The following is a 71,877-nucleotide window of genomic DNA, read 5'->3' on the forward strand; positions in this document are numbered from 1 at the left end:
ATTCTGCTCCATTTAACTGTAAAAATACTGAAATAAATAATAATGATAATAATAATAATAATAATAATAGTAACATTAAAAGTAATAATAACAATAATAATTATTATTTTATAATATTAATAACATTAAAGTAATTATTATTATTATTATTATTGTTATTGTTGTTGTTGTTGTTGTTATTATTAATATTATTATTGTTGTTGTTGTTGTTGTATTATACATCATTATATTTCCTGGTGCTTTTTCATATCCAAGGTCACCTTACAAAAAATAAAAATAAGAAAGATTTAAATACATGAATTAATTTACAGGAAAAGAATGAAAAACATTAGGACAAGACAAACAGAGCAGATGGTTAAAAGGGTTGAAGAGAGTTTAAACAGATGAGTCTTAGGTTCACATTTGAATAATGGGAGAGAATCAATGCTCCGAAGCTGAGATGGGAGGAATTTCCAGAGCCGGGCAGCAAAGCGACTGAAGGCTCTACTCCCCATGGTGGTGAGACAGGCAGATAATCATTTTAAATAATCGTTTTATCTGGACATTTTCTTTTAAAATCGCTACACTAAGACTGCTGGAGATGATTAAAACACAGATTAACAAGATTTTCACACTGTTGTGAAATCTTAATGTAATCATGCAAAACCGAAGGAACATAAAATCATATGTGAAACTTTTGCAATCACATTAAAAACCTGTATAATCGCATGGAAAACTAATGTGTTCTTTCATGTTGAATACATGAAAGAATACATGAATACATGGTACAAGGAAAAAACATGTAAAAATCATGGGATATCATATGGTTTTGCACATTAAGTCGCAGCTCTACATGTTAAAACCGTGTTAAATGTGAAATAAATTTTGCAACAGTAAGGTGGTTTTGTAACATTCATGGCAATAACATGTGAAACTCTTTTTACTTTTAACAAGTAAAACCTGGATTATAACATGTAAAACCTGGATTATAACATGTGAAACTCTTGTCTTCACATGTAAAACCTGGATTATAATATGTGAAACTCTTGTTTTCACATGTAAAACCTGGATTATAACATGTGAAACTCTTGTCTTCACGTGTAAAACCTGGATTATGACATGTGAAACTCTTGTCTTCACATGTAAAACCTGGATTATAACATGTGAAACTCTTGTTTTCACATGTAAAACCTGGATTATAACATGTGAAACTCTTGTCTTCACGTGTAAAACCTGGATTATAACATGTGAAACTCTTGTCTTCACATGTAAAACCTGGATTATAACATGTGAAACTTTTGTTTTCACATGTAAAACCTGGATTATAACATGTGAAACTCTTGTCTTCACGTGTAAAACCTGGATTATAACATGTGAAACTCTTGTCTTCACGTGTAAAACCTGGATTATAACATGTGAAACTCTTGTCTTCACATGTAAAACCTGGATTATAACATGTGAAACTCTTGTCTTCACGTGTAAAACCTGGATTATAACATGTGAAACTCTTGTCTTCACATGTAAAACCTGGATTATAACATGTGAAACTCTTGTCTTCACATGTAAAACCTGGATTATAACATGTGAAACTTTTGTCTTCACATGTAAAACCTGGATTATAACATGTGAAACTCTTGTCTTCACGTGTAAAACCTGGATTATAACATGTGAAATTTATGTGATCACATGTGTCAATTTCTTACATGTTAAATATTAAACATGTCGCACACCGAAATACTTATTTTACATACGGAGACGTCGTTTGGGAATGTGTTCATGATAATAACACATAAAACATGCAAATTTCCATGTGACATGCATGCATTTACACTGAAACCTTTAAAGGAACTGTGAAACAAGGGGAAATGTGTTTCATGCCAATGTGGAATCCATGCAAACCATCAAGTCAAACTGGTTTTTTACATGTGGTCACATTTGTTTTCAACAATAAGATAATATAAAATCTATGGATACAAGTCAAACAAACATTTGCATATGGGAAACATTGTGTTGGTGCAATTTTATATGTAAAATATGCAAATTTACATGTGAAATCCACGTTATCACATGTAAAACATCAAGATTCACATGAAGTTTTAAATATGTGGTTCTTTTTTTTATCAACATGTTAAAATATAATGAAATATTTTTAGCACAAGGGACCTGCTGGTTATCGAGGTTGTAAGCTGGATGGAATTCCAGCAGGTTCTCCGTCTTTAACGTGTTCGCTTTTTCTGTTTAACAGTCAATAAGTATTTTTGCAGGTACCTCGTCATAAACCAAAGAATGAAAACGAGTACAATCAGCTGCTTGCAGGAGATATGTTGTGTTAGAAGCATCAATCTGAACTTAATGTTGCTGATAAAGACATTTAGGTCATGTAAAGATTCTTCCGCTGGGCTTCATTAAACTCTGAGTTTTTTTGGCAAACCATACGTCAGGATTAAAGGGGTCGCCCGACTAACATACAAAACCTGGCTGTTAAAAATCAGTGGTGGGACTTGATTTTAAAAAAAAAAAGAAGAAAATTACGGGCTTTGTAATGAATTAATCTTTATTAATCGCATTTAAATTACAAAACAATATTTGTCCCCAAAAGCAACATTTTTAAAATCTAAATAGATTTTAGTGAATCACTAAATCAAATAACAGAGACATAAATTAATATTGTAAACTCAGTTCTATCAATATCTGGAAAATGTATTTAATTTCGAAACAAAAAGAAAAAGAAAATATCCCGTAACTGAACAGATCTAAGGTTAAAGTGTCATTTTAAGTAAGTAAACTAACAGCTCCAGCTGTTCTCTTTATTAATAAATATTGATATCTGACAGTTAACCAGGACGGATCAATATGTGGTAACTTGATCCAGCAGAGGTGATCACCTCCTGCTCTGACTGCAGCTTGAAGCTGGATGCTGCCATAACAAATATATATTACAGTGAGACAGCCTTGTGTGTACCTCTGGAGGGGGAGCAGCTTATGAGTATATATATAACTGAGAGGAAACTACACATTTTTGTTCACATTACTCACCAAAAGTTTCCTTTATCACCAAAAAAACTCACTGGACTTGTTGATAGTCAATTTTTCTTCAAGTAGACTGACAGAAAGAGTCTGAAAACTGGCTAATTATAGCACCAAACTTAACGCCATAGACATCATATATACATAGACGCTGCATTGTATCACGCTGCCTACACGACCTGACGTCTCATCGTGCCGACATCTTGGCGGGTCTCCATGCACCTTAAATACATTTATTTGTAAAGTGTAGGCCATAGACTGCATATAAAAAGATGGACGTAGCCTCCGTGACATCACCCATAGGTTTCTGAAGAGCTGAACTGAAGCTCGGTGGGCGATTCCTACCATCGCCATCATGGCAGGGTCATGTGTGTCGTCTCGCCAGTAAAATACAAATATGGGCAAAGAGGTGGAGCTGAGGGGGGGGGGCTGTGAGCGTCATGGTGGATGATTGACATTGAGCGAACTCCGAGATTTCTGTAGGTAAGAACTAACCGAGCTAACCCAGAGATAACAGGAGCTAACCAGCTAACAGAAGTAAGTGAGCTAAAGCTAAGTCACATTGTTAACTGGCTAAAAACCGCGGTTGTTCTACGTTCTTCTTACGAGAAGCGGGAAATCGGGTACCTGTCAATCAAAAGGACACGCCCCTAAATATGCCAAACTTTGAGATTAAATTACTTTTAAACGGGCGAGTTAGAAAAAAATTGAGTCCCCCCACAGTTGTCATGAATGTAAACCTGACCTATTAAACCTAAAATGGATTTTTGAACCAGGCTGTAAACATGTTTATTTCTGCTGTGAAGTTGGTCTTTTTAACATGAGGATTTGCTCTGTTTTCCAGTTTTATGCACTTCTGCATAGACTTCACTTTTTACTGCCGGGGGCTCCGTCCATCTTTCATAGACGGTCTATGGTGTAAGCCCAACCACAACAATAACTTCACCAATTTTTACCTGATTTTTTTTCCACAGTTTGATTTGTTAGAAAGGGGAGAAATATTTTTATGATACAGATCATTGTAAAATATTTCTAAAAAACGAGGTGCTTTTATGCTAAAATATTTTTTACAGTGCTATTTAACTAAAACATAAGCTGTTTATTAATAGTAATATATAGCTATACATATAATATCCATTAATATATAGCTCTTTAGTAATGTCTATGGAGTTAACGCGGTTTACGTGTGCATCAGTGTAATCGGTGTACCAGGAACTTGTGCACTGATAAAAGTTCCAGGATTTTTTTGTTGATGTTTAAAGGACTTTTTCTGTAATTAATTTATCGTAATTAACGGGTTAAAGTATCACCCCTGTGAAAATAATATAATTGTTTAACATTTCAAAAAAAATATTTTTCTTTCGTGTTTGTTGTTACACATTAATTCATTCTGAATGACTGATACTGTCTTGTTACTCCACATAATTTAACTTTTCAACACAAACATTTAAATAAATTATTTACACAGCGGAGATATATCTGCTGGCCTAACAGAGACATATGTCATGTTAACAAGCCTGACTTTCATCTGCTGTCTGACAAGCCCTTCAGGCTGATGTACAGGGAGCTGACCATGGTGGCCTCCTCCTGCACGGACCCCTTCCGATCAGACTCGCGCGTGCACATCAGCATCAGGAGCCTCTTGGGAAGTTTCCTGCTGAACATCAGGTAGATGCAGGGATTCACACAGCTGTTCAGGCTGGCCAGGAGCATCAGGATGGTGAAGGTCGCCGCTGGAAACACAAGACATTTAATGGTTCCTTTTACAGCAAACATTCCAGGAAACTGACATTTAGATGGAAAATAAACATTTTCCAAATTTTAAAAGGCAGGAATTTCATGATTACATATTGAGACATAAACGACATATAAACATATAACATAAATATATGCATTTATGTTAGTAATATATATATATATATATATATATATATATATATATATATATATATATATATATATATATATATATATAAATATGATATGATATATAATATATAAAAACTATGTATATTATATATCATTATTTATATATGTATTTATTTACATATATGTATTTATATATTGTATTTAATAAACGACCCAACATGTGTTTTATTCAAACTCAGAAGTGAATCTTGACGTTTAGGTTTTAAATTTGTGTCTGATTTAATTCGTTTTTGTTTGTTTGCTGCTTTTTCTGCAGCTTTTTTCATGCTGCTTACTGTGCACGGGCGCGTCCACGTCCCACACGGACCACAGCTGCACGGTGAAGAAGGGCGTCCAGCAGATGACGTAGGCGAGCACGATGACCACCGTCATCTTCACCGTCTTCACGCGCGCCTTGGACACCCCGGCCACGCTGCTGGTCCTGGAGGACAGCGGCTTGCCGACCGCCTCTCCGGCGTGGTGCGTCTTCATGCTGAGGTTGGTGTGCACGGCGCGGCAGATGCGCACCTGGCACGCGATCACGGTGAGAACCGGCAGGACGAAGATGACCAGAGTGGTCCAGGTCACGTAGGCTCTCAGACCCCACGGCTTGACGAACTGCGCCCAGCAGTCGTAGACCCCTGGCGCGACCTCGACCCGGGAGAAGATGAAGACCTGCGGGAGGCTTCCGAGCAGCGAGACGCACCAGGCGGCGCAAACTGCGCCGTTCCAGCGCGCTCTCCTCCTCTGGAAGGTCACCATGGGGTTGCACACCGCCTGGTAGCGATCGATGGTCATCACCACGATCATGTAGGTGGAGGCAAACATCCCGACCACCTGCAGGTACTTCACCGCGCGACACAGCACGTCCGGGCCGATGAACCTGTCCGTGATGTCCCACAGGAGCTGCGGACAAACTTGGAACAACGTGACCACCAGGTCTGCGACGCACAGATGGAAGACGAAGACGCGCATCCTGGTGAGCTGCTTCCTCCGTTTCCACAACACCAACAGGACCCCGAGGTTGAGGGAGCCCGCCGTGATGAAGATGATGGAGAGGAGGGCGATTTCCACCTGAGCCAGGCGCTCATCCCGAGGCTCATCACCAGACAGAGGCGCCTCCAAACTGGTGTTACTGGTGTTCACGCTGAACCACGCCATGCTGTCACAGAGCAACCAGAACAGGTCCAGGTCCAGAGTCTTCATCAGACCTTCATCTCATTTCTGGAAGAGGTCTAAGTTTCAACATGCAGCTGTTGAGCTTCTGGCGCGTGACAGGAGTGGAGGCGGCTTTATAGGTTCCTCTCCGTGCAGGAGGGAGGGAGGAGCGCGCAGCCTCCAACCACAAACATAGACAACACACACACTTCCGCTGCATGTTCATAAAAGGGATTTAATATAACTTACAGAACTGTACAGAAAATAGGTTTATTAAAAACGGAAACGACTAAAGATGCTTCACTCCAACAGAAATTCCTGCGTTCCAGATGAAAAGCAGATTCCTGAGAGGCAGGATCAGGTGTTCTATAGGTGTGTTTCCACACTGCAAGGCGCTGTGTTCATACATGAAGTCAGATCTGCTGCGGTGACGCCGGAAGCTGCAGGCGAACTGCGACATGTGTAAACTCTCCAGCGTTACAGAGGAGGCCTGAAAGTCTCCGTTTGCATGTTCCACTTCTGGACCGTCCTTTACCCGGTCCTCTGGGAACGCTGTCCTGCAGGTTTTCCCAAGTGTCCCTGCTGCAACACACCTGATTCTAATCAACGTGCAGCTTGTCTGAGTCAGGTGTGTTCCAGCAGGACGCCGGTCCTCGAGGACCAGGGTTGGGGATCCCTGCTTCACTTCACGTATGAAGCTGATCGGTGTCAGGCAGCAGATTCCCACAGTCCCACTCAAAAACACTTTCCACTATTAAAAGAAAAGAAGAGAAATCAAAGCAAAGAGGAAGCAGCTGACTTAATCGTTCATTCAGGGCCTGACGTGACTGAGAAGTTCATCTTTGTCCAGTTGGTAGTGACTTTTCTTCCAGATGTTGCGGAGCTTCTGCAGGGTGGCGCCGATCTCCTTCCCCGAGGTGATGCCCATGCTCCTCAGGTCGTGACCGCTGATGGGGAAGCGAGGCATGGACCACCCGCTGAGCTCCGACAGCAGCTTCGCCTCACCCTGATACTTCAACAGCTCGCAGACTTTACTCAGAGAGTCCAGCTCCCGGCTCTGGGAAGATGCAGCAGGACCAAGATGTGGGAGAAAGGAGAAGGCATTTCAGTAAATGATTAAAGATGTGCAGTAAAGTCTGAGGGAATGGAAATAAAGTAAACAAGGTAAATAACGGCAAATCTGTTCTTCCAGGTTCCTGCTTTTATCCTGTAAGTGAACGAATCAGCTTCAAGTATCAAACCTACTTTTACGTCTAAATTCCTCTGCAGTCACGAGGAACAGGAAGAACCACGTTAACTGGGACATAAATGAAATAAAGTGGAGTTCTGTTGGGATTAAAACCTCGTCCTCTGCTGAAATTTTACACAACTAAAGAACTTTAGTGTCTTCACTGCTGATTTAACTCAGTTTTATGGAAAAACATCATCCATCCATCCAGGTTGGGTCATGGACTCAGCTGTCCAAGCAGGAAGCCTGGACTTCCCTCTCCAGACCCATCCTGGGGGTCCTGACACGTTCCCAGACCAGCTGAGATGTAGTCCCTCCAGCGTTTCCTGGGTCTTCCTCAGAGTGTCCAGAACGCCTCACCGGGGAGATGTCCAGGAGGCATCCGAGCCAGATATCTGATCTGGTTCCTCTGGATGTGGAGGAGCAGCAGTTCTAGTCTGATCTCCTCCTGGATGACACAGACAGCCTGAGCAGGAAACTAATTCCAGCTGTTTGTGTTCATGATCTGCTTCTTTGGGTCTCTACAGCTGGGGGGAGGGGGGGGGTAAGATAGACGGTAAATCCAGATTAGCCCCTTAGTCACCAGGACAGACCAATGCAGAGTCCACATCTCTGCAGACCTGCACCCATCATCCTGTAGATCTCCGTTTCCATCCTTCCCTCATTCCTAAACAAGACCCTGACATACAGGAACTCCTTCACTTGGATCAGGACCTCATCGCTGACCCGAAGAGGACACACCACCCTCCTCCAGCTCGGACCACAGAGGTTCTGATTCTCATTCCGGCTGCTTCACGCTCGGCTGTGAATCGCCCCAGTGGATCCCAGTCCAGCCTCAATGGTAAGGTCTGTTCAGGGGTCCTGGAGACGAGGGTCTGTTGGAAAAGTCCAACTTTGGGCTGACATGGGGCGGTGTGGTGGTTGTCCCGGTCGTGGACCAGTTCTACACCCTCTTCAGGGTCCTGGAGGCCACATGAGGGTTCACCCAGCCAGTCTACATGTGCTTGGTGGACAAGGCACTGACAGTGCCCCCCATGGACCCCTGTGGGAGGTGTTCAGAGAGTCCGGTCCCTGTAGGACCAGTTCCAGAGCTTAGTTCACATTACTGGCAGTAAGTCGGATGTATTCCAGTGATGGTTGGAGTTGACTGGTTCTGTTCAGAACTTTTCTGGGCCGGCCGAGGTGTTGACGGGGGTCCGGGTCGGTGTTGTCGACGTGGCAGGCAGGGTCACCGCTGCGGTAAAACCCAGGTTTTAATAAATGACGTCTGTTTTCTTCCATCCTGCTTGGACTCCTGTAACGCTCTGCATGCTGGTCTCAACAAACCTCAGCATCCGATTAAACTTACATCAGTAATGAAGTCCGTGAAGGGTTTGAGGCTGTCCGGCTCCTCTCTGCTCCTGCAGAGCTCCCGCCTGTGTTTGACCAGGAACAGAGCCAGGTTCTTCTCTTCTCGGGACACCTTCAGTCGGAGGTCCATCTTCTCCACCTCCTCTGGGCGGCGGAACAGCGCAGCCAGGATGGTCATGGGCTTGGGACAGAGGTCCTTCGCGTTCTGCCACACTCGCTTCATCTCGTCGACATCGCCATCTGGAGGCAAACCTGCGGTGGAGCAGGAAGAAGAGCGGTTAACGTCGGGCTGCTCGATGACGACAAAAGTTATATCAGGATTATTTTGACTGAAATTGAGATCTTGATTATTAAACCCAATTATCCAGTATTTTTAAACAACGCTGTGCGTCGTGGTGTTCTAGACTCCGGGTCGCGCACTATAACCGTTTAATGCACGGTTCAGAGTTGTTCCGCTTTTACTGCTCATATAGGAACTATGTTACGTTGGCCTGGCTGTACGTTTTATGCCAAACAACGGCTGTCAGGCTGCAGCGCGTTTCTCTCATTCACCTGTTAAAAGACGGTTGATCTGAACCAGCTGATTAACGCGTTGCTATGGTAACACCCCGTAACAGAGGGACGTTACAGTGTTTAACTTGCCGAACTATGTATAGGAAAATAATGCAGCCAGTTGTCACTGACAATGGTATAAACTATGTTTAGGTGAACTTCCACAACCTACTGCAGTTATTCTACATTGACCTGCAGCCGGAGCCGACTGAGACTGGCCGCCTGGGAGTGCTTTAGGACGGGAGAGGCTCCCGCTGCTCCTTCCTTACAGTAACTGCAGAACAATATGTGCCTTCAAGTCAGTCGCCAAAACACCAGAAAAGTCTCTAATAACTCCAGTAAAAGCTGCTAGATTTGTCGCTTTTAACTAAAAAAGTCGCCCGATTTAGCGAGAAAGTCGCCAAGTTGGCAACAGTGTCTGAATGAAAGCAAAGCGGCTGTGGGAGGAGTTTACAGCACAGCGCTGCAACGCCAGAGACGCGCGATTAGCAGCTGAAGACAGCAGGAGAGGAAACTGCAAAGAGAAAAATAATCACACCCTTTTATTTTTATGATCGTTGAAAACCCAGATCGTAGTTGAGATTAAAATCCGATTAATCGCCCAGACCTAGGTTAACGTGTTAATAAACCACAGCAGCAGAGATGAGGCGTGCACACACCTGTAACTACGTCACCTGATGCATTTATCAGGCAGAAAGATGAACATTCTGACTCTGTTGTCAGGGAAACTGTGATAAAAACACAGTAAAACCAACAAGCTGCCATGGTTACGGCTCGGACCAGACTGTCGGAGGCTCCTGGTCAGAAACAAGCAAAGCAATGTCTTTTCATGTGTTTTACTGGCCTCATGAGGAGGATCACCGTGTCAGAGTACATGGTGCACGTCTGCTCCGGCTGCTGATGTGCGTTCCTGCATGTGACATCGAGCACTGATGCTCTGCTGTAGCTCTGCAGGGAAACCTCTGGTCATGTGGACGTCGCTGCAGGTCTGAATGTCTACGTGGTGGAGAGATTTTATTCCTCCTGCGTTACCTTCGCTGCTCCACCTGGTTTGCTTTTAAATTCACGTTTATGTTTTTAAACCATTAAACGGTCTCTGCCCACCGCTAACAAGCTGCTCATTCACCCACTTCCTGGTGGTTCAGGTCAGTTGACCAGCAGGGGCCGGACTCTATCTGCTGTGACGCGATTATAAAACTATTATCGATGCATCTTTTCTCCAGCACAACGTAACTACGGCTACTTTCCAAATGGAAACATGGAACAAACCAGCGAAGAAGAAAACTGCTTAATCTATTGGTTAATGCAGGATCAGAGTGAAACGTGGATCTGGATGCGATCCTGTTGATTCGCGTTCATCGGGTTTCTATCAGAACTTTTACAGAGTTCTTCAAGGTCTCGCGGAGAGACATTTCTCCCGTCCAGAGACGCTACATGCATGTTTGTTCAGGTTGTTTACCACAATGCCGCAGTCTGACAGAAAATCATGAAAGACAACGTTTAACTATCAGTTCGGCCAGCAGGTCCACTTTTTAATGACCTAAAAACCAAAGTCTGGATCAAAGTCTGGACTCTAATCCAACTGAAATACTGTGCCGAGACCTCAAATGGGAAGTTCATGCTGGAAACCTCCAATGTGGCCGACTTAAAACAATCTGTGGAGAGGAGTCAGACACAATTATTCATAATTTATTCAAATTATTTATTTATTTATTTATTTTTACACTAAATTTTGTATTTACTCGGGTTATGTTGGTCTGAAATTAAGATCTGTGTGATCTTTCAGTGACAAACATCCAAGAAAGAAAGAAACCAGGAAGAGGGAAGTACTTTTCACTGCGCTGTAATTACGTGTAAACTGGTCTGAAGAGGTCAGGACAGCAAACTGAGGACATATTAGTCCATAAAGCCACAGCTGACCGCTGCAGAGCATGCCTCATTTCCTCAGAACCACGTCAACAGCTGCTTTCTTCCTCACCGATGTACTGAGCCAGCTCCAGGTTGTAAACCAGCTCCAGCAGATGAGCAACGTGGCTACCGACCGCCATCTTCTTCAGCTCCATCCAGATTCTCTCTCCTGATATCGCCGCCAGTCCGCGGCCGTTCTCCCTGATGGCGGTCAGCGTCCCGGGCTCGTGGTCGTCAGGTTTTAAAGCCACTCTGCCGTAAAACCTGAGAAGAAAGGACACAGTGGACCGCCATCGTTTCACTTCCTCTCGCTGTAAGTCTGCAAGCGTGACGGATCCTACCTGAAGTACCGGAGAATCCTCAGGTAGTCCTCTTGTATCCTCTGCTCGGCGCTGCCAACGAAGCGCACTCTGTGGTTCTGCAGGTCCTCATAGCCTTTAAAATAGTCATACAATGTGCCGTCCAGCCCTGTGGGGGGGAGAGCGTGCAGTTTGTACGCAAGTTTTATCAAGATCAGAAGGAGGACAAACAGCAGTGGGGGAAGGAGTCATTACCCAGAAACATGGAGTTGATGGTGAGGTCTCGCCGCTCGGCGTCTTTCTGCCAGTCGGTGGTGAACTCCACCTCCGCATGGCGTCCGTCTGTCTGAACGTCCACTCGCAGCGTGGTCACCTCAAAGTTTTCATCGTGTAGCTGCGACAGATGACGTAAAACACGTGAAGAGCCAGAAGACACCAAAACACGCTGCAGCGATAGAAACACGTTAAAATACGATGGAAACACACCGCCGCGGCAATAGTACGTCTTTAACCTCCTTACACCTCGAGGACGATGCTGAAGTGTGAGAAACTGCCGCCTCCTGCCTTCAGCCCCAGTTTGTCACACAGAACCAGTCAGCAGAGCAGCTTCCTGGGAGCAAACATGTGGTTGTTTCTCCAAACTCTGATTAAATCCAATTAGAAAACTTTACACTGGTGTAAACTTTACACTGGCGTCAAGTTGTCTGGCTTTTGGGGAATGAACAAAGTTCTGATTTGTCTTTATGATGCAAAAGTCAAACTAAACGCAGCTGGAGTAGCAAACATTTGATTCCTGACGTATGACGGATACTTGAGTGCATTAAAGTTTTAAAGGGTTTAAAAGTCATTGGAAGGATTGACAGGGACTCTGTAATTCAAAAAAACTAAAATAATAAAAGCCTGGTGCTTTTCTGATGCTTTGCATCTTGTGATTTTCTCTCCCATTCAGTAGCTTTTAGTTCTCACAGTGTTTCCTGCCTTTCGTCTGGCAGCTTCACAGACACAAGGAGCTTCTTTCCCCTCTGACGGCTGGTTTAGTACGGAAAGTGAGGGTTCACTTTAAACTGCGACTCAGACAGCTCAGCTTAAGGCTCTTACTCTTGCTGTAATTGTCCCATGTTTCTCTCCTTTGTTATTGATCATCCTGATCCCAGCAGTCTGGAACATGCTCTTCATCTCATCCGGTGTGGCCGTGGTGGCAAAGTCCACATCTTCAGGACGCTTCCCAGACAGCAGGTCCCGTACTGCACCTCCAGCTATCCGCAACTCATGCTGGTGCTTCTCAAAGATCCCTAAAAAAATCAAAAACATGTCCAACATTTGGTCCTCTCTCTCACACACAATTTTGTGTTTTTTTACTCACTTACCAAAAAATGTATTTTTGTTCCAAATGAAAGGGAGACAAAACTGCATCATCTACTGTTTAATTAACCAATAATCTTTTATACTGCAGCTAATAAACTAACATGCAATCTTTTTAATCACACAAATCATCGTGATAAACTGAAAGGGTTCAAAATAGCCTTGAGTGTCAGAGTTCAGACACGCCTGCTGAATCTAGAATAGAATTTAAAATCCTTCTCCTTACATATAAAGCTCTCCACAACCAGGCACCACTATATATCAAAGACCTCATAGTTCCTTATATACCAAGTAGAGTACTTCGTTCCCAGACTGCAGGCTTACTTGTGGTTCTTAGAGTCTCAAAGAGCCGAGCAGGAGGCAGAGCCTTTGGTTATCAGGCCCCTCTCTTATGGAATAAGCTCCCAGTTAGTGTTAGGGAAGCAGACACCCTCCCCAACTTTAAGACTAGGCTGAAGACTTATCTTTTTGATAAGTCCTATAGTTAGGGATGGTTAGCATCCCTTAGTTATGCTGCTAACTCCAGGAAACTCCTTTTCAACTCCTGTTAAAAGGGAGTTTTTTCCTTCCCACTGTCGCCAGTGTGCTTGCTCAGGATGGGAGATTGAGTTGGTTTCCTTATATAGGCTATTATGAACTGGCTTTCATTATGTTCTTCTTTTTCTGTCTGTAAAGCGTCTTAAGATTGCATTGCCGTGATTTGACGCTATATAAATAAAGTTTAATTGAATTGAACAGACATGCTAGCACGTGCTCCTCCCTCACCTGCCAATCCATTCAGCCCATCGGTGAACAGAGACTGGAACTCTTCGGTCTTCAGCCGCATTGTATAGAGACTCCTCCAAGAAATTATTTTACAAACCAGATAAGTGCTGACGAGTCTGCTCCACATCTGCACACAGAAACAAAAATCCCACCTATCTCACGTGCTTCAATTTGTTTACAACACAACAGCTAAGTGCCGTACAAGTCCTACGAGTGTGTTTTAGCTTCACCACGTTGTTTGTATAAATAAATACTACATAAATAGCAGTGTAGTAAACATAAGAAACAAAACTTTAATAGAAGGTTTAAGTGTTTGTCTCCTCTAAATATACGTCTGTCGTGTCTGCTCACCTCCCGGGAAGCTCGCAGGAAGCAGTTGTAAAAGCGTGCGCCTCTTGACCAATGGCGTGGCGATACGTCAGACGTGCAAGGCGGGATTTCAGACGTCAGACCTATGCGTCAGACATAGACATACTATATACATAGACACCGCATTGTATCACGCTGCCTGTCCGAGCGGACGTCTCATCGCGCCGCCATCTTGGATGGGTCTCCAATGTGCCTCCATTGCATTTATTTGTAAGGTTTAAGTCCAACCACAAGAATAACTCCACGAATTTTAACCTGTTTTTTCCTGATAGTTTGGTTTGTTACAAAGGGCAGATATATTGTTATGATACACATCACTGTAAAACATTAAAAACGAACATTTTTTTATGCTCAAATATTTTTATAATGCTATTTAACTAAGACATGAGGTAGCTACAATATAAATAAATGTAGAAATGAATTTGATACTAACATGTTTGATTGTTTATTGATGCATTTTTGATTTATCTATTTTTATCTGGTCAAATAAATTCTTATTCAACCTTGTGAAATGTAATTCCACACGATCTGCTTTCAATCTTTCACTGGTTATTACAACCGTATGCTGAACAAAATATGGAAATAGTTGCTGGCTTTCTCTTAACTATGGCCGACTCTTACTTTTATTTACACTTATTAATTTATCAAAATATAGATACAGTTGTACAAAGTCTGAAAATAAGGTATTGTTTCAAAACCGTGCAATTCAAAAGTTTCCTAGTAAAACACTCAGAGAGCGCAAACTTCCGCTAAGGCCTTTAAAAAGTCCCTGGATCCTGATCTGGATCACCACCAAAAGTTAATTAGTTCTTCCTTTTTACTTTTCCAACAAGTCCTGAAAATGTAATGACAATCCGTCCATAATTTTTGAAGTTATCTTTAACACATACAGACAAACAAATAAAGGTGGTAAAAACATGACCTCTTTGGCAGAGGTAATCATACTACCATGTAAAACTTTCTTTGTGAAACATCAATATCATAATTTTCCATAAACATCTCATATGAGTAAAATGTATCATTTGCATTTAGTAGATTATTCACAGCGTTAACAATATTTATAAACAAATTACGTATAAAAGTGTTTTGTTTTTGTGTTATATATACGCGTTGTTACACAAAAAAGAGTTTTGTGGGGAAACTACGTTGACTGCAGCAAAACTCGAAAGCGGTGACTCATCCAATATGGCGGCGACTGAGGCGTCTACGTATAATGATGTCTATGTGCGTCAGACGTGCAAGGCGGGATTTCAGACGCATATTCTCGCGAGATTTTGTAAACTCGACTCTATCAGGTGTTTTGTTCTCCGACTGGGTTTCTGTTCTGCTGGGCCAGTAAACCAGTTAGAAAATAAATGGCTAAAGTGGAACTGACACCGCTCAGGACTTGGGACGACTTCTTCCCCGGTTCTGAAAGATTCGCCCGACCGGACGTGAAAGATTTGGCGAAATGGAACAACAGAGTTGTCAGCAACCTTCTTTATTATCAGACTAATTATCTGGCTTTAGCTGCTCTTGTTTTCCTCATTGTCGGGTAAGAAATGTTTATTAGTTATTATTTACTTTTCGTTGGTGTGTCCTGGTGTTGCCATGTTTGGAAAAATGTCGCATGCTCGTGTCGGTTGTTGCCATGTTTGTGTAAAGTCGGATTTAACCTACTTTTAAAAGATCAAAGAAGACCTGCGCGTGAGAGTTGTAATGATTTCCTGTTATTGACACAATTTGATGTTTACCAACCAGACAGTAATAAGTTTTTTTGTTTGTTTGTTTGTTTGTTTTTTTTATCACATTTTTACACCAGAACTTTTATTTATTTAACCATTTTCAGGAAACAACACAAATAAACAGAGAAAAAGTTCAACCCCAAAATCCACATTCAGTCCACAGTTGTGCTCATATTTATTCATACCCTTTCATTAAACAACGAAAAAAATGTCTGCCTGTAAAATAAGCTGAAATTGACTGAAGTAATAATAAATAAAACATTTTATGAAAATCATGTCATTATTTTCTAATTCTGGTTCAATCGAAATATTTTTTAAAAAAAAGCAAACAAATAAGATAATTTATTACATATTACATCACTCATAAACTAGTATTTTAATGTTTCTGCTACAGTCAGGTGTTTTCTGTTCCTCTCAGTCAGACTTCTGCACCTGTTGACAGGTATTTTGTCCCACTGTTCAACAAAAAAGTCTCTAATTTGTCCACGACCAATTTGTTTGTTTTGGGGTTTTTTTCTTTTTTCAACTCAATTAAATGAAAAAACAGTGTCATAGATTACTAAATTATACTTTTGCATATTTTTATTAGTTATTGTTCCTTTTTTAAGTCTCCAGTCATTGGAGTGACTGTTGTAAATTCAGCCTTTCCTTTAATGAAAGGGGATGAATACATATGAGCACAACTGTACTGTAAACATGGAGCTGAAGTGCAGCTTGAGGCACTGGTCTGTCAACTGGTGACACCAGACCAGGAAGACTGTCCTGAGCTGTGCGGGATTTTCATGTTTCAGATTTTATTTGGCACTTTGCTCCTTTTAAGGAGTCTTGTGGTGACATCTTGTTGCCATGGTCACCAATAAGCCCCTTGTTTAGTCATGTGATACAGATAAAACAGCTGTTTAACCAGCTGTCTCTGACCACAGCTAAACAAAAGCAGAGTGAAGTACGCCTGACACAATGGCAGGGTAAATAGACGAGAGGTGGAGAACAGGGAGTGAAATTCCTCAGTCACACCTCAGTATTTCACCGTCTGGGACTTTCTGTGAGACAATACGTGACCATGAAGCCAGACTCTGACCCACTGTCCTGCAGGTTTTAGATGATTCCCTGCTGCAACACACCTGATTCAGATTAAATGGATCTCTCTGCACAGGTCTGCAGTGGAGACATTAATCTGAGTCAGGTGTGTTGTAGCAGGTAAACATCTAAGGGGGGATCCTGCTGTAGACAATGTTATGCTCTACATTGGCTGAAGCAAACCAGTAAAAGAAATACATTTAAATCAAGAATAATTAACCAGAAATGTTGTATGAGAGGTAAGGAAAGTCAGTGTTGGCAGAAAAAAGAGGAAAATGCAGCATAACTGGAGCAAACATGTAGATTTTCAGAAGCAGTTTGGTTGATATGAGAAGAGAAACCCTGAATGTGTCTTTCAGCACCTGCAGCTGGCAGGAAGAATATTTGTTTAAATCATTCAACCATCCACACAGTGAGTTTTCCTCTGACAGGCTGTGTGGTCGAGGCTGGGAGCTTTCTGTGCCATATTTTCAGAGACTCCGACCAGCAGGGCCTCTGTATAAAAATCACCCACCGCTTCTGACTCTGCAGTGGCTTAAAGCTTTGTTGCTCGCTACCGGCAAAGCAGCGAGTTTCAGATGAGAGGATCGATGCTCTGAACTGTAGAAAAACAGTGTTTGCTTGTAGTTTGACAAACATCCCAACATGAAGCAGCAATCAGCTCTTCATTATGACCGCTAACAGGTCGCATGACCCTCCTCATCCACAAAACATATTACACAACAATATGAAATAAATGGATGGTGGTATCCAGATTGTTGTTCCTGTTCTGGATGGTAGGATCCAGAACATTGTTCCTGTTCTGGATGGTAGGATCCAGACTGTTGTTCCTGTTCTGGATGGTAGTATCCAGATTGTTGTTCCTGTTCTGGATGGTAGGATCCAGAATGTTGTTCCTGTTCTGGATGGTAGTATCCAGATTGTTGTTCCTGTTCTGGATGGTAGGATCCAGAATGTTGTTCCTGTTCTGGATGGTAGTATCCAGATTGTTGTTCCTGTTCTGGATGGTAGGATCCAGACTGTTGTTCCTGTTCTGGATGGTAGGATCCAGACTGTTTTTCCTGTTCTGGATTGTAGTATCCAGACTGTTGTTCCTGTTCTGGATGGTAGGATCCAGAATGTTGTTCCTGTTCTGGATGGTAGGATCCAGAATGTTGTTCCTGTTCTGAATGGTAGTATCCAGAACATTGTTCCTGTTCTGGATGGTGGTATCCAGAACGTTGTTCCTGTTCTGGATGGTGGTATCCAGAACATTGTTCCTGTTCTGGATTGTAGTATCCAGACTGTTGTTCCTGTTCTGGATGGTGGTATCCAGAATGTTGTTCCTGTTCTGGATGGTGGTATCCAGAATGTTGTTCCTGTTCTGGATGGTGGTATCCAGAATGTTGTTCCTGTTCTGGATGTGTTATCCAGAATGTTACTGGGATCCACATCTATCTTTGATATTTTGTAAAACCAGTTGGGAACGTCTCCTGGATTTTCTAGCCAGTTATTGTGGAGTTACATGCAGATATACTGAACATGATCCTGTCCCACAATGAGGAATAATCCTTCATAACATTCCTGGATCCAGATCCTGATCCGGATCACTGCCAACATGTAAGATCCATTCTCCCCGAAGTATCATGAACGTCACTCCAGTTGGTTTTACATAAAGGTCGCGTGACCCTCTTCATCCAATATGAAAAATAAAAAATATGAAAGTAAGTTAAATAACTTTATTACACATGTATAAGAAATAAAACAAATTAAAATAAAATATGACAGTATGGTAAATAACTTTGTTACACATGTATAAGAAATAAAACAAATTAAAATAAAATATGACAGTATGGTAAATAACTTTATTACACATGTATAAGAAATAAAACAAATTAAAATAAAATATGACAGTATGGTAAATAACTTTATTACACATGTATAAGAAATAAAACAAATTAAAATATGAAAGTAAGTTAAATAACTTTATTACACATGTATAAGAAATTAAACAAATTAAAATAAAATATGACAGTATGGTAAATAACTTTATTACACATGTATAAGAAATAAAACAAATTAAAATAAAATATGACAGTAAGGTAAATAACTTTATTACACATGTATAAGAAATAAAACAAATTAAAATAAAATATGACAGTATGGTAAATAACTTTATTACACATGTATAAGAAATAAAACAAATTAAAATAAAATATGACAGTAAGTTAAATAACTTTATTACACATGTATAAGAAATAAAACAAATTATAATAAAATATGACAGTATGGTAAATAACTTTATTACACATGTATAAGAAATAAAACAAATTAAAATATGAAAGTAAGTTAAATAACTTTATTACACATGTATAAGAAATAAAACAAATTATAATAAAATATGACAGTATGGTAAATAACTTTATTACACATGTATAAGAAATAAAACAAATTAAAATATGAAAGTAAGTTAAATAACTTTATTACACATGTATAAGAAATAAAACAAATTAAAATAAAATATGACAGTATGGTAAATAACTTTATTACACATGTATAAGAAATAAAACAAATTAAAATAAAATATGACAGTATGGTAAATAACTTTATTACACATGTATAAGAAATAAAACAAATTTAAAAAAAAAATGAAAGTAAGTTAAATAACTTTATTACACATGTATAAGAAATAAAACAAATTAAAATCAAATATGACAGTATGGTAAATAACTTTATTACACATGTATAAGAAATAAAACAAATTAAAATAAAATATGACAGTAAGGTAAATAACTTTATTACACATGTATAAGAAATAAAACAAATTAAAATAAAATATGACAGTATGGTAAATAACTTTATTACACATGTATAAGAAATAAAACAAATTAAAATAAAATATGACAGTATGGTAAATAACTTTATTACACATGTATAAGAAATAAAACAAATTAAAATAAAATATGACAGTATGGTAAATAACTTTATTACACATGTATAAGAAATAAAACAAATTTTAAAAAAAAATGAAAGTAAGTTAAATAACTTTATTACACATGTATAAGAAATAAAACAAATTAAAATCAAATATGACAGTATGGTAAATAACTTTATTACACATGTATAAGAAATAAAACAAATTAAAATAAAATATGACAGTAAGGTAAATAACTTTATTACACATGTATAAGAAATAAAACAAATTAAAATAAAATATGACAGTATGGTAAATAACTTTATTACACATGTATAAGAAATAAAACAAATTTAAAAAAAAAATGAAAGTAAGTTAAATAACTTTATTACACATGTATAAGAAATAAAACAAATTAAAATCAAATATGACAGTATGGTAAATAACTTTATTACACATGTATAAGAAATAAAACAAATTAAAATAAAATATGACAGTAAGGTAAATAACTTTATTACACATGTATAAGAAATAAAACAAATTAAAATAAAATATGAAAGTAAGTTAAATAACTTTATTACATATGTATAAGAAATAAAACAAATTAAAATAAAATATGACAGTAAGGTAAATAACTTTATTACACATGTATAATAAATAAAACAAAACTGAACAGAGGAAGCTGAAATTAAAACGGGACTTTCAGTCTTGTTGTTGTTTAGACGCCGTCTCACCACCAGGTGGAACCAGTGACCTGGAAGAGTCCTCCGTCTAACCGGTGCTGTCGTCCTGCAGGTTCCTGAACCCACTGGGGATGATGACAGCCATGGCCGTGGTGTCGGCCGTCTCCCTGGGCTCAGTGTGGGCCGGAGAGAACAGAGCCGCCATCAGTTCCTTCAGGAGGCAGAACCCCACGGCGTTCGTGGTGGCCGTCATGGTGGTCGGCTACATGCTGCTCTCCCTGCTGGGGAGCGTCATGGTCTTCATGTCTGCAGTCACTCTACCTCTGACCTGTAAGCTGGAATAACATCAGGTTTATTCTGGAAATCAGATTATTACAGATGTGGTGTGGAGTCCTCTTCAGACGATGTGGTTTGACTTCAGTGCTTCTGGATTGTTTTTGCCAGGCGTGTAAAAGCTAACGTCTCTCTCTTATCCGTGTGCACCGCAGTGATATTCGCACACGCCTCTCTTCGCCTCCGCAACATGAAGAACAAGCTGGAAAACAAGATAGAAGGAGCTGGACTCAAGCGCTCGCCCATGGGCCTCTTACTGGAAGCTCTGGGTCAGCAGGAGGAGAACTTCCAGAAGATCCAGAACCTTCTGGAAGGAAAAGAGAAAGACTGAGCGGCCGGGTTCGAGCCAGCAACTGACTTTATGCACCGTCCCAAAGTCTCCTGTGTGGGTTAACTTATCTGTACTTCAGGGTTCAGGATCCTGCTCCTCCTCTTCTCAGCTCGTCAGGGAAGCTTTCCCTCACCGATGTGCTCTGCAACATGCCTGCAGACTCCTCCTCATGAAACAATGTCAGAAAGTGTGAAGCCAACATGCTGGACTGAGTTTCATGTATCAGGGGTGTGAAACTCCAGTCCTGGAGGGCCGGTATCTGGCAGGTTTTTGTTGTTTCCCTCCACCAACGCAGCTGATTCCAATCAAACGCATCCAGCAGCATCTTGTCAACCTGTTTCGGTCAGGTGTGTTGGAGCAGGGAGACAATAACAACCTCAAAGGGCTAGAATTCGACACCTGTGATGTAGCGGTTTTACTTCAGACTGCATTTGAATAGAAACAAACCGACTTGATGATCATGCAAATAAAAAGCAGCGGCGGCGGCTTCAGCTCCGTTTGCTGCCTCTCTGTGTGCAATAAAAAGTTGAACAGGTAGACGTCTGGATTCCTCCTGAACTCTTGAGCGTTTCATCTTTGCTGTAACTCAGACTTCTGCACCTGTTGACAGGTAATCTGGTTCCCTGTCGTCCAGTTTCTTTTTTCAGCTCAGTTCATTTTCAAAGCAAAATCCCATTTCAGTCAATTATAATTTAACAAATTTGTCTTTGTCGTTGTTTAGTCTCCAGTTATTTAAGTGGCTGTTGTGAATATTTATGCAGATGACTGTATATAAAAATCAAATGGAGTAAAATCTGCTGATAAAGTTTAGTTAAATCCAGAATAAAACGATGAAACTGCTGATCGCAGCTCTTCAGGTAGGCGGATCCACAGGTGAGGAGCCTCGTCGGGGGTTTCAGGGACCAGTGGAGGTCTTGTGTCCAGACCAGACCAGACTTCTGCAAACTTACCAATCCAAAGAGTATTTTTTGTCCTCAGTCCAGCTGAATAAAACTCCTTTAGAGACACAAATGACCTTTTATTAAATGACAACATCCAATGTTTGATAAATATCTGCTAAAAGAAATTTTCTTTGTTCAAGAAGCAAAGTTTAATTTTTATTTTAAGTTTAGAAATGATGGAAAAAACAAAACTTAAGCACAGAAGAAGACAGATACATTTCTCTGGTGAGATGTAAATAAGTTTCCAGCCTGGTGACGTTATGTTCAATGTAATAATTCCATGAAAACAGAAAAACACTTAAAACGTGTTTTTTTTTTTTTTTTTTAATCTTTCTTTAAAAACGTTCTTTTTTTTCTTTTTTTTTCCTTTTTAGCCAAGAGCTGCGTGGAAGCCACTTTGCAGGTTGCAGATTGCTGAACTAGACCAGTAAGAGATTTTAAAGCCAGTGAAAATATCTTTTTGCTGTTTCTGGAGGTTTCTTATGAGACTTCCACTGAGCAGCTCAGACACTGATTCCAGCTGATGTTCCTATATGGATCCACTTTCAGATTCCTGATCCACTGATGATGAATCCACAGTGTCTCGCTTTATTATGGTGTTTGTTGCATGTTGGTTCTCTTCCAGTGATGAAAAGTTGTTCCTGTTCTGGATGCTAGTATTCAGAACGTTGTTTCTGTTCTGGATGGTAGTATCCAGAATGTTGTTCCTGTTCTGGATGCTAGTATCCAGAATGTTGTTCCTGTTCTGGATGCTAGTCTCCAGAACGTTGTTCTGTTCTGGATGCTAGTATCCAGAACATTGTTCCTGTTCTGGATGCTAGTATCCAGAACATTGTTCCTGTTCTGGATGCTAGTATCCAGGATGTTGTTCCTGTTCTGGATGGTAGTATCCAGAATGTTCTTCCTGTTCTGGATGCTAGTCTCCAGAATGTTGTTCCTGTTCTGGATGCTAGTATCCAGAACGTTGTTCCTGTTCTGGATGCTAGTATCCAGAATGTTGTTCCTGTTCTGGATGCTAGTCTCCAGAATGTTGTTCCTGTTCTGGATGCTAGTCTCCAGAACGTTTTTTCAGTTCGGGATGGTAGTATCCAGAACGTTGTTCCTGTTCTGGATGCTAGTATCCAGAACGTTGTTCCTGTTCTGGATGCTAGTATCCAGAACGTTGTTCCTGTTCTGGATGCTAGTATCCAGAATGTTGTTCCTGTTCTGGATGCTAGTCTCCAGAACGTTGTTCCTGTTCTGGATGCTAGTATCCAGAATGTTCTTCCTGTTCTGGATGGTAGTATCCAGAATGAACGTTCCTGTTCTGGATGCTAGTATCCAGAATGAACGTTCCTGTTCTGGATGCTAGTATCCAGAACGTTGTTCCTGTTATGGATGCTAGTCTCCAGAACGTTGTTCCTGTTCTGGATGTTAGTCTCCAGAACGTTTTTTCAGTTCGGGATGGTAGTATCCAGAATGTTATTCCTGTTCTGGATGCTAGTCTCCAGAACGTTGTTCCTGTTCTGGATGCTAGTCTCCAGAACGTTGTTCCTGTTCTGGATGCTAGTATCCAGAATGTTCTTCCTGTTCTGGATGCTAGTCTCCAGAATGAACGTTCCTGTTCTGGATGCTAGTATCCAGAATGAACGTTCCTGTTCTGGATGCTAGTATCCAGAACGTTGTTCCTGTTATGGATGCTAGTCTCCAGAACGTTGTTCCTGTTCTGGATGCTAGTATCCAGAACGTTGTTCCTGTTCTGGATGCTAGTCTCCAGAACGTTGTTCCTGTTCTGGATGCTAGTATCCAGAATGTTCTTCCTGTTCTGGATGCTAGTATCCAGACTGTTGTTCCTGTTCTGGATGCTAGTATCCAGAACATTGTTCCTGTTCTGGATGCTAGTCTCCAGAACGTTGTCTCAGTTCTGGATGCTAGTATCCAGAACGTTGTTCCTGTTCCGGATGCTAGTCTCCAGAACGTTGTTCCTGTTCTGGATGCTAGTCTCCAGAACGTTGTTCCTGTTCTGGATGCTAGTATCCAGAATGTTGTTCCTGTTCTGGATGCTAGTGTCCAGAACGTTGTTCCTGTTCTGGATGCTAGTATCCAGAATGTTACTGGGATCCACATCTATCTTTGATATCTAGTAAACCAGTTGGGAACATCTCCTGGAGTTACATGCAGATATACTGAACATGATTCTGTCTCACAATGAGGAATAATCCTTCACAACATTCCTGGATCCAGATGTTGATCAGGATCACTGCCAACATTAAAAAGCCGTTCTCGGGGAAATATCACGAACGTCCCTCCAGTTGGTTTTACTTAAAGTTGCTAACAGACTGACAGACAAACACCGGCAGAAACATGACCTCCCTGAAGGAGGACGGTAGAAGAGATGACCTCCACCACACCAGTTTCCATTTCACCAGTGATCGTAGCATTACTTGTGGAGTTTGAGCCTCTACTGGTAAAATGAATAATAAGCTGACAAGCTGCTGTGGTATTTGGTTTAACATGGAGATGTATTGGGAAACTCAACCTATAAAAAGGCTGAAATCTGTTTTTTAAACTTAGTTTTTTCGCTGTGAACAGGAACCAGGTTTCACTTTGACTCAGCAGCAGTATTTCTTCCTGGGATCCATGGCGGTGATTTATTCCCTCCACTGTGCCTCATCCTCGTCTGTATTGTGAAACTAAGAGCAGCAGCGGTGACTCATCACACACAGTGGAGGTCCTTGTTCCTCCTGCTGCAGCTGCTGCGTTGAAGCCATCAGCAGGTTTGTGTTGCTGCATGCTCAACAGGTGTGTGTGTGTGTGTGAGTGTGTGTGTCTGGTGCTGGCGAAGAAGCACGTTCACAAGGTGGAAAATAGCGCCTTGCTTTGCAGTTGTTGCGGCGCGTTGCCAGCATGTTTTATAACAACTGTTTTCGTGTTGTGTTCAGTTTTTAAATGTTGGTAAATGTAGTCATCATCAGGTTTCATCATCAGTCTATCCATCCTGAAAAGACCTGAAACGCCACCGTTTACCACAAAAACTAAAGCAAATGCAGACGTAACCTCCCTGCTGAACAAATAAGTTCATTTATTAGCTGCAGGAGGAGACACCTCCATGTTTGAACGGTTTAAATTTGTCAACGCAGGGGCGCCGCCAGGAATTTTGGGTCCTATGAAAGACAATAGCATAGACGCCCCCCAACCCCCGCTTTATCGCTTTAATTGCTATATATACATACATATATATATATATATATATATATATATATATATATATATATATATATATATATATATATATATATAGCTTTTCATGGGAATAATAAAGATCTAGGGTTGTGTTTAACCCTTTATGGGGCAAGTGACTATTTTTCTATCACTTTGTTTCCTTTCATATTCAGCATGAAACTTTTTTTTCTGTTAATGTAACAACAGAATGGAGGTCTTGGTTCATACCAGAAGGACAATTTTAGGTTAATATTTCTAATTTGAAGGTATTTCATTGAGTGCCCTATAAAGGGTGAAATCACAGTGCATACATCTAACTAGGTTATTTTTTATATAAATGGTTTATCGGTTTATATTACTGCTGTATTTTATTACAACCTTTTTCTTTCTTTCTTTTTTTTTTTTTTTAAAAAGTATTTATTATTTTTAATGAAGGTTTAATTATTTTCCTATATAGTTTGTACATCTCTTTGGGCCCCTATCAAGTCGTGGGGTACTTAGACTCTTCCTAACCCCCCCCCCCCCCCCCCCCCCCCCCCCATATGGCGCCTCTGCATCAACATGATGCCAAGGAGGAAAGACATCATTGATCGTTACTGCCTGTAAGCGTGACAAGAGTTAGAAGTAGGGATGCACCGGAGTTCTGATCCGATACCTGAAATGTGAATATCTACAGATTCCGATATTTGCCGATACCAGATGTGTTTATGTGAACATTATTGTGACTATGGTTATGATTGCTGTTATAACTGTGTAAGATTTCATTAGGTTGTAATAAATGACCCATCCTTTCTGAAATTACCTCACCAATACAAATATAATAACATTACAGATCTAACAATTTCAACTAGTTTTATTCTGATTTGTCACAATTTACCAAAATACAACTATAAATGTGTGGTTTGGAAACAAAAATCTCGCTTTTAGTGTAACAAAAAATGTCACATTTTAACATTCAAGCCATTTATTTCTTTTAAAACACGTCTGAAGCATGTCATCAAACACATCAGCGCTGGCTTAACTAGCGTGGTATCGGTTGTGGTATCGGTACACTTTAATTAATACCAAGTACACACATGGTATTGTGCTAATACTATACTGATATCGATATCCTGCAATCCTAGTTAGAAGTTTGGAGTCCATCTTTCCACAGAGAGAACGGTTATCGACAAGCAGAAAACCTTCAGTACAGCCGATGATCTCCCCAGGGGTGACGTCGCAGCGAGTTCAGACCGTAAAGCTACATCTCAGACTCTCCAGGCCTCGGCGAGCAGCTTAAATGTCAACGTTCATGACAGTAACATTAGAAAAAGGCTGAATAACGAGTTGTTGGGAAGGATTGCAGGAAAGGCGTCCGCTTTGGGCCGCAGAGCTACATCTGGACAACAAAACAGCTGGAAAACACCTGGACCACGATGGAGACATAACTTGCTATGATGCTAAAATGAGCAGAAAACATCAGCACACCTCCACCAACTGTTGGCACGGTGGTGGCAGTATGGTGATCTGGGCACCGTTGAGAGGACCACAAACTCCTTAAGCTTGGCTGAAAGTGGCTCCTGCAGCAGTAAATCTGCATCAGAACCGCAGCGAGTCTGCGAGCTGAAGTGAGCCAGAATCCAGACCTGAACCTCCGCGACCCGCAGCGGCGCTTTACGTTTCAGCTTCACTTTTTATCTTCTGAGATATAAAAACTTCTTATTGTGAGAAAATGAAAACAGCTGTGGCTCCAGGAGCACGTTTCACTGCACATGTGACAAACATCTGCATCATATTTACATGTGTTGCTAGGCAACACAGGTGTCATCTTTTCACCAGAAGTGTGTGACAGAGCAGATCTGCGCTAATCACACATCCCTTCGTATCGACGCAGCTGATCATGTGACCAATTAATGACCCATCAGAACCTCTGTGGTCCTCGTGTGACCCTCTGAAACTAAACCAGCGCAGCTTGCGTAGACGTGATGCGACTGTTCTTTCTCCAGAACTCATCAGACGGAGTTTCTGATCCTGCAGGAGCTGCGGAGCAATGAGGCCATTTTAGTCTAGTGGTTCTGGTGTGTGTGTGTGTTGGGTGTGTGTGCGTGTGTTGTAAATGAAGGAAAGGAAAAACAATAAAACCTTTTTGTTTTTAGAGTGAAGTGTCATCAGGAACAGCCTCCCCTGATGTCTGACTGCAGCTGGTGGGAGGCAGCAGAGACAGAGGGAGACAGCTGGATACACCCCCCTCACTCCCCTCCCTTACCTCCCCCCACCCCCATGAGCGCCTCGGGTAGACTAGGAACTGGAAGCGACTCAGACCTCCTCTGAGTTCCTCAAGAGACACAACACTTTAACCTGGAATAGGAAAAGAAGCAGGCTGAGGAAGGAAGGAAGGGAGGGAGGGAGGAAGGAAAGAAGGAAGGGAGGGAGGGAGGAAGGAAGGGAGAGAGGGAAGGAAGGAACAGAGGGAGGGAGGGAGGAAGGAAGGAATGGAGGGAGGGAGGGAGGAAGGAAAGAAGAAAGGAAGGGAGAGAGGGAAGGAAGGAAGGGAGAGAGGGAGGAAGGAAATAAGGAAGGAAGGGAGAGAGGGAGGGAGGGAGGAAGGAAGAAAAAGGAAGGAAGAAAGGGAGGGAGGAAGGAAGGAAGTAGAAAGAAAGGGAGGGATGGAGGTAAGGAGGGAAGGGAGGGAGTAAAAAGGAAGGAAGAAAGGGAGGGAGGAAGGAAGGAAGTAGAAAGAAAGGGAGGGATGGAGGTAAGGAGGGAAGGGAGGGAGTAAAAAGGAAGGAAGGAGGGAGTAATCAGAAGGGGGAGAGAGGGAGGGAGGGGATATAAGACTTGCAGAGTGAAACATGGCGGTTGGACGTGAACATGGAGGTGTGTAAAGTCGTCATCGTCAGGTGACGGGAGGCAGTCTGGACTTACTGGTGTGTCTGCTGGTACAGACTGGTTTGGTGAGATCGCCACAGCAACGCTGCACTCAGACGTTTCACACAGAGTCAGATTTTCTCTCTTTTATTCCAAACAGATGACAGAAGTAAAACGTAAGAACCAGCTTGATGATCAGAGACTATATATTACCTGCTTCTCAAATACTTTAAAAAACACGTGTGTGTATTTTTACACACACTCTTAAAAAACGACACAAGTGTGTATTTTTACACACAGACTCGTCTCTACAGAGACGAGGAGCACCAGCCATGATTTCCAGCACGGATGGCGTGTTCACGCCACAAACAGTAGAGACAGTCACACTGGTTAATACTTGGGGAGGGGGGGGGGGCTCCAGTATTTGGCTCCCAGTAAGTACTGGGAGGATGAAACACAGGAAGTGGAGATGAACTGGATCCAGGAAGACGCCACGTTTTCCTCATTTTTAATGAGTTCAGTCCCTTCATGTTGACGTCTTGGCGTCCACGTCTGTTGTTCACCAGCGCTGCGTTTCCCTTTGACAGAGTCAGACTGGGTCCTTCGGATCCAGGTTCAGTGGCAGGGATATCGCCATGGTTACGACACTCCACGGAGATCTCAGAATCCAGGTTCTTCTGCATTCGGAGGAAATTAAATTAAAGTACTTCATATGTTGAACACGCTGAGTTCCTTCATTTTCCGTGTGCGTTTTCCACAAGAGCAGGCAGGAAAAGGTAAGTGCAGTCCGTAAGGCACGCCCACAAACATCCCACCATGCGGAGACTAAACTATCGTTCCTGGTTTGGAGTCTTCGTGCCAGCAGATCCGGTCCTCTGGATCCACGCCGCTATGAAGGTCTGTCTGGCTCACATGTATGAAGGATCTGGAACAAACACGGGACAGAAACACGTCAGGAGGACAACAGCATGCTTCATCCTGGGCTCTATACTGGTCCTGTTTGGTCCAGTCTGTTTGGACCAGACTGGTGTCAATACTCTGGTTCTGCTCACTCTGGACACATTCTGATGAAAACTAGATCCGGTCTGAACACCAGAGTAAATCCAGACTGGATCCAGTAGAACCAGACTCAATACATTGATTGTTGCGTGCAGGTTTTGGTCCTGGCCAATCAGAGAGCAGGATTTTTGGGAACATCGCCCCCTGGTGAGCAGCTGCTGTAACGGCACGACGTGACCGAGCTTTTTGTCCTGCTGGAGTAAAGGGAGGTGGGACCAGACCGAGTCTACCAGACCGTCCCGGACCAGACCGAGTCTACCAGACCGTCCCGGACCAGACCGTCCCGGACCAGGCCGAGTGTACCAGACCGTCCCGGACCAGGCCGAGTGTACCAGACCGTCCCGGACCAGGCCGAGTCTACCAGACCGTCCCGGACCAGGCCGAGTGTACCAGACCGTCCCGGACCAGATCGAGTGTACCAGACCGTCCCGGACCAGATCGAGTCTCCCAGACCGTCCCGGACCAGGCAGAGTCTACCAGACCGTCCCGGACCAGGCCGAGTGTACCAGACCGTCCCGGACCAGACCGAGTGTACCAGACCGTCCCGGACCAGGCCGAGTCTCCCAGACCGTCCCGGACCAGGCCGAGTCTCCCAGACCGTCCCGGACCAGACCGAGTCTACCAGACCGTCCCGGACCAGGCCGAGTGTACCAGACCATCCCGGACCAGGCCGAGTCTACCAGACCGTCTCGGACCAGACCATCCGTACTGTCACAGACCATCCAGTCTATCCCAGACCATCCGGACCATCACGGACCGTCCCAGACCATCCAGACTATCCCCGACCATTCGGTCTGTCCTGGACCATCCAGACTATCCTGGACCATCTTGACCGTCTCGGACCTTCCAGACCGTCCCGGACCATCCAGACTATCCTGGACCATCCAGACCGTCCCAGACCATCCAGACTATCCTGGACCACCTGGACTGGACCATCCAGACTATCCTGGACCATCCAGACTATCCTGGACCATCCGGACTGTCACAGACCATCCAGACTATCCTGGACCACCTGGACTGGACCATCCAGACTATCCTGGACCATCCAGACTATCCTGGACCATCCGGACTGTCACAGACTATCCAGACTATCCTGGACCATGCCGAGTCGACCAGACCGTCCCGGACCAGGCCGAGTCTACCAGACCGTCCCGGATCAGATCGAGTGTACCAGACCGTCCCGGACCAGGCCGAGTCTACCAGACCGTCCCGGACCAGATCGAGTGTACCAGACCGTCCCGGACCAGGCCGAGTCTACCAGACCGTCCCGGACCAGGCCGAGTCTCCCAGACCGTCCCGGACCAGGCCGAGTCTACCAGACCGTCCCGGACCAGGCAGAGTGTACCAGACCGTCCCGGACCAGATCGAGTCTACCAGACCGTCTCGGACCAGACCATCCGTACTGTCACAGACCATCCAGTCTATCCCAGACCATCCGGACCATCACGGACCATCCAGACCGTCCCAGACCATCCAGACTATCCCCGACCATTCGGTCTGTCCTGGACCATCCAGACTATCCTGGACCATCTTGACCGTCTCGGACCTTCCAGACCGTCCCGGACCATCCAGACTATCCTGGACCATCCAGACTGTCCCAGACCATCCAGACTATCCTGGACCACCTGGACTGGACCATCCAGACTATCCTGGACCATCCAGACTATCCTGGACCATCCGGACTGTCACAGACCATCCAGACTATCCTGGACCACCTGGACTGGACCATCCAGACTATCCTGGACCATCCAGACTATCCTGGACCATCCGGACTGTCACAGACTATCCAGACTATCCTGGACCACCTGGACTGGACCATCCAGACTATCCTGGACCATCCGGACTGTCACAGACCATCCAGACTATCCTGGACCATCCAGACTATCCCAGACCACCCGGACTATCCCGGACCACCCTGGTGTGAATACCCCCAACGTCTCTGGTATGTTAATACAATCAGTTTCAAACAGGGTAAAATGAAAGATGCAAACGGACACAACAACGATTTTTAGATGTAGGTACGGATGTTCATTCCCCCCCCCCCACAAGGATGACAAGCAGGAGGTGATGCTTAAAAACACACAGGTCCAGGTACCTCTACATTCTGGTTTCCCACCCTACTTTGGAGGAAAAGGAGTAAACTTTTCTGTTCAGCAGCAAAGCAAGCAGCACCCGACTTCTCCAGAGGCCCCGTCGGACACGCCATCTTATCACAGCTTTGCCGTTGTGGCGGGGGGCCAAAGGTCACGGGTGAGCGTCTGCATGCGCCATGCAGGCAAACAGCAGGAAAACAGACAAAGCAGAGCAGAAAAGGCAGCCGACACGCTGATTTATGGATAAGCCATGCAGTTTCTTCGTCATAGGTGACCACGAAGAATCAAACATCAGTTCACTTCCAAGCACGAGCAAGCAGGCGGTGGCGTTACCGCGGCAACACGCTCAGGCCGCTGTTTACTTACTATGAGCTACCTGACTGAGCCTGTGCCCTCTGGAGGATTGCGGCTGAGCGGGGCTGCCGGCCAGCTGCCTGACCCGACGGCCAGGGGAGTGGGAGGGCGAGGAGCAGGAGGAGAGCAGGGAGCAAGTGGAAGGGGAAGAACTAGCAGGGGAAAAAGTAGAGCGCCTCTGAGAGCCGTCAGGGCTGTGCCAGGAGCCCTCTAAAGGCTGGGTGGTGGCGGCGTATCTATAAGAAAGCAGGGGCCGATGGACAGTTAAAGACAGCAGAAGCATTGTGAAGCTCTGAGGAAGCACAGATCCGTGAAAGCTGCTGCTACGCCAGGCTGCCACGCTGAACCGCTCCATGTGTGTGGATCGCTCCGTTAGTAAGGGGGGGGGGGGGGCTAGAGCAGCAAAGGAACCGAGGATACAGACTAGTCCACAGTACCGTCGTGTGATGGATTAAAGCAAAGTAAAGAGCAGTTTGAGATTTTCTGCCGCTCCCCCTTTTAGGTAATTAAGTACGAACACTTAGCTGGGGGGGATAAAGAGGATCAGGGAGGGGCTTACTGGATCACGGGAAAAGCTGTGGCTAAGTTTTTTCTCACCTGGTGTGGGCGGCGTGGTTGTTGTGGGCGGCATGGTTGTAGGAGACGGCGCTGTAAGAGTAGGAGAGTGACTCGTGCACCGGCATGTCGTACTCCGACACGCCGCGGCCGCTCATGTGGGCATGCCAGTTTCCACTGGAAGGGGCTGTGGATACTGGAGAAGAAGCAAACCAGTTATGAGGTGATGCATGAAGCAGAAGGAAAAGCGGTGTGTGTGTGTGTGTGTGTGTGTGAGATGGTCTAACCTGATGAGTAGGAAACAGTCCTGCTGCTGCTGCTGTACGGTGGGCGCAGGCTCTGATAGCCCGGCTGCTGCTGCGAGCCTCGGTCGTAGTCGTAGTTGTAGGCGGGTTGTCTCGGCGCCGCGTTGCGCTGGTACCAGCTCAGCAGGTGCTCGCTCACCAGTGCTCTCTGGATGTTCCGGCTCACCTGCTCGCTGTTGTGGTGCGTGGGGCGGTTCCGGGGCGGCCGCAGGGTGGCGTACGGGTTCTGGGAAAAACCGTCCATCTGGTCGGGAGCGTAGTGTGAGTCGTGGTAAGCTGCTTGCGTGTGGTGGTAGGTCGGGTTGACGTTATAATGTCCTTCCATCTCGTTTTCGTACACGTAGGCTCCGTTGGCGTACGGTTCCGGCTCCCTGAGGCAACCGGCGATGTAATAAGCTGTGGTGGCGGGGCGCCCCCGGGGCTGGTAGGCGTAGCAGCGGGCGTCCGGCTGAGCCAGGTTGGGCATGCTGCCTGTGTTGGCGTACATGTCTTTTCTGTGGCGGCCGCGAGCTCGACGTCTGTGATTGGCTGGAATGCTGTACTCCACGCTGGACTGGCTGGTGTAGGAGGAGCCGTCGTCGAGGACCTCGGTGCTGTTGCTGCGTCTGGCGTGGGAGACCGTGACTGTGGGTATGGGGGGTTTGGCCTCAATGATGAAATGGGACTGGGACTCCAGGCTGCCGCTGCGCTGGCGGAAATGCTGCGGAGCATCCTTCGACCTGAGCGCGGATAAAAACGGATGTTTAGACTGGTTACAGAACAGTATGCGGAGCCTATCTCTCTGAAGTCTTACCTGAGCTGTGTGCTGCTGTAGGCGTTGCGGGTGAGGAGGGGAGTGGGGGGCATGCTGCGAGCATCACGCGGCTGTCTTGAAGCTGGTTTAAACGAGCTGCTGCAGCTCCATAAGGCGTCACTGGGACTGCACTGGAACGATTCCTGGCTGTAGTTTAATCTGGAACACAGATAAGAATTTCCTTTTCTTTTGAACGGTTTATTCAGCTGCTCCCAACATGGAAATAAATAAATAAAGCTCTAAAAAGTGTGTGCAGCACTTCCTTCCACCTGACTGGCTGCCTTTACAGACACCATTGATCCTTATTTTCATGCCTCAGCAAGCAGAGCAAGGACCTGGAAGGATTTTAAATCTCCTAAATGTTCCTGCTTCCCTCTTCCTTTCTGGCCTCAGCTCTGCCGTCTGCTCCCTCACAGGCAGCGACATGTCGGGCTTTTTCCTTCTATTTTTACAGCGTGTGCTTTCGGGCTGATAAGGAAGAGATTGTTGGAGAGGCAGGAGAAGAAGGAAAGTGGTGATGGGCAGGAATGTGACTCTGGATCTGCTCTGCAAGTCTGCACGAGCTCCATGCTTTCAGCTATTTGAGTGTCTCAGCTGCGGTTTTGTTATTTTTCATCTCTGCCCTGATGGGATACAGAAATCTCTTCTGATCAGCCTTTCTGTATTGCTTTGCTTAGATGTATGAACCCAAGTGGCTATATTATACGTAGCCATGTTCACATGGACACAAGTTGGGATTAAAGAGTTTAACAAGGGTGAAATGGCTTCATGTAGGATTCTGATCTCCTTCATCTGGATGAAAACTGATGGGTTTTGTTGATGGTTTATCCAAAAAGTGTGAATGAAATCATGCTCTGAATGTAGGATATGATCCTGGCCTGTTAGTCTCCATATTGTACTGTTCACCAAACTCAAATGCATGTTTTAGACATGTTCGTCAGCCAAAACATCTGAGTCAGATTACAGAACTTTCTCATCAAGATCTTTGCAGCCTGTTAATGAGCCTTTTGTTTCATTCAGGTGTGTTAGAGAAGAGATAGCAATAAAATATGCGGGGCAGGGAATCCTGAAGACCTGGATTAGGAAACACTGGTCTAGTGGAAGACATGCCAGGACCAACATAGAACTGACTGGCACGTGAAACAAATACATAACTTGATATTTTAAAAGAAATTAAATGTCTTAGGGGGAGGCAACATAAGAAATAAATATGCACACGCATTTGTTTACGCCAAAAACGCCAGTTCTACTTCTGTAGCTCTGGATGAGTCCAATCAAAATGGTTGCTAGCACATGTAAACATGGCTAGCGACCATTAGCACATCTAAACATTGCTAGCAACTGTTAGCTTCATGTAAACATGGCTAGTGACCTTTAGCTGAATGTAAACATGGCTAGCGACCATTAGCTTCATGTAAACATGGCTAGCGACCGTTAGCTGAATGTAAACATGGCTAGTGACCATTAGCACATGTAAACATGGCTAGTGACCGTTAACGTCATGTAAACATGGCTAGCAACTATTGGCTTTATGTAAACATGGCTAGCGACCGTTAGCACATGTAAACATGGCTAGTCACCGTTAGCACATGTAAGCATGGCTAGCGACCGTTAGCTTCATGTAAACATGGCTAGTGACCATTAGCACATGTAAACATGGCTAGTGACCATTAGCTTCATGTAAACATGGCTAGTGACCATTAGCTGAATGTAAACATGGCTAGTGACCGTCAGCTTCATGTAAACATGGCTAGTGACCATTAGCACATGTAAACATGGCTAGTGACCATTAGCTTCATGTAAACATGGCTAGTGACCATTAGCTGAATGTAAACATGGCTAGTGACCGTCAGCTTCATGTAAACAGGCTAGTGACCGTTAGCTGAATGTAAACATGACTAGTGACCGTCAGCTTCATGTAAACATGGCTAGTGACCGTCAGCTTCATGTAAACATGGCTAGCGACCGTTAGCTTCATGTAAACATAGCTAGTGACCATTAGCACATGTAAACATGGCTAGTGACCGTTAGCTTCATGTAAACATGGCTAGTGACCGTCAGCTTCATGTAAACATGGCTAGTGACCGTTATATGACAGAGCATGACTGAGTTTGGGTCAAGTGGTGCCTGAATGCAGCTCTGCTAACATGCTGCTAACCTTTGATTAGTCACAGCTTCTGAAAACGTTTAGAACAAAACATGCTTACCTGCTGTCTGTGAGCTGGTCCTGAGCAGACGCCCGTCTATCCATGTTGTAGTGGATGTCCAGAGTCTCCGCGTGGTGCGGCCGTGGGGAATACTGGACTGATCGAGAGCGCTGCCTCTGGGACCCGAGTTCCTCCTCTGCAAGAAGAGAGTATGTCAGTAAAAGGAAGGAATGATGGGAAAACTGGTGCATACCAAGCGAACTCACCATCATCCAGTGTGAGGCTGTCAGACAGAGAGCTGAGGTCTGAAGGGTTGGCATCATCTGAGGAGAGAAAAATCTCATCAGTTTCTATCTAACCAGCACTGAGCCTCCACAGGCTACGATAAGCATGTAATTTCCACAGCGGCTGATCTACCTGCTAAAATCAGTGAGGCTCTCTGAGTGGGTATCCTTCCCTTTCTGATCCTATAGGCATTTATCTCCTGTTCAATGTCCTGCAGTTTCCTCATTGCATCCTGGCAGTTATTTTTCCTCTTCCTCTTCACTGTCTTGCTGAGGTCGTCCTCGTTGGCTAGCTTCATGGCTGCCTCCACAATTTTCTGCTGCAAGGCAAACCTGCTCTCCAGATTCCTAAGATGTGGGTCCTGTAGGGAAGCACGAACACCCACACAGTTAGCAGGGAATTTCCAACAAATACATACAGATCTTGTCAACGGAGCTCCTTTGAACAAGAAAACAGGCTTCAAACACCCTGAGATGAGTCAACAGACACAACATGGAGTTTATCTGAAGACGTTACATGTCGGCATGCTGGCTTATTCAGAAGCACGTTTATTTTCATGCTTCCAACTAAGGTGCAGATGATAACTAGCTGAAATAAAGCACAGTGTAATTTAAACTCCTCACCCTTGTGGATTAAAATTGAGAAACAAACACTGTGGTGCACTCAGTATGACGAGCTACGTTACATAACAGACACAAACACAGTAAAACATAATCTGTACCAACCTCGTCGTGAGGGAAAAGGTCATTCAGTTTAAACGCCGTCCCAACGCGGCGCCTCACCTGCGGGGCCTTCTCGCCTGGGGCCAGGGGATACTCCTTCGGCAAGCGGCCGGTTAGATCCTGCAGGTGAAAATGAATGAGCGGCATTTGGTTTGGACTCATTTGGACGTGTAACGTGAGTAGAGATGCAGGGACTTACGGCTTCCCGCATGCAGATCTCCTTCAGTTCTGCCAGTTTCTGCGTCAGTGTGTCTTTAAGGTCCTTTTCCTTCTTTTTTAATTCAGCTATCTTCTCTTTTTTCTGCTCCTCGCTGACTTCAGAGTCAGCAGAACCTGGAAGAAGTAGCACGTATGAGATAATCAGACATGTATAAAGTACTAGAAATCAAGACTCAAGTACAAGTACTCTATAAATGAAGTTACCTGAATAGAAGTTGAAGTGTTCTTTAAGTGCCCCACTTAAGTAGAAGTACTAAAGTATTCAACACTTTTTGTACTTAAGTATTACAAGTAGTTTATTTTAAATTTTTTACTCAAGTACTGAAAGTAAAAGTAGTTTAATGTGTTGTGTATTTATTTCAGACAACATTAAACTTTGTTTATCATATTGTTTATGATTTCAAACGTTTAGCCTGACATTACTAAATCCTTTTGCTGGAGCAGTAGTACATGAACAGGAACATCCATGAAAAAAAACACATATCAAGTGTGTTCATTCCCCTCCATAGCTTTTTCCCCTTCTTAAACTAGTAAGTATGCTTTAAATGCTTGTTTTTAATGTAAAGACGTCTCTCTTCATCCATAACTTATGGCAACTAAAGGCAAGTTGGCCACTTATAAGGTAGTTCTTCTGTGAAACTATAGTAATTAGTATTGTTGCGGATGTGTCCCTTTGGAGGACACACACACACACTTTTATACGGTTATGTCGCTTACTTATAAAGCACAAGAGACATATTATGTTGCTGCTAACTTGCTGCATGACGCTCCTTCACTCCCGCTCAGCAAAGCTGCCAGAGCTTCTTTTGCTAGAGGAAAGAGGTTCCACTCTTTCTATTTTTTTTTTTTTAACTGGCATGAAACTGAAACTTACGCACTTACATACAGAGATTGTCTATAATGACACACATCACACTCCAACAAGTATCGTGGATTTAAACAAATTACCATTGTGTTTTCTTATTTTCTGTTGTAACGAATAACGACGCAGGACAATAAAAATGTATCGGAGTAAAAGTATCATAGTGATCCAAAATATGTAGGTGAGTAAAAGTAGAAGTAGGAGAGAAAAGTAATACTTCAATAAAGTAGAGATACCACATTTTACTACTTAAGTACAGTAGTGAAGTAGTTCTACTTGGTTACTATACATCTATGGAGATAAATGAGTGATTAACTCATCAGTCTGATGTGAACCGTTTGCTCTGATTACCTGCTGAGATCAGGCTTCCGTTGCTGGCCATTATTAGGGGATCTTTGCCATCTACGGTGGAGAGTTTATTGATCCGTGGGACGCAGATCTCCGTCAGGTCCATGGCGATGTCTCCTGAACTCCTGGTTGTGGTCATCTTTGACTGAAAGGGGTGAGAAAGTCATGAGGAGGGAACATAGAAGAGATGGAGGGGTTCTGAGTATTTCATTTTAATGGCTGCGCTCCGTTTGCGTGCCTGGCGCTCCTCTATCATCAATCAGTGTGAGCTCTATTCCTGGATGAACGCTGACACACCATCTGCCTCTGAGCGAGACGGTGGCTGAAAAACCTCATCTGACTGCAGCCACACACACACACACTCATTCATCTCCCCCATAAAATGCACATCACACACCGCTCATTCTTCATGAAGGCCCCGATTCTCAGCAGATATGCATCGTAAACATGACAAAGGAAAGTCATCTGCAGGACAATTCTTACAACTTCTACAGAATGTGAAAATGCTGATAGAGAAACAAAAACATCCTCCAGACTTACACCTCACATTTACATGTTGTTGTCTGAGCTGCAGATGAAGAAAATAAAACACACATTTTCATTTTATAATGTAAATAAACAGTTTCCCGACATAAAGCTGAGTCGTGTTGATCCTGGAAGTCAGGGATATCCTTCTGTCCAAACATTTACACAAGTCTTGAGTGTGAGAGGTGAATCAGACGAGTCACATGACGACGAAGCAACAAAGCTGCTTGTCTCTTCCTGTTCAGACTCATCACAGTGCTTCACGTCTATCTTCAGGTTTAATGTCGTGCAACACTACGTTTTTATTGTGGCCACAAACTGCTACAAAAGGTGTGAGGAGCCTCTTATTTACTCTGTGACCTCACATGCACAAACACAGAGAAAAAGCCTGAGCAGATGTCCTTATTAGGACATCGTTGACTTCACCGTTGACAACCGAACCCTGATGTGAACCAGTGTACGTCTAACCCCAGCCTGACCTCAGTTCCCACCAGAGCACCAAACCTGAACAACAAGTCCACATGCAGGCACAGACCTGCCCGACCCTGACCGCAGGCCGGCTCACATGTGCAGGTCGTCACATACGGTGGGCGCGCTCCTAATGTGTCATGTGGTGCGAGTGTAATATGTGAGGTAGGTGAGTCAGCGGAGGGAAGAAACAGACACTCACTTTGCTTTGCTTGGTGTCCAGGTAGAACTGGTGCTGACTAATGGCCATCACCCAGATGGTTTTGATCAGAGAGTGGCTGGCATACCACGTGTGGATAACCAGGCCAGTCTGTCCGAATGTCCGCTTGGTCACTGTCCTGTAGAACACAAGACGAGGCAGTTTGTCTCAGTCCCAGAAGGGAATCTGCGCAGCTAAGAAGCGGGATTCATTATTAATAACAGAGTTGTTAATTAATCCATTTACATGTTTGAATCTGAAACTGAAAAGACTGGTTCGACTTGCTAAAAGTGACACATTAAAGCCAGCAGGGTGCGTGTGTGTGGGGTGGGGGTGTCTCAGAGGTCATCTAACAACAGGATAACACTTATTTAACACAGAGGTTGGAGCCATTAACAAGGTGTTTTAAATGGGCTGCAGGCGTCCTTCACTGAGGCAGGACGAGTGAAGAAAGGACAGCGGCTAAATTAGGACACTTCAAAGATGGCTTCAGATGCACGAAGCGGATCATCCGCCTGCTGACCTGTGCGGGTCGTTCACCTCCACTGCAAATTTCTTCTCCCGGAAGTACAAATTCTCCAGCTGCTTCCACTGAAATAACTGAGAAAGAAAAAGGGAGAGAGAGTTGAGAGGAAAGTGGGGGTGTGTAGAGACAACACACACCAAGTGGATTTACAGCACATAAACAGAAAGCAGCTGAAGCAGAAGGTTGTTAAACATTCAGAGTGAGAAGACTTGTGTGAGTGAGCAGGCATGAGAGTGGTTAGCTTTGTTTCAGCCCCCCCAGCCTGCCTTACAGCACCGTTTACAACAAACACAACACAGCAGCTGAAGCCGTGAGAAGTCAGGTGTGTGTTGGTCCAGGGACAAGCTGCAGCTGAGCCAGGCGGCCAGCTCTGCCAGAATCAAACATCTGCTCCACTCACTGAACAGGTCTGGAGCCACATGCCACAGACCAAGCCTTCCCTTTCTGTCATTCAGCAAAAACATCCAGGAAAACAGGGAAAAAGTGGGAACTAAAACACGTTTTTACCTGTAAAAACCAATAAAAAGCTCAACATCCTGCAGATCAGGCAGCACATTACGCACCATAGCATGAGAAAAAAGAAGCGGTTATATCCGCTTACACATCTCCCAGCCTGGAGCTGGTCTGTACAGATCGCCCCAGTTATTAAGGTACAACACAACCAGGAAACACCTCCAACAAGGAAACTAAAGCATGAAAACTTTTAACTATTTAACTGGTGTAGACAATAACAGGGCTTACCCAGAGGTTTAGCTGCTTTTCTTATCAGGTCTCTGTGGAATTCTCTTGGGTTTATATTGAATCCTTTCCCACAGGGCTAAAGCTTCCTCCAACAATACTCCCTCTTGTCTGTTCTCAGAGAGCCAAATAGGTGTTGCAAGAGTTTCAGCTGAGGCGGCCACACCCCCCCTCTTTATCCTGGATCCCCTCCTCCTCTGACATCACTGATACCTCACGCAGCTTGTCCTCTCTCTCTCTCTCTCTCTCTCTTCCTTTCAGTCCAACCAGACGAGCAGGTTGTACGCAGGTATTTGCTTTTTTTTTTTTTTTTCTTCTTTGTTAGAAGATATTTAACCTCTGCTCTGCTTCCCATCACTCACACCTTGATGTTCCACATCTAATTCAGGAAGACATCTGCTTTTGGCATTATAAATGTCACACTAAGCAAAGCTGTGCAGTCAAATCCAAGACAAGTCCCTAAATGGGCCAGAAATCCACACAGTGAGACTCTTAACCAGAATATGATGCTCTTATGAGAAACATTTACCAGATGATTCTGTTTATAAAGCAACACAAAAGGCTGATTTAATGTTTCCTGTGCTGCTGCTGCAGAAAGGTGGGCTGTTCCACATGCAGCAGCAGGGTTCATGCAGGAACCTAATTCACAGCCACTTCTCACTGTCGCTTTGCATCTTTAACACAGTAAGCAGCCATTAAAGGGGTCGACCTATAAACACACTTCGCCACATCTTCCTCCACTTCCAGATGAAACCAGAAGAGCCATCTTTAAACTATGTAGATGATGTGACACACCTACAACTCCAGTTACACCATTACAAGGAAGAAGGAACCAGTGTCTTTCCTTTAACTCAAATATTGAACTAAACAAGCAGATAAAAACCAGCCTTCTTCTGTAGAAACAAATATTAATCCAATTGGAAACTTGATGCTGGCTCTCAACAAGCAGCAACTTTAGCAGCTATGCTTCTGCTAGCTCTTTCCAGATATAAAGCTCTAACCCACCACTGGTTAACTGGTCTTCATACGCAGACGACTGCACTGGTATATTTTCATTTATAAACCAGTAACTGCTTTACCAGCAGTGTATCTAACTTCCTGAGTGTAATTACAGCCTCCACTCAGAAGCTTTTATTACATCCAGTGTTCCTGCAGAAGGTATACAACTTATCCTACGATACTGCAGCGAAAGATGAACGACAGCGGAGGGTTTTTAACATATTTTGAGGAAGATGGAGAAAGCTTCATCAGATGGTTGTTAATCTTGTTTTATTGCAACTGTTTTACTTTTTGTTTCTGTTCACAGTTACTTGGATACGTGTAGTGTAAATACTACGATATGTTTCACAATGAGATGTTAACACAGTGAAACTCACCTGATTCATTCAACATAATTCCAGTTTTTTTAAACAAGTTTGTGGTTTTCATTGTGAAACCGGGACATAAATTCATGCTGTCTGCATTTACATGGCTCTTCTTTTAGCCAAAAGTCTAATTACAGGAGGGTGGAAGTTTGCCAGAAATGCCTGTGGTTTCAGATGGGATCAGGCTGTTTGGATGCAGCTCACACCCACAAACTAAGCCCCCACCACCACCATCACCCCCCCACCCCACCTAGGGTAGTTAGTTAGGCCACAAAAAATATCATACATGAATGAAAATGTGTGAAAAGCCGTGACTCACATGATCTGCCACTCCCTTCAAATAGCTCATCACATACCGGCTCTGGCCAGCTGGCGATGCCGCACGTTGATACAACATGACGCATCAAGTTGTGAAAAGCTGACTGGACAAGGGTACCAGAAGGAACCCCGTCCTTTACATCACACCAACATTTTTCACAATCGGAGAACGTTTTGTTTTGGTGTAGCTGGATCAGTGTCGTAACAAGCAACACCGAGGGGAAGGTAAGGTAGAAGGAAAAGTCTGGCTTTTGTCTTTCTGTGTTTAAGCATCAGTCTCACGTCTCTTCAGGAGCTCCAGCTAACATTCACGTAGAGGAAGACTAGTTATTCTACAAAAAAAGGCCATAAGGGTCATCAATCACGCAGGATACATAGATCATACAAATAATTTATTTTTGAAAGTACGTTGCCTTAAACTCTGTGACTTAGTTAAGTTTAAAATAGCTTAATTTATGATCAAAGTAATAAGAAGTCATATATCAGAAAAGATGTTTAAAGACAGAGTTGCTGCGTACAGTCTGCGAGGTGAAGCCATGTTACAGAAGTCAGATGTACACACTGCCCTAAAAAGCAGATGTATGGAGTAAACTTGTGGAATGAATTAAGTGATGTTTTAAAATCATGTATTAATATTTTCAATTTTTAAAAAAAATATAGTAATTGTGGTTGGATGAATATAAAAAAGAAAACAATTCATAATTTAATTTGTTGTTTTAATTTAGTCATTTCACTGATGATTCAGTATGTAAAGGTTTGAGATATAATTGTGTTAAACAAAAGCCTGTAAATAAGGAGAAAAGACTGTAAATAAGTCAATAATATAATCTAAATAAGCCTTGGGCTTCCTACTGCTCCTTCTCATTTAAGGTACACTGTTATACAAATGTGATTTTTTTTTTTGTTCTTGTACTTTGTGTTTGAGATAAATAAAAAAAAAAGAGAGATGATGTGAAGTGTGGCTCCTACTGCTACTTTTCAAGCTGAACAAAAGCAACTTTTGCCTCTTTAACATGCTGAGCTTGATACAGTTTCATAAAAATGGAAACTTTTGCAGTGGAAATAAAATCTTCAGTTGCAGGACAAAGCGGTTATCTGACTTCCAACACGAAAGCTAATCGCAGCCCCTCCTCCCTCCACAAAAAAGGGTCCTGTATTGTTTTATGTCCACACAGATTAGCATAAAGAAAGCTGCATGCTGAGAGGTCCAGGGCAGAGTGCAAAGACAAGCCAAGACACAAAGAAGTGCCTCCAGGTTAGCAGCCAGAACAGAGAAGCAGACAAATCTCTCCACTTCTCAGCAAAACCAAAGCAAGAAAAAAACTTCTGAGATTGGAAAGATGTGTCTGGTTGTGATAAACCCTTCTAGCACCTCAATACTTTCACTGCTTCCGCTCCCCCCAAACTCCAAGCAAGGCTGGCATGTGTCCAAGCTGGGTCCCAGAGCCCCGCAGCTTCCCACAGAACAGCATAGTTCCACCTCGGCTAGCAGGGGCGGGGAGTGTAACACAACACCCTGCTATGTCAACAGGTTGCTGCCGTATAACAGCAGCTACGGAGGGTCTAATGTAGGAGCAGACATGGTTAAATAACACTCCTCAAAGAAAGCAAAGGCGCTGGCAGACAGGAAAGTTGTGGCACGACAACATGAAATCAGCTTAAAAAGTAGTGATGGATTGAACATGTGTAGTCTGGATCATCAGTCTCAGCTGTCTGTTGACTTCATTCCTGTTCGGCTAATATTGATTCTCACGTTGTTTGCTCTGACTTGTAGCCTTGAGAGTGCAGCGAGTACACAGTGACACTCCAAAATATTTTCCCCATGTGCATTCCTCTCTCTTGGCATGGGAAGCACAGTTTTAATTACGTCTATTTACAGTCTGGATGGATCATTAACCTGCTGACCAGAGATGTGGACATGACAGCTGCTCTATTTGCTGCAAATGTAGCGATTTCAGATCTACTTCTATCTGGTAGTTTCTAAGTGGGGTTTTGAGTTGTTAGGAAGCTTTGCCAGGTTTATTTATAAAGCCCACACCCTCCCAGAACTGTATCCTCACACTGTCCACAGAAAGAAGTAAAACTGTGGAACGTGCGGTATCTAATTCACCACCTTCCAAATGATGGTTAAGATATTTGTGGCAAACACAGCCGATATAAAAAGGGTCAACGTACCTTTCTGGGTTTCAGCTTATCCTGCAGGTCGTACTGGCCGATGCCCTTATAGCTCACTCCCAGCCACCACGGTATTCCTTGCTTGTCCTGCACAGAAATGTGCACAGAAATATACAGACACACACCACCACTCATTAGCAAGAGCTTTATTGGTGGGAGGCCTGTTAGCAAAGCTAGTACCCCATTAGGCTTAGAGGAGCACAAGAGGAGATCTTAAAGAGTCTGCGAGCCTGACTGAGACGTTATAACGCGGCTGTTTGATGTTCTCAGACACTTTCCTTTAATAAGGTCTGGCAGGAAAAACAGGTGAGAGTGAAAGCAGCAAACTTCATATGGATGAATCAGCAGCTTATTCCTCTCATCAGAACAGATTAAACACAGCAACGCACCAGATTCAGTCGCAGCAAACAGGGAAATCAGCTGATCACCAGGTGATGCTGCGGTTTAGTTAACGGTGAACCAGGATCCTCTAAGATCTGCTTTATTTGTTCCAGCATCATGTTTTCAAGGACAGACATGTCTTATCATGTGGATGTACAACAGTTCAACAGTCCAACATGTCCAGATGGTACATGCCTTTATGACACAGCTGCTGGAGAGGACAGTGGTCAGGGACAGAGGCAGGGACAGGCAGCAGAGGGCTCCAGATCAGGAATCAAACCTGTGTTGTTGGCTGCATGGTGAGCTGTGGTGTCTGTAGCCGGGATAAAACGTTGTCTCAACCAGCTGAGATCAGAACCTTAAAACATCTGTTTTCCTTATGAAAACCTTTTTCTGTTAAACGACACAGTCTGTCCTTCCGTTGCTCTGTGGACATGGACGAGTATCCAACAAGAATGCCTCCAGGACATTGACAGACCGTCAACAGGACAGGCTGGACACGGACAGACCATCTCTAGGACAACCAGGATATGGACAGACCATCTCTAGGACAACCAGGATATGGACAGACCATCTCTAGGACAACCAGGATATGGACAGACCATCTCTAGGACAACCAGGATATGGACAGACCATCTCTAGGACAACCAGGATATGGACAGACCATCTCTAGGACAACCAGGATATGGACAGACCATCTCTAGGACAACCAGGATATGGACAGACCATCTCTAGGACAACCAGGATATGGACAGACCATCTCTAGGACAACCAGGATATGGACAGACCATCTCTAGGACAACCAGGATATGGACAGACCATCTCTAGGACAACCAGGATATGGACAGACCATCTCTAGGACAACCAGGATATGGACAGACCATCTCTAGGACAACCAGGATATGGACAGACCATCTCTAGGACAACCAGGATATATACAGACCATCTCTAGGACAACCAGGATATGGACAGACCATCTCTAGGACAACCAGGATATGGACAGACCATCTCTAGGACAACAAGGATATATACAGACCATCTCTAGGACAACCAGGATATGGACAGACCATCTCTAGGACAACCAGGATATGGACAGACCATCTCTAGGACAACCAGGATATGGACAGACCATCTCTAGGACAACAAGGATATATACAGACCATCTCTAAGGCAACCAGGATATGGACACACCTCTTTCGGGCAACCAGGATATGGACACACCTCTTTCGGACAACCAGGATATGGAAAGACCATCTTTAGGACAACCAGGATATGGACAGACCATCTCTAGGGCAACCAGGACATGGACAGACCATCTCTAGGGCAACCAGGACATGGTCAGACCATCTCTAGGGCAACCAGGATATGGATGAACCGTCTCCAAGACAGGCCAAAAATGGATGGATCATTTCCAGGACAAGGACAGATCGTCTCCAGGACAACTAGGACATGTGCGGGTCTTCTCCAGGACAACCAAGATATTGAAAGATTATCTCCAAGACAACCAGGACATGGACCAGGTCCTACTCAGTTGGTGTGTCTGATAGGAGCTCCTCAGGCTGCGAAACTTCACTAGAAATGGAAGCATCTTTTTCATGCTTTCTAAAGACACTTGGGACAGCATCCTCTTGGACATGTTTGGTGTTCCCCTCTTTTTCTTAGCCAGCTCTGATCTCCTGGAGGACACATGAGTCCTGCAGGTGCAAATGACATCACATGGACAAAAAGCTGCAGCGTTTTGACTCTCATCCTGTTTTTCTTGTCCATTTAGCCTAAGTCACCATGAAAACATTTAGTTTAGCCGAGAAAACAGCTAGTTTAGCCTCATATTAACAAATTCTACCATTCTCCAGGTTCTACAAGTGATCCCATGTTAAGCTAATGGCTATGCTTGACTAAGCTAATGTGACTCTAGGTGCTGCTGTTACCTTCACTGGGTAATAATGGACTCCGTATGTGGGCAGTGATTCCACCAGTGCCAGATACCTGGAGGGAAAGAGGAGCAGGTTAACACCATTTCATCACTGTCACCCGGCGGCTGTACTATAGCAGACAGAGAGGGATTTAAGCTACGGTCATGGAGAGGCCACAGTCATTCGTAGTGGCAGGCAGATCGATTTGTTTCAGATGCGACACAGTGAGAGCACACTGATCAATTCAAGGGCACAAATCATCAGGTCCTGGGAAAAAACCCATCCAGTGGTTGGCAGGCAGCCTACTACAGGAGTACTACTACTACTACTACAGCCACCATGGCACAGACACATAAGGTTAACAGGAAATAAGATTCTGAGTTGTTAAACAGAGGCATGAGGACCACATGTTAACTTACCGCACAATGGCCTGTCCTCGACTCAGTCCCTTCAGTCTCTTGTAATGTTCAACCACTCTGTCCTCGCTGTGGATGGAAGGACAAAACATTTAATGAATAGCCCATCCAGTGCAAAATGTTGTGCAGGGAAAGAGAGGACTCTTTCTTTCAGCCCATTCTGTCTGCTCATGCAAAAAATGCAGTCTGGCCCGCTGGCCTGCTGATTTCTTTTAATTTACCAAAACATCCCATTTACTTCTCACTGGAACTGTTTCTTACCAGCGACACTGACATAAACACAGATGCAGATGTATGGTGATGTCATCAGTAATTTTAATAAGGATGTAAAAGTGATTTATGTGCATGGCAGTCAGAAGCGGCCTCAGATGACCAGGAGAAAAGACGCGCAGCAGAGCAGCCATGTGGATGTGGACTGAAGAAACAGCAGAACGTCAGATAATCTGATGCTGTCAGCACCTTCAGAGTGAATGTAATTAACACAGTCCAGTCACTAGTCTAGCCAGAAGCAAAGCCATGACCCAACCAAAAGGCTGTAAACGCCTAGGCAGCTCCGATGCAATGTGGAACAGGGCAGATCTTTATTCAGAGCGATGAATATTAGACAGCTTGTTAAGTAATGATTAAGAACAGAAAATAAAGTAAACTGACTCTCTGCTTTATTTATTTGTGCAACTGCAGCTTTTAACTCCACAGATTATCTCCACAGCCACTGGCACAAAAGAGATAAAAAACCGACGGTGATGGGAGATGTTAAATACACTAACACAGAGGTGTCGGCTCTCCTGCAGGTTTTTGATGTTTCCTTGTTCCAACACGCCTGGCTCCCATTAAATGGATGCTCAATGAGTGATCAGATTGAGTCAGGTGTGTTGGAGCAGGAATACATGGAAAACCTGCAGGATTGTGGCCCTCGAGGACTAGAGCTGGGAACCCCTGCAAACTAACGCAGGCTTCAACTAACCCTGACTGCTGCTAGTCCAGACAGCAGCTAAACCAGATTGTGGCTAACTCTGACGGCTAAACCAGATGCTAGACTGCAGCTAACCTAGATTGCAGCTAATCCTGACTGCAGCTAATCTAGACTGCAGCTAACCTAGATTGCAGCTAACCCAGATTGCAGCTAATCTAGAATGCAGCTAATCTAGACTGCAGCTAATCCAGACTGCAGCTAACCCAGATTGCAGCTAATCTAGACTGCAGCTAATCTAGGCTGCAGCTAATCCAGACTGCAGCTAACCCAGACTGCAGCTAACCCAGACTGCAGCTAATCTAGACTGCAGCTAATCCAGACTGCAGCTAACCCAGATTGCAGCTAATCTAGACTGCAGCTAACCCAGACTGCAGCTAACCCAGACTGCAGCTAACCCAGATTGCAGCTAATCTAGACTGCAGCTAATCCAGACTTCAGATAACCCAGACTGCAACTAACCCACATTGCAGCTAATCCAGACTGCAGATAACCAGATTGCAGCTAATCTAGACTGCAGCTAACACAAGCAAACTGAAGCTCAGACAGACTGCAGCTAATTCAGATGGTGGCTAACCATGACTGCAACTGGGTTAGCTATTGCTATTACAGAAAATGCTATTCTTTTTATTTTGATGTGTAACGTAAAGTTTAATCGTACTGATGATGGAAACAGATAGTGATATTAGCTTTAAGCGTAGCATTCTCAGGCAGGTGGCCATTTGGTCTGGTGGAAGTCTGCTCTCTGAGTGCTTCTAGTTAAAAATGGAGTTAAGCCAGATTTCCTGGTATTCTGACTGGACTGCAGCTCAGATATCTTACCAGTAATTGAGCGATGGATGCTCCCTCAGAACTCTGGTGGGCAGAACTGGTAGCTGTTTTAGGTCCGATGTGGCAGTCTCAGTGCTAAAACAACAGACAACATATTTTTATTCACCATCCTCGTCTCTTGGAGATTTGTTTTGACTGGAAAACAGTTATTTATTTCTCCTTCAGGGTTGGAAGAGTCCCTCACTGAGGGTCAACCACAACTCATGATGCTCTGCTGCAGGAGCAAACCATGCAGGAAAGTCTCACATATGATCTGTGAGCACATCATCATCATCATCATATGTTTACACAACAACCTCAAGCAAAACTCTATAATGTGCAAAGAATATATATTTCCACACGTTAAAGCTTTCTGAATTTCACTCTTCCAGCATGGCAGCAGTGATTCATTCATTCTCATTTAGGAAAAGGTGGAGTGTCGGGCGTTTTCATCTTTTTATACACACAATAAAGAGAAGCACTCCCTGCCAACACTAAACTGGACTTTCACTCATGTCTTGCCAGATTTCATTTACAAAGGCACACACAGGGCCTTTAAATCACCAGGAGCCTTTCAAGGGACTTGTAAAGAAATATTTTTAAAGTCGGTTCCCTGCATCAGCATACAGTCGTATGAAAAATAATGAACACATCACTCATTTCTAAACTTTTACTATTGGGACATGAAAGGAAACAAATCTCCTATCTCTTCTTTGCTTCTCTTAAAAAGAGCTAAATATCTCCTCATATGAACAACATGACTCCTTACTGTTTATTTAACAGGAACAAGAAGAGTTCCTTATGATTTAACAGCTTGTAGACCAAACTTTAGCAGCCGTAACTAAAAGTTATCATCTACTGTATGTGATCCGTCTACGGAGGAGTTACTGCCCATTCTTCTTCCTGTATGCACAGCTCTCCTCCACTCTCTGATGGAAATTAAAAGTGCGTTTGGGGTATTTCTTGTTGGATGACATAATGTCAGACCAGAGGAGTTCATGGTCAACTTGGTGACTGTGAGGCGTTCAGGTCCTGCAGGTACAAATCATCAGCCATCCACCACACCCACCACAAGCCAGGGACTTTCGACCAGACGTGTTGACTGTGTCAGAAGTCTGGTGGTTTGTTCAGATGCAGCTTTGCAACCCAAACTGTGCTGTCTCTCCAAACAGGCCATATGTATCAATACTCTTCTTTGTACTGATGTGGACTTAAACATCTATCCTGCTATCAGACACCGTGAAGGTGTGCCGTCTCAGGCTTCTCACAATTTAATCTGATTACGTTTCTGGTGCTACATAAAATTGTTTATGTGGACGCAGAAATATATCCAACACATACAAAACACATTTTTCATAATATGTTGATTGTTTTCTATTGAATCTTCAGGAAAACTGTGTTGGCAATAACTAAGAACAACAAGCTCCTCTAACCTGGGCTGGAGAACATGTTTGTAGTATTACTATTAGATTTTATGTACATATGGAGTAGGTCTTGTTCAGGTTTTGTCTGTTTTCACGTCCATAAAAAACAAAATGTTTCCAAACGTTGCCTTCAGACCAGATGTTGTCCTGCCCATGCACGTACAGAACAAATGTTGCATCAGTCTGTCTACCTAAAGTATCCAGGTGTGACTTTTATGTGTGACTTTCCAGCTGTATGACTGTCATTTAACTATTAGGAATAATCCTTTTATGACATTTATGAATCGTAACTGAATCAGCTTGTGTTGCATCATAAAGAATCGATTAAATATTGAATCCATCCACCTCTATTGACCCTCTAACATGTAGCTTTTAGGTTTCTGCAGATTATCTGACAATTACAGTCTGACCTTGACCTGAATGTTTATCAATGTTTCTTTCTCCAGATAGTTTGAAAAGGACTTTTTAAACCTTTAAGATTAGTGAGCATCCACAGCTGATCCGTGCTGATGTGCCTCAACACACACCTGAATGCCCTATAAGTGTATTTCATCTTCACTTTAAAAATAATAATAACAGAGTAATTCTAATGTTGCATTTACCTAACTTTAACATTTTATAATGATCCAGTTTTCTTTTTTCTTCCAACTGCGTTTCCGCATGATCTTGCATATTAATAAACCACAATAAACTGGTTTCTATAATTAAATAACTAAAGAAAATGGATTCACCTTCACAGGTTAATTAGTAATCTTACATAATGAAAGCAACACTGATGACATCCAATCCGACTGGATTTACAATTCATTCATCTTCTCTTCTGCTTAGTCTAATTAAGTTTTGCGGGGAGCTGGAGTATATCCCAGCGATCATCAGGCAGGTAGACCCCAGACAGGTCGGCAGTCCATCACGCGACCAACATTTACAGTTTCTGCCAGACAAACAGGGTTCTGGCTTCACTGAGGGCTGAAACTAAAGCCTTTCAGAAGCACTTGGCAGCTTGTGTTTAAAAGTACTGCTGGTTTCAGAAAAAAAGGCCCTCTGCCTCTCAGACAGGTCTTTGACGGGAAGGTCAAACTATATATAATATAAAATGATTACAACCTCACCTAAGCCTGTAACAATAACGTCATTATGAGTAAATAAGACAATTGGATGATCTTAAGCTGACCTTACAGTGACTTAAAGGCTTTTAACTCTTCCTCTTTCACGCTCTTCGACATAGAAGGACAAAATCATAAACATCCAGTTCCACAGAGCAGCTTACTAAACAGAAATAAGAGTGATCTCCTGCAAGGGCAGAGAGGCTCTTGAATCCCTCTTCCCTGTAGCTAGCTCTCCTTGCTTGACTGGGTTTTGCTGCTACGGCACTTGGCTGTGCGTTTGATGGCGTAGGTTTTATGGGGAGGTGGGCCTGGTGTTGTTGGGGTGATCTACGCTGCAGCCACGCTGCCATGTCAGCAATCTGGAATTCATTACTACGTCTGTTATCTTCCAGCAGCGTGGGGGCCATTCCTGAAGCCAGTGTGGGAGAGATAATACTCATGTGTCAGCTATTCCACAGGGCTGAGACTCGCTAACTTCATAGAGGGAGGGGGGGGGGGGGACAATGAGAGACTGGTTGCTGTGAAAGAACCACTAACTACAGGCTGCACCTGCAAATAGAACTATGGATGAACTGGGTGTATTACTGAACATCTCTCACACTGAAGTTCATTTTAAATCAGTTTGTCTGCACGTCCGCAGCGTACATTAAAAAGGAAAAAAATTCCCCAGTAGCTCTTAGAAACTATAATTAAAGACATCAATCTGTTTAGTTATGTTTTCCACAATCCCTTCAACCAACCCCGAGAGAACAACTGCAACTTGTTGCACTCGGCAAGTGTAAATACGTCCTGCAGCGTGGGACACAACACAATACTGACTTAGCAGAGGGAATTCTAGCACAATGAGAAACCTGATGGCGCATTAATTCAGCCCACAGCAGGGGGTTGGCCCACACCGCCACAACAACATGACTACAGCGAGTCCTCCTGACGCCAAGTTGTCTGCAATCGGACAGTAGGTCTGGCTCATCCTTCTTAAAGAGCTCCCCAACTCCTCCAGCACTAATCTCACTGCTCCGGGACCTGAGCCGATACCGGGAGGACACATTTATATTATGTGCTTCATGAGGGGATTTCCTGGACCCGTTCTCTCAAAGACGTAAAAATGAAGAAGAGAGTTGACAAGGAAGAGAAATACTGCCGTAGGATGATGTTCTGCTTCAGTTACACTATTTATTATTAGGGTGTGTTTCTGTAATGCAAGAGCAGAACCTGCAGAGGAAGAAAACAGATTAGATTCATTGTATAAGGGGAGGGAGGTAGCAGGGAGGTTAAGACTTAATATCTAGAGGCCATAATCTGAAAAAAGCTGGAGCAATGTCAAATCCGCATGAATTCCCACACACTCTGACTCCACCTGGTTTGTTGTGTTTTATTGTGCTTTCAGTCAGGACAAAGTGCAACCGATCCCATCGCCCACGATAAGAAAGTTTACGCTGTACAGTCCACACATCTCTGCAGAGTAGTTTTAAATCAAAACACTTTGACCTAAATCTGCTATGAAGCTGTAATAAATAGTTATAAATAGTTTTAAGGCTAACTGTTCTTGTAAAATAACACAATTTAATAAGTGCAAGCATTTTGCTACCAAGCTATGTTTGTTTTTTGCAGGAAAACAAAGGGAGTGGTTTGACAAGAGGTCAAACTGCATTTTCAGCATTGCATGCATCACCATTCAGACTGCACACAGGCTATTCCTTACGGTGCACAAACCTTTGTGTTTGCATAATGGAAACAGCCCTTTAGAAGCACAGAGACAACACACGCTCAGCTGCTTCAACCTGTTCAGTCACACCTAATCAGCAGGTCAAGTGTCAATGACAGCGAAGTCCAGATCCAAAACACTCTCACCAATACTTCACAGTTAATGACGAATCTAACCACAGAGCAACCAACCAAATCATGCAGAGAGCATCACCATGTATGAACGTGTAACTCATAAATTGAATGCATCAGGAGTTGTCACATTTATTAATAAGTCCGGTGAACTACCAGCCACATGTTGACAATATAAACACACTGCATCTGTCCTCACAGACAGTACCGGGACAGGAAGACAGGAGTACTCTGGCTTTACAGGCTTTCTGTGGGCCATGTGGATGGCAGTGAGCCAGAGGTAGTTCAGTTCAATGTCACAAGAGGAGAAAAATGAAGGCAAATATTATCCAGGGAAAGGTCCAACAACAACCAAAAAGAAAAAAAAAAATCCAATCTGAGCAAGCCAAGTTGTACATTAACAGATATTAATCATACACTGAGCACTTTCTTAAAGGGCTGCAAGACACAGCACATACTAAATCAATACTTTTACTAAAATGCTTTCAAAAGAAGCAATGCAAGTTCATGCAACTCTATTTTCTCATAATAAGATCTGTTTGGCATGATAAAAATCCTTTGTTTCAACATCATTATAATCAAATAACGCAGATAAACGGTAACTTCTTACCTGGTATAATCTCCTTTGGCCTCCTTAAAACAAAGGGGAAAGAAAGAGGGCAGTTTTAGAGGAAAAGAAGCAGATTGAGAGTAAGAAGAAACCTGCAGAATCCACGCAAAGGTAACGCTACACGAGTTACTATCAACTTTTTAAAGCCTCAAGTTTTTACTAAACCTCTTTATATAAACTCTCCCAAAACCGAGGCTCGCTTTTATTTTACAGGGCGATGTAAACCTAAAAGATTAATTTTCTTTGGCCTACAAAGAATGAGATAAATGTTGTAAATTGCTTCGTGCCCCTCCGACCGTCCCACGAGGTTGAAGTTAGCTTTCGATTCGTAATATGTGTAAAGGGCAATTCCACTGAATTTTTGGAAAACTAGACTACATTAGACCATGTCCTGACAAAAAAAGTACAAGACTGCATTTTCAGAAACTGCATTTTCTTGAATCTGCGTGGTATGTAGAATATTTCAGTCCAGTTTTTTTCAGGACCTGGTCTAATGTGGTCCACATGCCAAAAAATGTCCCAAAATGAGCCTACTTTGCATTTTCACAAATACAATAAAGGTTTCACAAATCAGAAAGTATGTTTTAATGACTCTGCATAGTATGTATACATAGTATGTAGAATATTTCAGTCCAGGTTTGAAGAGTCTAAGTTTTGTAGTTTTTTGTCAGGACCTGGTCTAATGTAGTCTCGTTTTCCAAAATTTCAGCGGAATTGCCGCTTACACATATTACGAATCGGAAGCTAACTTCGTCCCATGTTTGGGGCGAATGACAACGTTTCAGCCACAAGACGCTGCGACAAACTCTTTCTTACCTGCAATGCGAATGCGGCTAACTTGAAAACATTTTCACTCTCCACTTCGATGGTCTCCTGTCATGAAAAAAGGGGAAATAAAACTGGCGTGGTTTTAATAAACGTACAAGCCGTGTTCTCTGCCTGAAACACTTGACTCAACAGAAAACCCTCCCGTCCCGTACTTCAAGTCCGTACCTCGGTCCCACCGTTACCGACTGAACCACTTCCGAGGAGGCAATATCATGTTTAAAACTGTCTGTGCGCACTGTTTGATACGTTTAGTCCGCGTTTTGGTTATCTAGTCACTCCCTACACACATATGTACACAGAAATACCAGGTTAAGACCATGGTTAAGACATTTTCTGAAATCGGAGCCCCCCCGCCTTCAGTAAAGTGGTACGGTCCGAAAGCAGGTTCAACAGTCTCCGTCTCCCACGGCGACCAGTCTGCTGTCCCCGCGAAAAAAAAAAGCCTGCAACGTTTGATCCTGTGCTGCCTTCAAGTGATCCTCGTATATTTGCCCTCTATCTTACTTTTAGTGGCAAATGCGACAGTAAAAATATTTTAGTACATTTTCGTAACTTTTCATAGACTCAATTTATATTTTATAAGCATATACCGTGTAATAAAAACATTATGCGTGTATGTTCGGATATTTTGATGTATTTTACAAATTAAAAGCTTAATATTTCTGCCAGTCCCTGAAAGCAGCATTCTACTACTGATCAGAGCTCTGCATCTACTGTAGTTATTATAACAGATTTTAAGGAAATTTCGGCTAAAAAGACAAAACAAAAAGTTAGTTATTGATAAAATGTCAATCACTGCTGCATTGCTATCAGTTCATAAACATATTACATAACATAAACATAAACATATTATTTACTCACAACCTTTCAGTCAAATACGCTTTTACCAAAAATAATGTTTTATGTCTTGCCAATCAACCATTTTCTCAAAAAACAATCTGTAAACTGTGTAAATCAATTATATGACATATCCAAAAGAAATATGAGAGACACAATGCTTTTAAAAGAAAGACTTACATTAAACACTAAAGATTTAGCGTTTAGGAAGAACAGTTCCACGGTTGTATTCTCTTTCAGAAGGGTGATCTTCTCAATATAAAACCTGCGAGAAGTTTGTTTTAGGTCAGCATGGCTAACTTGAATAAGAATATAATTGCATTTGTTATTATTAAAGCATTATTGACACAACATAAGACTGGTGGATGTAAAGATTGTTCTTTGCTCCATCACTGCCACCTGCTGGTTAGCAAAAGCCAGGGACACAAAGCTCTCGCAGTAACTTGTTTTTATACAAATCCAGTTGTATTATGCATCGCAAATTAAAAAAGCACTTGGCTATTCCACAGTTGGAAAGCTTTTGCAGTGGCAGCACTTACCTCACAAGGAACTTGAGCTCCAGAGGCCCTGAGCTCTTGGAGAAGTCATGATCAAGGACTTTTCGATCCAGCTGAAGCCAGTTATTCTGGCCACTGAGTGGAGATAAAAGAATAAATCACCTAGATGCAATACAGCTAAGCCAAACTTGTCGTCTTAATGATGTAAACAACAAATGTCTTGGTCATCGCTGAGTTATTCATGTTGTTAAAATATCTGCAACATGAGGAAATGCACTTACGTGTCATCTATAAAGCACAATCCAAAATATTCTTTTTCCTTCAGGATGAAATGTGAGGCCACCAGGTCGAGCAGTTCACGGGCCAAAAGCTTAGGCTGGAAAAGTTCAGGATAAAACAGGTTATTTATATGCAAACACTAAAAACACAACAACACCAGGAGGAAGTTGGAGTGTTAAAGCTTCAAACTGGAAGGTTACCTGAACCAACAGCTCCAGCTTCCTGCCATCGAGGAGGTGAACCTGGCACTGTCGCCCTTCTGTCATCTACCAGGAAACAAAAGAAATGAGAGATGAAATCTGCTGGAGCTCCAGCTGCATGTCTGTGCTTCAAGCTGACCCTCAGCAGCTCCAGCCCTGAGACAAAATGCTCTCCTCGTTCCAACAGCCAAACAAAGACTCATATTTATGTTTGTTCTCGATGAAACATTAAGAAGAACCATAAGCCAGCGACCACCTCATAAGGTCCCAGTTATTGCGAAACCAGCATCCTACTTTATTAAAAAAAAAAAAAAAAAATTAAAAACTGCAGCTGTGATACGACAGCTGCGAATCTCACCGCAAACACTTTCATATTATTTTGCTACTGGAATCCAGTATATTTCTTTTTTTCTCCCTCATATTAAATATAAACACCCGTCTAATGAAAAACTTTCACCATCATGTTTCCCCTCCTGCAGAAAGCTGACACACAATGAGGTCCAGCTGTGGAGATAGTCCTGCAGTTTCCTGATCGATGCTCGCTGATTCTGCTGCAGAAACGCCTTTCAGTGTGGAAGTTCAGGTAAAATGCTGTGATTAAGAATCAGTAAGACAATATTATTGTTTTCCATAACACAGAACTTATGATCCAGGACATGTTTCTGAAATACATTTGAAATATTCCCAAGTTTTATTACTGCAAATGATCTATCTATCTATCTATCTATCTATCTATCTATCTATCTATCTATCTATCTATCCATCCATCCATCCATCCATCCATCCATCCATCCATCCATCCATCCATCCATCTATCGATCTAACTATCCATCCATCCATCCATCCATCCATCTGGCCGCCTCACAGCGGTTCATTAAGACTGCATTCAGACTGCAGAGTTCAGACCAGGTACCTAGCGTTGCAACATATGACGCTACAAACGACAATGGAAAAGAAAGAACTGTAGCTGGGTAAGTATGTAGTCCCAGATTCAACCAGATCCAACCAGACCAGACCAGACCAGACCTGCAACCCTTTCCAACATGGACCGAACGTGGGCTGAATGGCAACGTAGTGTTTGTGTCGTTTCGCTTGCTTTTGTTGACGTTTTTCTGTCTGCCAGTCAGCGTGGATGTTATCGTGTGATGCCAGCAGCTCCGCTCTAACCGTACCAAACCATTTTCAATGGACCTACAACTGAAGGGGGACCAGAAATAGTGTGTTTTGGGTTGGTTCTATGGGACAGTTTTATAATGGAAATACACCAAATGGTGAACCTGACATTACGGACCAAATCGAACAGCTCAGTGGAAGTGGGGGTTTTGTATTTTCACCTGGTCTGAGGCTGCTGGATTGTGTTTTTATGCCCAGACTGCATGATCATCATCCGAAATCATAACTCAGCCATTTCTACTGACTAACTAAAGTGGAATGGAAACCAGGAAATACTTTATTAACTTGGGTTTAGTAGAACATCATATTTCTGCACAATGCAGGCTTGTGGCATATTTTTCTATCAGCCTTTACTCTCCATAAGACTCTTCTTCTCTTTCCTTCTACCTTCTCTAACTCTGATCATCTTTAGCCAAACAAAACTAAAACCAACAACTAGAAAATCCCCGTGAGAGGTCAGACTGATGTTCTGGTCCTACATCCATCTTATATGGATCCACCATCAGATTCCAGATTCACTGATAATTAATCCACAGTGTCTCGGCTATATTGTGGTGTTTGTTGCATGTTTGTTCTCTTGCAGTGATGGAAAGTTTTTCCTGTTCTGGATGCTAGTATCCAGAATGTTGTTCCTGTTCTGGATGGTAGTATCCAGAATGTTGTTCCTGTTCTGGATGGTGGTATCCAAAATGTTGTTCCTGTTCTGGATGGTAGTATCCAGAATGTTGTTCCTGTTCTGGATGGTGGTATCCAGAATGTTGTTCCTGTTCTGGATGGTGGTATCCAGAATGTTCTTCCTGTTCTGGATGGTAGTATCCAGAATGTTCTTCCTGTTCTGGATGGTAGTATCCAGAATGTTGTTCCTGTTCTGGATGGTAGTATCTAGAACATTGTTCCTGTTCTGGATGGTAGTATCCAGAATGTTGTTCCTGTTCTGGATGGTAGTATCTAGAATGTTGTTCCTGTTCTGGATGGTAGTATCCAGAATGTTGTTCCTGTTATGGATGGTAGTATCTAGAATGTTGTTCCTGTTCTGGATGGTAGTATCCAGAATGTTGTTCCTGTTCTGGATGGTAGTATCCAGAATGTTGTTCCTGTTCTGGATGGTAGTATCTAGAACATTGTTCCTGTTCTGGATGGTAGTATCCAGAATGTTGTTCCTGTTCTGGATGGTAGTATCCAGAATGTTGTTCCTGTTCTGGATGGTAGTATCCAGAATGTTGTTCCTGTTCTGGATGGTAGTATCCAGAATGTTGTTCCTGTTCTGGATGGTAGTATCCAGAACATTGTTCCTGTTCTGGATGGTAGTATCCAGAATGTTGTTCCTGTTCTGGATGCTAGTATCCAGAACGTTGTTCCTGTTCTGGATGGTAGTATCCAGAATGTTGTTCCTGTTCTGGATGGTAGTATCTAGAACATTGTTCCTGTTCTGGATGGTAGTATCCAGAATGTTGTTCCTGTTCTGGATGGTAGTATCCAGAATGTTGTTCCTGTTCTGGATGGTAGTATCTAGAACATTGTTCCTGTTCTGGATGGTAGTATCCAGAATGTTGTTCCTGTTCTGGATGGTAGTATCCAGAATGTTGTTCCTGTTCTGGATGCTAGTATCCAGAATGTTGTTCCTGTTCTGGATGGTAGTATCCAGAATGTTGTTCCTGTTATGGATGGTAGTATCCAGAATGTTGTTCCTGTTCTGGATGGTAGTATCCAGAACATTGTTCCTGTTCTGGATGCTAGTATCCAGAATGTTGTTCCTGTTCTGGATGCTAGTATCCATAATGTTGTTCCTGTTCTGGATGGTAGTATCCATAATGTTGTTCCTGTTCTGGATGGTGGTATCCAGAACATTTTTCCTGTTCTGGATGGTAGTAACCAGAACATTGTTCCTGTTCTGGATGGTAGGATCCAGAACGTTGTTCCTGTTGTGGATGGTAGTATCCAGAACGTTGTTCCTGTTCTGGATGATAGTATCCAGAACGTTGTTCCTGTTCTGGATGGTGGTATCCAGAATGAACGTTCCTGTTCTGGATGGTAGTATCCAGAATATTGCCGGGATCCACATCTATCTTTGATATCTTGGAAAACCTGTTGGGAACGTCTCCTGGATTTTTTCACCCTTTATTGTGGAGTTATATGCAGATATACTGAAACTGGTTCTATCTCACAATGAGGAAGAATCCTTCACATCATTCCTGAATCCAGATGCTGATCCGGATTACTTGCAACGTCTAATTAAATCTCCAGTAGGGTTTATGTAAAGTTTCAGACAGACAGATCTGCGTTCCTTTCAAGATGCTGCTTTCATACAAAAGAGATGAATTTTGTGGTTCTCAGGCCAAAGCCTGGTATGACAACAGTTTGGCGTGGTCAGAACACTTGTTCCGGCTGGATGTGCTTGAATTTAAACCAGCAGGTAATTCAGCTCCTACCTGCAGTATCTGGGTGTTTTAGTCCAAGTCCTATCAGTTCTCTCAGTAAGATTTAAACCAGACTAACATGTTTACATATGTTGTTGAGAGTTTGGTTTTAATCTGAAAAAGCTGATAATTAAGTTGTGTATGCAGACCGTAAAACTGTCTCTTTCTTTCAGAATCCTGTTAACCCTCATTTCTCTGTCCAGTAACAGCGGGAGGGTTAGTGTCCTCTCTTTCTGTTCACCACTGCGAATCTGTGCTGACTGAATGTCGTCTGTTGTCACTGAGCGTGTGCAGGACTTAGCCAGCGAACTGGCCTTTGTGCTGGAAAGTGAGGGTCATGTTGACAACCAGTTGGAGGAACCGCAGTGCAGGAAGACGCCCTCTGGACTGGTGTTAAACATCAGTTTCCAAGAACACATTGTTCTGTGCACCGCAGCTTTCACACAGCACCAGCTTCTTTTCCACGTTGCTGTTCCCACCACATGAAACCTTATTGGGATTCACGCTTCTGTGGGAAGAAGAACCGACCTTCTACTACGAAATCTCAGATCTAAACCTGCATCCAGGTCCACAGCAAGCTGCAGATATAATCAGTATTTCTACAGAAAAAAGAGCCTTTATTTAAACATAATGACTGGATATCATTGTTTGAACAGAGATTCATCACTAGGAGAGTTACTGTGTCTGTAAGTAGGAAAAGAACTTTACTAACAAGGTTTAAGCTAACAGCAGCCACATGATGGTGCAGTCACGCCCAAAAACTCATTCAAGTCCACCGTCACTGCGAAAAGTTTTTACTCTTTCAGCAGCGAACACCAGTTTTATAAATAAAGCAGATCTTTTGACATTTTTCCGTTTTTGTTTTCCAAAGGCTCTCCGGAGCTTTCTGCCCTCGGTCCAGCTGAAGTCAGGGGTCTGCATATAAAAAGAGATGGGTCAGAGCAGTGTCAGGGAGGTCACCACCCCAAAGCCCTGTTATTAGTAGCACGGAGCCCCAGTGGCGTTCAGCTTGTACGTTGACTCGACCTGCAGCTCTGACCACATCAGCAACCCAGCACTTCACGCAGAAAACTGCAGGAAACCACAGCCTGACTGGTGGTAGGTGAGTCGAAGGATACAAGAACCAATCGGAACATTGTGTGATGCCATGGCACGAAAGCGGGAAACCGTTCAGCAGCGATGCATTTCAAAGACAAACTGTTGTCTCCATCCAGGCGGCGAGATCAAACGGCAGGTCACGCTGCTTTCTAAATGACTGCCATATGTGCAGGGAGAGGGACCCTTGTTAAAAAAAACAGCTTTGTGACTCAGCAAGAGGCAGCTTGCGCCTCCCCACAGGCAGGAATAAACATCAGCAACCACTAATGAAGCAGATGAGGAAAAAGTGCCAGCTTAGAGGAAAGTTGAGCTGTAAATCGGTAAGTAATTCCATCAGCTGTCAATAAGCAAAGTGCTGTTTATGGTCGTCTTTCTTCTTTCACAGAAGTACTGACGTACCTGGTAGCATTCTCCAACCCTGAACCAGGCTTCCAGGAGGCGCCTGCACGGCATCAGCCCGCGATTGTACCACCTCCGCAGCGTCTGATGAGCCAGGCTCCAGACGAGCTGGCTGCCCGATGCCACCAGATCTTCCATCCCACGTATGATGCGCACAGCCATGGCCGCGGTTCGACACCTTACGCTCCCAGAACGAGTAGTAGAGTTGATCTGCCGAGCGCTTTGTTTTGCTTCAGCACACACACTGGTCTACTATGTCTTTGGAGCTGATGTAATGTCAGTGAGAGTCGGCGCTGTGGAGAGGCTGGAGCAGAGCAGAGTGCCTCAGGCTTGGGCCTGGGCCCCGGTCCAAAACACTGCCTCAGAGTGCAGGGGAGGGCAGGACACAACCATGAGGCCCCCGTCCCTCCGACACATAAACACGCTTGTATACAAACACGGCTCAGATCTGTGAAATCTGACATGCTTCACACTGCAGCTCAGAGTTTTCCAGAGTTTTATAACCCTGCTTTCATTTCATTGTCTGGAAGGGGTGTGGGAACGGCTTGTTGTGGGAGCAATTTCCTGAGGAGACCAGACATTCCCGCCCGTTTTGTTCTTCCAGGACTTTAAAAAATAATCTGTGCAGTTTGGATCAGCAGCAACGGCAGAAGTGAGCAGGAAAACTTCTGGAGGATGGCGTGCAGCACAGACCGGATGAGGGAAAGCATCAGATGTCTTCCTTTCCTGCAACTCGTTAGCAAATGATGCCCGTTTACCTGAGGAAGGAGAAGTGATGGACCTCCAGATCACCTGGAAACAGTGTCCAGATGTTTGGTTATGGACCCCTCATTTCAGTGAGGCTCTAACATCCAGTCCACCGTTTTCATTTAACATCCTCTGTTTGGGTCAGGAGTGATGTCCTGCCCAAGTGAAGGAGTTCCTGTATGTCAGGGTCTTGTTTAGGAGCAAGGGAAGTATGAAGCACAAGATCTACAGGAGGATGAATGCGTGGATGGAGGTCAGCAGTGATGTGGAATCTGCATTGGTCTGTCCTGATGAAGAAGGAGCTGATCTGGATTTACCATTCAGAACCACCAACCTGTGATCACCAGCTGTAGAAACCCAAAGAAGCAGATCACGAACACAAACAGGTGGAATGAGTTTCCTCCTCCAGGTGTCTGGACTATCTTCATCATCCAGGAGAAGTTCAGAGTAGAATGCTGCTCCTCCACATCCAGAAGAACCAGATGAGGTGGATCGGGCATCTGGTCAGGAGGCCTCCTGGACGCCTCCCTGAGGAGGTTTTCCAGACATGTCTCTCTGGAAGGAGACCCCAGGACATGCTGGGGGATTATATCTCTCAGATGGCCTGGGAACACCTCAGGATCTCCAAGACAAGCTGGAGATGTGGCTGGAGAGGAAAGTCTGGGGATCTCTGACTAGGATGCTGCTCCCTGACCCAATTGATGGATGGATGGATGGATGGATGGATGGATGGATGGATGGATGATGGATGGATGGACAGATGAATGGATGGATGGATGGGTGGATGGATGGATGGATGGACAGATGGGTGGATGGATGGATGGGTGGATGTATGGATGGATGGGTGGATGATGGATGGATGGACAGATGGGTGGATGGATGGATGGATGGGTGGATGTATGGATGGATGGGTGGATGGATGGATGGACAGATGGGTGGATGGATGGATGGGTGGGTGGATGGATGATGGATGGATGGACAGATGGATGGACGGACGGATGGATGGACAGATGGGTACACGGATGGATAGATAGATAGATGGATGGACGGATGGATGGATGGGCGGACGGTTGGACAAATGGCTGGACGAATGGGTGGATGGATGGATAGATGGATGGATGGTCTGTGAAAGGTGCTATATAAATAAAACATCTTATCGGGACCGTGCTGTGTGACACCAGCAGTGAGTTTCTCCAGTTTATAATGGAAACAAACAAGAAAGCACATAATAGCGACTGTCCCGCACCGCTCAGTGGAAACCAGACAGAAGATGCAGCTTGTGGGTTTTCTGTCCCTGAGGTGAAGCTGAGGGGACATCGACTGGGGGGAGCAGAATAATGGCCTCTAAATGATTAGAAAATGGCCGTATGACCCCTCCCAGACTGATTAGAAGGAACAGACGTTTCTCCAAACCAGCAAACATCTCCTGTAGCAGAGACGGTCACACATTGATTAACAGTACCTGGTCACTAAATCCACCTTCGTTTCTACGGAAACAGCAAGAATCTTCCTAAAAAACCAAAGTGGATTTTACGGATCCTTTCCTGTATTGCCTCTATTTCTACTGCATGAAGCTAATCGGAGAGATGGAACCCCTGCAAACCGCCCTGGAAAGGAAGCAAGACTTATTATCCAGGACCTTCCAGGTTGGGGCTTGCAGAGCTCAATCATCTTATGATTAACCTCCTCACTGTTTTCTAAATCTATGTTTAAGTAAAAGCACATGAACAGCTGCTGCTGGTAATAAATACAGCTTTTATATTCACCTCCATTTCAGTCACCTGCAAAGCCACGGCTGCAGGTGTGGTTTACAGAACACATCAGGTCTGACGGTGACAACAACCTAGAACACAAACTAAACAAACCTCAGAAGTATGTAAGACTTTGCGTGACAGCTGAAGTACACTTCCTCATTTTACTGCTCGGTGTCAGAGAGTCGCTTTCAGTAGGCAGCAGCTCGGAGGAAGATGTTTTTACACTGCAGCTAATTTCATTTGCATAATCTCTTCTGCACCTTAAATCCCAGTGGAATTCTGTTCGAGTTAGAGCTGCAATAATCTGAGCTCTGGAGAATTTAAGCAGTGGGTGCTTCGGGTGAAATAAGCTTGAGTTCAAGGGTTATATTAGCACAACATGTGCACAACGCAACCATTCCAGGAAAAGATCTTTCTTTTTCACGTTAAGGCACATATAAATTCATCCTGCATGAACCAACGCTTCGCTGTCTGACGTCTATTCTGGTGTTAAACATGCAGCCATGATGCGTATGTAGAGATGTGTAAACGCCACAGCTGCAAACAGCCACAGAAGGCGAGAAACATACGGAGAACACATGCGTCCATTTGCTGTTACTTTTTTTTTTTTTTTTTTTAGTCTTGTCCAGCATTTAAGCAGGCAAAATGGATCTTCTGAATGCTGTATTCTGCTGGGCAACTTTACTTTGCCAAGGGAAGCATCATAGATGTAATTCTCCCCTTGATATTCTGGATTTTAATTTTATTTTTCTATTTATTTTGCATAATTGTTTGTATTACAAAGTTTGTACTGCTGGACAGGACCGAAGAGGACAGAAGAGGGACAGAAAGAGAATCGATTTTAACCATTTGCTGTTAATAACTCACGATCACCACGTGTGGGGCCAAGTCTTCTGGTCCACGTACATTTAAGGGGTCTCTAAGGACATACATGGTATTCCCCAGCAGTAATCATGTTGGGGAGTCTCAGCTAGAAGTAATCTCTGGAAGTTTATGAAAAACACATCATGAGCATCATAATTTAGAGAAAGTATTTGCATTCAGCAGCTGCAGACAGGAGCATCGGTTCTACCTGCCAGAACTAGCGAGCCGTCCATCTGATATTCTATCACCACATCTGGAGATCATTTATTAAACAGCTGCCAACCACACAGACCTGTCCCAAATGGAAGACAAAATGACACGAGAACATTTTAGCCATGTAAGGTGTTTCTCAGGCGCGTCTCATCAATGAAGTAGTTCAAAATGTTTCTGGTTCCACATGAAATGAAGCGGAGATCACTGTTCCCAACAGGGATTTAGAAACCTAAGAAACGTTGATTATAAAGACTTTCATGTCTGATAAACAGGGAACCTTTTCAGAAATGATGTTTCTTTCCCCATAAAAGTACTAACACTCTCGTCTTTGGCTTCTGTGGTCTGTGTACCTCATCTCCACTTCTCTCCATTCCCAGCCTGGCACAACCGCCCTCAGCTCTATGACCTCACACTGGTCATCCTCTCTGATGTCATACAAGTCATGTGCTGCATGACGGCGCTCACTTAAAGGCTCTTTCTTCTCCAGTTGTTGTTATACTTCTCCCCTCAGGCGATGCACACTCCGTTGTTGTGGTTATGAGGAGCAGCCTCGTGCATTCAAGCTGCACTGCTTCCACACATCCAGCAGATGGGGAACCTGAGCGCCACCAAACCCCTCGGGGACAAAGAGGGAATACTGTCAGCACTGAAAATTGTGCAGTAAGTTATTCTGTCTGGAGGGTTTTCCCATTACCTTTCTGCCAACGACATCCTGTTTTGTGTGTTATTAGATCCTCAAGTGACACTGAAGGTTTAATAAGAGCAGACAGGAAGGCTGTTACAGTCTCACTCTGTTCTGTCCCAGAAGTTCAGCGTTAATAAGTCTGTCTCTGTTGAGGATACAAGGAGGGACATGACAGGGGGCGGCGACCATGCCAAGATCATCACAGTTTCTCGTCCCTGGGCTCATTTCAACACGTGATGGCAATTACCATCTACAGTAAGTGGCTGATTAATAGTCTAAATAGGGAAAGCCTCCCAGTCAATGCAGCGAGGAGGAGGAGGACGAGGAGGGGGAGGAAACAGCCGCCATCCACACGGGCCTGCAGCTGACGGGGCTGGACCACATACTGAGACTGCAGCTGACATGCTGAATGGAAGACATTCTGGACGGCACGCCGGAGACAAACACATGTCTTTTCATAATCCCTCACTCTTACAGGAACATGCCGGCACACTGATCACGCATCCTGGCCGTTACTCGACACAGCTGATACCCGCCAGGGTGATGAATGCAATCATAACTCACACATGAGCTCATTATCCTCATAAATCATGAAAGAGCACCATCCTGATCATGCACAGACGACATCTTGCTCCGTACGGGCGCTGCAGCAGCTCCACCTAACTAGAGACATCCTGAAAATGAAAAGTCTCTGCTGTTTAATCCAAATCAGAATCAGAAGGACTTTTATCGCCATTTTCTTTGAACAATTCACAGACTAGGAACTTGTTTCAGTAATGAGGTGCTGAATAATGAAGATAATAATAAAAACACTGAATAATAATATAAAAATAGAAATACAGCTATTTTACAAATAAGGTAAGGGCATGCAGAGAAATTAACAGATATACATCTTTTTTAAATATAGAATAAAAGTAAAGGTAAAAGTAATTTTGTATGTATTTATGTATATGTATGAACATATGCATATATTTACAGTATATGCCGATATGTACAGTATGAACAGTAGCATCCAAACAATCATTCCTGACAACTTCTTAAAGACTAACATAAAAAGAGGGCTTGATTTTATTCTTAAGTCTATCCTGATGCCTAAAGATGTGCCAGCTGAGCCAGAAAGAGGTTACAGTTTCACATTTTCCTGAATTTATTCCTGCATCTGTTTAAAAGTGACAATTAACAGCATGTGCTTAAGCTACGTTTGGCATTTGTGGTGGAGTGGGTGGACGGGGGGGGGGGGGTGTTAAATGGCAGGGAAAGTGGGAGGGCTTCGGGGTGCAACCCTCCACTGATCGGCTCGGTGTCTGGGGAATTTGGGGCCAGCTCCCCTTGCCGTACGGGACAGCGCTCAGGGGGCACGCTTCAGGCCACAGGCCATGTCAAACCTTGTGTGTGCATAACCCAGATGCTCTGGAGAGGGGAGGGGGGGTATAAGAGGCCACAGTGTCAGCCAACAGCCCTGCACTGTCTGCCGTTACTAAATGTTGCCCCAAGGGATTGTGGGTGCCCCGATTTACCAAGGCTCTGCTTTGAAGATGCATAAAGGGTTTTTTTAATATCATATCCAAGTGGTGTAAAACATGAATGACCACTATGACATGTCTCTAAAGGCATGTCAGTGGACGGCTGGGGGTGGGGGGGGACACACTCCGGGTCATAGACATGATACTTTATCCATTTACAAAAGAGAAAGTAAATATTTCATTCATTCATTCATTCATTATCCTAACCGCTTAGTCCAATGAAGGGTCGTAAGGATGCTGGAGCCTATCCCAACAGTCTTTGGGCTAAAGGCAGGGTACACCCTGGACAGCTCGCCAGGCCATCGCAGGGCAAAATAAATAGCTTTGTTATATACATAAACAGAAAAATAAACTCTAGAATAAATAAAATAAACACAAAAAGCAGCTAAAACTCAGTTTCAGTGAAATATATTGATTATTATGATACTTTAATGGCCAAGTTTCCAATGACTGGCTATTCCCTGAGCCATGCTGCTGTCAATATATTTATATTCACTCTGATTATTCAGAGGTTGCTTATTGGCTTTGTGAGATCTAATTCCAGGCCTTGAAAAATGGCTTTTTGTCCATTTCCACAGCGTCTAATTTGACATCAAAGCATTCGTTACGCATACTTAAAGGGTTAAAGTTCCCTTCAGTCTTTTTTATGGCTCAATAACCTGAATCTATTTTGCACGATTGGCTGCTGCATTTGATCATATCTGTGTATCTGAGAGCCTCTGACTTATCACTCCCAATTCAATTTACACCATGTATAATCGCATCACTTATATGGAATTATCTGGCCACACACCACGTCTGTGTGAGAGCTGGAAACACAGCGTGGCCTGATACGGAAGCAAAAACCAGTCAGTGTTGAGCTACGGGTTCCTGCTGAAGTTTAATCCAAACCTGAGATCAGTGGGGAGGGTGAATTCAGGTAGAGCTCAGAGCAAAAAGCTTAAAACACAGCATCTGTTCCTGTTTCCCTGCCTAAAGGATGTCTAATTTAGTATGTTTCATTTATATATTCACATATTCTGAAGCAGCTGTTACTCAGTAGCTGGAAACTCTGCAGAAAACATGCAAATAAATGAAGAAATTTAGCTGCATAAATATTCTGATGAAATGTCATCATGTTGGGTGTTTCTCTCTTCAGGCTGTCTGGACTTTGGTTGCATGTTTATTCTCCCAGGTTTTACTTAAACAATTTCTCATTTAAAAATCTGTCCATCTAAACAAGTTTTATCATCTTATAATTTACCAAAATGTCTTTATGATTATCTCACAGAGACTCACAGATGTAGCGGAAACACAGACTGAATTCTCAGGATCATCTTGTTTTCAGATTTTTTCTCTCAAAGTGAAAAATACTAAAAAGAATCCTTAAAAAACTGATTTTGAAAGGATTTTTCCTTCAAAAAAAAGGACCAGAGTCCATATTTATCAACTGTCTCTGAGGGACATTTTATCCCTAAGTCCTAAATATTTCCATGTTCTTAGAAACATGATCCATTCAGCAATTGATCATATGCATACAATTCAGTTTATGGCACCTCGTACTGTAATTACTCCTCGTACTGTCATGACGTATTGTACTATCGTAACTCTTCGTACTTCGTACTCTTCGTACTGACTACTTGTACTGTCGTAACCCCTGTTACTGTCGTAACTCTCTGTACTGTCGAAAGTCTTTGTACTTTTGTAACTCTCCGTACTGTCATAACTCCTTGCATTGCGTCAACTCCTCGTACCGCCGCAACTCTCCGTACTGTCATAACTCCTTGCATTGCGTCAACTCCTCGTACCGCCGCAACTCTCCGTACTGTCATAACTCCTTGCATTGCGTCAACTCCTCGTACCGCCGCAACTCTCCGTACTGTCATAACTCCTTGCATTGCGTCAACTCCTCGTACTGCCGCAACTATTCGTACTGTCATAACTGTTTCTACTGTTGTGTGTCTTCGTACTGTTGTAACTCCTAGTACTGTCGTAACTCCTAGTACTGTCGTAACTCCTCATACTGTCGTAACTCCTTGTACTTTCGGAACCCCCGCACAATCGTAACTCTTCATACTCTAGTAACTCCTTGTACTGTCGTAACCCCTATTACTGTCGTAACTCTCCGTACCGTCATATCTCTTTGTATTGTGTCAACTCCTCATACTGTCGTAACTGAATCTACTGTTGTGTGTCATAGTACCGTCGTAACTCTTTGTAATGTTGTAAATCTTCGTACTGTCGTAACTCCTCATACTGTCGTAACTCCTCATACTTTCGGAACCTCTGTACTATCGTAACTCTTCATACTCTAGTAACCTGTTGTACTGTCGTAACCCCTATTACTGTCGTGAACCCTATAACTGTCGTAACTCTCTGTACCGTCGTAACTCTTCGTATTGTGTCAAGTCCTCGGACTGTCGTAACTGTATCTACTGTTGTGTGTCATTGTACTGTCGTAACTCTTCGTAATGTCATAAATCTTCGTACTGTCGTAACTCCTCATACTGTCGTAACTCCTCATACTTTCGGAACCCCTGTACAATCGTAACTCTTCATACTCTAGCAACCTGTTGTACTGTCGTAACCCCTATTACTGTCGTAGATCCTTGTAATATTATAAGCCCACATACTATTGTAACTTCTCACACTGTCATAAAGTCTTGTACTGTTGTAACTTCCCACACTGTCGTAATGTCTCGTACTTTCATAGCATCTCATACTGTCATAACTTTTCGTAGTGTTGTAACTCCTCGTACTGTCGTAACTCCTTGTACTTTCGGAACCCCCACACAATCGTAACTCTTCGTACTCTAGTTACTCCTCGTACTGTCGTGACCCCTATTACTGTCGTAACTCTCCGTACTGTCGTAACTCTTCGTATTGTGTCAACTCCTCGGACTGTCGTAACTGTTTCGACTGTTGTGTGTCTTTGTACGGTCGTAACTCTCCATAGTGTCGTAAATCTTCGTACTGTTGCAACTCCTCATACTGTCGTAACTCCTCATACTTTCTGATCCCCCGTACTAACTCTTTGTACTTTAGTAACCTGTTGTACTGTCGTAACCCCTATTACTGTCGTAAATCCTTGTATGTTATAAGCCCTCATACTGTTGTAACTCCTCACAATGTCATAAAGTCTCATACTGTTGTAACTGTTCGTACTGTCGTAACTGTTCATACTGTCGTAACTCTTCGTACTGTCGTAACTCTTCATACTGTTGTAACTCTTCGTATTGTCGTAATTTTTTGCACTGTTGTAAAAGTCTGAGACACTTGATAAATCAGCTTTAAAAGGGGAATTTTTTACTTATAAGTCGACTCTTACCAGCATTCTTAGAAGGACTTTTAAGAGTTTTGATGAATACGACCACTTAAGTGAGAATTTCCGCTTGTTTTAAACTGTTTCCAAATATCCAAAAGTGTAACTATCTCACTACACTGGAGGATCATTTTGTGTAAATATATCCTGAATCTTTTAAATCACTATCTGCTATTTGTTTATTTTTTTTTAGCACCTGTCCCTCATTTCTCTTCACCCACTTGCACCCATTCAGCTCACCACACATCCTAGTGCATAAATGTGTCCCAATTTTAAGGGTTCTGGGTAAACCTTTGTCACAATTTGCTGTTTATATGAGTCTTTTGTTTTTGCTCCTGCTTCATGACAGTTTTTTATTGTCAGCTGATGCTTCAGCTGCAGTGCATCCACATATACTGCACCTGATGTGTGTAAAAATAGAGAAATTTCAGCTTAATTTTTTTCTAGGTTTTATTGCTTTCTACTCTACTTCAACACTGCCGATCTCCCTGACGACATGTCACCCAACACAAAGCCGTCTCTATAGACTAGTCTTGTTTGCCATCCTCGACTTGCTCTTAACAAAACACTGCTGTTACACCATGTGAGCTCTTTCCAGCTGCCATCACGAGTTTTTTTATGGATGAAAACCAGATTTCACACATGCATTCTCCACATGTGCATTACAGTACATCTGTGTCTGAGCAGCAGCAGTCAGAAACCCTGACCTGATTGCACGGAGCTCATGTATGAAAACGACTGCAGGCTGATTGAAAAATAAATATCAGTGTTTAAATACAAATACAGAGATGAGGATGCAAAGCAGCACAATGACTAGAAATAAGAAACTTCCTGGCCTTGGATTTAACGAAGCAGAATATTTAAGGGTTTTCTTAGAAAGTCAGGGGGTGACATGAGGTCAGCTGACTACCAGGATACAATGAATGAGCAGAATTTTATTTCTCATATGTAATGATAACAATGAAAACAAGTTTCAGTCTTAAATTGTGAAGACTGAAAGGACGCATTAGACATCAGGGTTCAGCTGAGACTGTCTGGATTGAGTTAAAGGTGTAACGCAGAGATGTGATTTACATCTCTGCAAGATGATGCTGAAAAAAAGGAGCAACTCTGGATCGAAATGATTGTTGTTGTGACACTGAATGACAAATGCATGGTGTTTGTAATTTACAGTAGCTTCAATGCAATGTAGTAGTAGAAGTAGTAGGCAGCGGGTTTAGTGACAAAGACACTGATTGGCCCATTGTACGGCACTTGCAATAAGAAAAAGACTTGGCATAAAAGAGAGAAAAGCAACTGAAGAAGCAGCTTTGCAGCCATTTACATGTAGACTTTTCAGCCAGTTGTAAATGACAGTCTGGAAGACGTCTACAAATCCTTCCCCTTTCACCCCGTGATGGTCGGACCAAAGGCCACACATGTAAAGGCCATAACTGCGAGCACCAACACGTTTTCAGTGATTTACTTTTCTTTATATTTAAACTTAGTTGAAATGCTTTAGTTTCTTTTTGTTAGCGCGCACATTGAGGAGTCACTGTTTTTTCTACTGTTTGTTTGTTTGTGTTTTGTTTAACCTTATGTTTCTTTTTAACGATGCTGAAGGGAG

General features: G+C 43.3%; 4 protein-coding genes across 5 annotated transcripts; 1 reads left to right on the forward strand and 3 right to left on the reverse strand.

Annotated features, from left to right (window-relative positions):
• Positions 1–4,530: 4,530 nt before the first annotated feature.
• Positions 4,531–6,075, reverse strand: avpr2b.1 (arginine vasopressin receptor 2b, tandem duplicate, 1; the record flags this gene model as incomplete). The annotated part of the gene is made up of 2 exons (XM_079241957.1): positions 4,531–4,739; positions 5,211–6,075. 2 exons carry the CDS (start codon positions 6,073–6,075, stop codon positions 4,531–4,533), a joined length of 1,074 nt encoding a protein of 357 aa, XP_079098083.1.
• A 258-nt stretch (positions 6,076–6,333) lies between these two features.
• On the reverse strand, positions 6,334–13,659 carry trnt1 (tRNA nucleotidyl transferase, CCA-adding, 1). 2 transcript variants are annotated; one of them, XM_079241706.1, is made up of 7 exons: positions 13,537–13,659; positions 12,508–12,701; positions 11,665–11,803; positions 11,452–11,578; positions 11,181–11,374; positions 8,649–8,902; positions 6,334–7,129 (listed from the first exon to the last, which is right to left on the reverse strand). In XM_079241706.1, the coding sequence occupies exons 1-7, from the start codon at positions 13,595–13,597 to the stop codon at positions 6,884–6,886; spliced, it is 1,215 nt and encodes a 404-aa protein (XP_079097832.1). In that variant the 5' UTR covers positions 13,598–13,659; the 3' UTR covers positions 6,334–6,883. The 2 variants fall into 2 exon arrangements, with proteins under 2 accessions (XP_079097832.1, XP_079097833.1); XM_079241707.1 differs by having other exon boundaries at positions 12,508–12,687; positions 13,537–13,645.
• Positions 13,660–15,208: 1,549 nt separating this feature from the next.
• arl6ip5a (ADP-ribosylation factor-like 6 interacting protein 5a) lies at positions 15,209–21,474 on the forward strand. Its single transcript, XM_079241787.1, has 3 exons — positions 15,209–15,439; positions 20,395–20,612; positions 20,771–21,474. Exons 1-3 carry the CDS (start codon positions 15,261–15,263, stop codon positions 20,944–20,946), a joined length of 573 nt encoding a protein of 190 aa, XP_079097913.1. The 5' UTR covers positions 15,209–15,260; the 3' UTR covers positions 20,947–21,474.
• Positions 21,475–28,124: 6,650 nt separating this feature from the next.
• frmd4ba (FERM domain containing 4Ba) lies at positions 28,125–56,163 on the reverse strand (the record flags this gene model as incomplete). Its single annotated transcript, XM_079242449.1, has 23 exons — positions 28,125–28,860; positions 31,454–31,677; positions 32,039–32,192; positions 32,284–33,020; positions 33,095–33,253; positions 35,302–35,437; positions 35,508–35,564; positions 35,659–35,887; positions 36,252–36,368; positions 36,448–36,581; positions 37,681–37,822; positions 38,873–39,008; positions 39,393–39,469; positions 43,991–44,077; positions 46,300–46,357; positions 46,704–46,769; positions 48,493–48,576; positions 53,457–53,479; positions 54,273–54,329; positions 55,302–55,386; positions 55,661–55,753; positions 55,900–55,994; positions 56,098–56,163. The coding sequence occupies 23 exons, from the start codon at positions 56,161–56,163 to the stop codon at positions 28,844–28,846; spliced, it is 3,033 nt and encodes a 1,010-aa protein (XP_079098575.1). The 3' UTR covers positions 28,125–28,843.
• Positions 56,164–71,877: the final 15,714 nt, after the last annotated feature.

Source organism: Telmatherina bonti, assembly GCF_933228915.1.
Source record: "Telmatherina bonti genome assembly, chromosome: 6".
NCBI classification, from domain to species: Eukaryota; Metazoa; Chordata; class Actinopteri; order Atheriniformes; family Telmatherinidae; genus Telmatherina; species Telmatherina bonti.

What these genes read in the sequence shown, in the direction of transcription:
- trnt1 (XM_079241706.1), bottom strand. Translation starts at nt 13,597, where the DNA reads ATGCGGCTGAAGACCGAAGAGTTCCAGTCTCTGTTCACCGATGGGCTG. An exon ending in TGGGCTGAATGGATTGGCAG is followed by an intron (nt 12,702 to 13,536) that starts GTGAGGGAGGAG and finishes TGATTTTTTTAG; the next exon opens with GGATCTTTGAGAAGCACCAG. An exon ending in CATCAACTCCATGTTTCTGG is followed by an intron (nt 11,579 to 11,664) that starts GTAATGACTCCT and finishes TCCCCCCCACAG; the next exon opens with GGCTGGACGGCACATTGTAT.
- arl6ip5a (XM_079241787.1), top strand. Translation starts at nt 15,261, where the DNA reads ATGGCTAAAGTGGAACTGACACCGCTCAGGACTTGGGACGACTTCTTC. An exon ending in CTTGTTTTCCTCATTGTCGG is followed by an intron (nt 15,440 to 20,394) that starts GTAAGAAATGTT and finishes GTCGTCCTGCAG; the next exon opens with GTTCCTGAACCCACTGGGGA. An exon ending in AGTCACTCTACCTCTGACCT is followed by an intron (nt 20,613 to 20,770) that starts GTAAGCTGGAAT and finishes TGTGCACCGCAG; the next exon opens with TGATATTCGCACACGCCTCT.